The sequence below is a fragment of the Nelusetta ayraudi genome, unplaced genomic scaffold (assembly GCF_046127955.1).
Source record: "Nelusetta ayraudi isolate G7.1 ecotype Tasmania unplaced genomic scaffold, CSIRO-AGI_Nayr_v1 ptg000168l, whole genome shotgun sequence".
In the NCBI taxonomy this organism is placed as follows: domain Eukaryota; kingdom Metazoa; phylum Chordata; class Actinopteri; order Tetraodontiformes; family Monacanthidae; genus Nelusetta; species Nelusetta ayraudi.
The window spans coordinates 3,022,254-3,093,525 of record NW_027466218.1 but is presented as its reverse complement, the minus strand read 5'-3'; the positions used below and the strand labels follow the sequence as shown (position 1 = coordinate 3,093,525).

Here is a 71,272-nt window from a genome sequence, read left to right as displayed (position 1 = left end):
AAGAAGCTAGAAGACGCTCGACCGTTCAGCCTCCGGTCGGCGAGGAGCCTCCCGAGGGTCCTGCGGAGGTGGCGAGCTGGCCCCAGGCTTCAACTCTGCTCCATCCTGGATCATATTTGCAGTTCTGCTCGGTTTTAATAAAGTGGACTCGCCCCCGCTGATGTAAACGAGCACCTGGCCCTGCCCAGCTCCCGGCGGGCTGCAAGTTCTCACGATACCGAGCTGCACCTGTTAGTCAGACCTCAGGCAGCAGATGTTCCAGCTACATTCCAACCCAAGAAGCATGACTATTGATTTGAGAGGAGAAAAAATTGCTACCAGAAACCAACTTGGTTGTTGTTCGGAGCTGTTAAAGCTACCCGATTAAATTTGTCCAGATTTAAATGATGGGAACCAAACACTTTTATGTTGTGTTTGTCATAAAATAAAGATTTATTTATGATGAAAAGACAGTTTAAACACGCACGCCGAGACTGACAGCATTTTTATCTCCTACCCTCTTCTATTCTTCTATTCTATTCATTCTGCTCTTTTCTATTCATTCATTCTATTCTATTTTTATCCTCTACCCTCTTCTATTGAAAGCACATATTTAGCGCCGTCTTGTATCTTGTCTTGGAGCACAAATTCTATTCTCTTGTCTCCACCTGTCACCCAACATAAAAATATGCTGTTTTCTTCATGCCACAGTGCTCTCACACTAAACAGGCCCAGCGTGGCCAGAAAAGTCATGGATGGCAGGGCTTGTTTGCTGATGGATAGCAGTGCCAAACTAAGCAGATCCGACAGCTTAACAAGTGGCTGACTTATGGAGCGAGCCAGCTGTACGCCGCATAGTTATCCCCGCGCATGGAAGACGTACCTGACAGATGAGGGATCAGGGAAGGGAGGGGTGGGGGTGTGGGGGGTAATGCAAAACCCAAAGACAGGAAGAGTGAGTGGAAAGAGTGAAGATGACTTGTGATGGAGATTGAGACGATGTGTCAAGAGAGCTGAAAACACGAGACTGTGAAAAAAAGATCCTAAAATTTTGAAGAGTTTAAATAACGTTCCACAATATTTGTCGTGCGAAGGGGCAAAAAAATTAAAAACAAACCAAAGCTTCGCCGTCCTCTACCCTGAACTGATGCGGTCTCCCCTAAAAGAACGTTGAACAAAAACATTATTGAACGTTGTGAGTTCCAGAGCGGCCGATTGAGGGGCTGCACGGCCTCCTTGCAGGGGTTGAGGGCTCCTCAAACTCCTTCTCCTTTCATTGTGCTGCTGTTTTTGTATTAATGGGGCATGAGAAGGGTCTGGCATGCCTGTGTATGTGTTGTGTCCTGCACACCAACGCGTGTGCGTGCATGTGCATGTGTGTGTGTGCGTGTGCGTGCGTGTGTGTGTGTAGGTTTGCAGGGCTGCAGGGCTGCCTGTGTGTCCGTACAGACCCCATCTGTTTGGTGGCCGGACACAGTCTGGGAAAGTGTGTGCAGGCGAAGAATTCACACACGGCACAAAGGTCCAATTATGAGCCCCCACTCAGAGACCGAGAGGTGGGGAGGGGAGGTTGGACAAGGGGATAATAGGGGCTTGTCCATCTCGGAAGGGGGTACGATGGTTTCCTTGCCTCGCACCTCACCTCGTCCAGCGCTCCTCCCCGAGCCTGTGCGTCAACAAGGGGCGAGCGTGGAGGAAAACAGGGGCGCCGTCTTGTGAGTGAGTGTTTCTTGGTGTGAAAATGCATGGAAATCTACAGGAAACAGCTCAGAGCAATAGAATAGATTAAAATAGCCTTTATTGTCATCGCACTATAAGTAGTTACAACAGAATTGCGGTTTTCAGCTATATTGCATCCTTAAAAAAAAAGAAAGATCTCAAGGACATGTAAAAGTCATAGAGTCAGCTAAAAACATTAAATGCAGGAGGAAGAGATTGCACTCCATTGGCAAAGTAGCACCATGCATTGTCGGATAAATTGTTTCAAAATGGGCCAAACATTGAGATAATGTTGAATTTATCTTCTACAAATAACGCTAATCGCTCCCGCACACAAGCATGAAAGCCGAGCGCTCCAGTAATCTGTCTCCACCGTCGCCTGACACAACTTTAACCCGTCTGGCGTCTGTGCGGTTACACCTCCGGTCTGTTTTTACTGTAATACAACTGATTAGATTAGCCTGCAATGGCGGTATCAAAAAAAAAAAAAGAAGCAGGTGCCAGCTGCCCCTGCTAGCGTCGCCCTGCAAACCCCTCACAGCCTCGCCCCCCGATGCCGCCGCAACTTTGATTCCCTTATCACCTCCTCCTGCAAGCACACTTTGGACAAAACTGCTGTTGGTTCAGAACGAGGGTCGCGGCACTGGTTTTATCTGGAGGAGTCCTATGGAGTCTAGACGCCGTTTGATGTGTCGCGTCTTGTTCAAAGTGGACCGGAGGAGGTGTGAACTCGCTTATCGCAGCAGAGCCGCCGGCGACGCTTGTGGTGGCGGTCGGGACGAGATGCAAAAACACTGGTGGGCAGGGGTGGTGCAGGTCGAGAGCCGTGGATAATTCATAGTGTCAGAGACGCTGTTAAAGTGCATACGCCTGCTGCCTGTTGATTGCCGATTAATCGTTTGCAAGCCACAGTCTGAACTGCATTTCTGTCGTGGGCCTCAGATCAAAGCACGTTAAGCCTGCACACAAAGTTGACTGAAGTCTGATTTTTCTGTTTTTTGCACAGGAAGCACCTCCAGCATGGGATGAATGAAATTTAGACCTTGTCTTCTCAGCGTCTTGCATTAGGCCAGGCTCACTTTGAAGCGTCATACATACTGTGCTCTGTGTTCGATTATTCTGCCTGGGGTTCCGCACCAACTGTGCAACTTCTCCAAATTCCAAGCTCGTCCACGGCGGCCCGTGCGTGACGTGTCAAAGCGATGGGCCGACGCAGGACGGCCGTGGATCCCTGCTAGGATCTGCACGAAGAGAGCGAGAGGTATGAACAAACATACAGTCGCGTGCGTGCGGTGTGAGTGTATGTGCAATGTACTGTATGCGTGTGCGTGCGTGCGTGCGTGTGACACTGAAGCATCAGCAGCTGGTTAACCGCTCTGGCACACCAGGTGCGACCTGCAGCTCGAGGCGCTGCGTCAGCACACAGCAAGGCAATATGACACTCGCACACATACACACACACGCACGCACATGCATGCACAGTGGAAGTGCAGGGCAGAGAGAGGGAGACTCATGTCATGTACATGGTGCCTGCAGCGAGCCTCAGTGATGCGATCCACTCCACTGCAGGCAGGCAGGCATGTGCAGCCGCCATCTGTCTCCGTGGCCTCGGCGTGTCGGGATCACGCCAACAGTTGGCCGTCGGGATCATGCCACGGACGCACAACCGGGATAACCATTAGTCCACAAACAGGCGGACCTTCTATAGATGAACGCCGAGGGGGATTTCTGCGGTCGCGTCCGCAGGCGGGATAATGGCCGCGCTCAGCTCGCGGCTCACCACGCAGCTGCTTGCACCAAACACACCGAGGGGGAAGGCTGACGGTCGTGACGGCAGAAGCTGCTGTTTGGTTTTTTGTTTTTTTGTGTTGCTTTCTTTAAGAGTGTATGTTTACGTGTACGTGTCAAAGAATAACTGAGCGGCTCGCGGAGGATCAGGGAGGATAAAGTGGTCTAACGTGTTTTTTTGGGAGGTGGGGGTTCAGAACGAGGCCAAGGTCTCCACATCTCAGAGATGTTTTGAGATGTTTTTCAGGTCACTGTTTGTGTCTGGCATTCTGCCGTGTTGTGATTAAAAGTTTTTTTTATTTTTATTTTTTTTAGGATTTTGGTATGTTGTGTCATTTTTTTATTATTAGTTTTCTTTTTCTTTCCATATTTGTACCAACTGAAAACTCCAAAAGCCAGCAACTAACTTTTACAATCATTTCACATTTTTCTATCTCTAAAATACAACCACGCTTTGAAAGCTGTTATTTTCTCCTCTTAATCCTTCTATTATTCGAACCTTGGCCAAACTAAACATGCCAATCGATTCCCCGTGGCGACCCCTGCAGGGAACAGCCTAAAGAATTTGCTATTAATATTGTTATGATTTTATATCCTCCTCTCCAGTGTTCCTTGGTCTGTCTCACTATTTACCTTGTTGGACATCTCACCACCAACTTTCTTATCTTTCGTTATCTTCCTGCTCCAAGAGTGGGAAAAAAAAAAGATGGCAAACTTTCCACATTTTTCTTCTGAAGCGCGTCCTTTACCTTCTACCTGACCGCGTCGGCACGAGGCAGCAGCTTATCCGACTGCGCTTAACAGTGAGTACTTTATTGAAGCTCCGTAATCTGCCGAATTAATCTTTTTCTTATGAGGTAAACAGAGCGGCCGATAGACGCGGCGATGACAGACGCCGCCGCCGCCGACACGGACACCGACTTCCCAATCGTCTCCGGCTTCACATAAGCTGCCGGCGGGGATTTAAAGGTTATTACTCTGCGTCCACCTCTTTGTCTGCGGGAGCTGGAGAGGTTGGGGGGAGAGCGGGGGGTGGGGGGGGTGGGGGGTCATGCCTCTCGGGGCAGGTGAGTTTCTGGCGAACGGCGGAGGAACGCGGTCAGGCCGCTCACTGTCGGCTGCAATGGGACTTAGTCTTTGATGACAAACGTGGGAGAGCGACATTTCCTCATGTTGTCACTGAGCAGGAACACCATAAGGGGGGGAGGGAGACCCCCCTTGGACAGTGCCCCCCCTCCCGGTCGGCCCACCCATCCGTATGCCCTAGATGCGCCCCTGTGATTGCGCTGCCCTGTCGTGTTGAAGCACTGAAGGTCACAGGTGGCACCTGTTTCCCGTCTCATTGGCCAACTTCAAGTTCAGAACACAATCCTCCTGTGTTCTTTGGGCTTTTTCTTCTTTTTTTTTTGCCTCAGGCAAATCAAGGGAAAAAAAAAAAAAAAAAAAACAGAGAAGGAAATCCCTGACAATAGTGGCGGCGGGGGGAGTGAAACAGCCAAGTTTGTACATTGCGGCGGGGGAAATTAATTTCCGAGGTGATAGCGGAGGAATGCGCCGCCTTTGAAGGCAGGAAAGGTGTCGACCCGCTCGGAAGCCTTGTTTGAACAACTCGCTCAGACGAAGAAACGCCGAGGCCCCGCCGAGCCAAACAAACACTTGTGTGCCACACGTTTTGTCACTGGAGGAGGAGGAGGAGGAGGAGGAGGAGAGAGCTGCCGGACCAACCTGCAGCAAGAAGCCTGGAGAAAGCTTGCCCCCTAGTGGAGGGAGAAGGAAGGAGAGCAGCTGGGTCTGCTGGGTGGGTGTCGTGTGAAATCCGTTTGGTGCGACGTGAGCTTCGGCTGACTGGCGCGTCCAGGTCGGAGGAGTCGTACCTGTTGGTGGCGCTGGTTGACAGATCGCCATCTGCTTTCTGTTGCCGCGCTCAGCGGCCTGTGGGTGTCGCCCCCTTACCAGATGGTGTTGTGAAGCCAACAGCCTTTTCTTTTATCTTTTTCATTTTTTTTTCATTTTTTTTTTTTTTTAAACAAGCGCACGCATCGAGAGTGTTCGCTCAGATTTACACAGCAGATTTGTTCAGCACTCATCGTGTTTGGTAAGAAGGACAAAAGAGGAGAGAGATAAGGAGTCGAAGCAGGAAGTGACTCCAGAGTTGAAGTGAGTTTGAACCCCGTTGTTCCGCTGTTTCCTCCCTCGTGCTGCTTCTGTCACTCATCGATCAGCTCAAATCTCTCATTATCTCCCCCCCCCCCCAAAAAATAAAAATATAAAAAAAAAAATCTCATTTATTGGCTGAGAAACTATTCATAGACCTTCCTCAGCAGAGTGAGGAGACAGAACACCTTGTCAGGGAGAAGTGTCACTGCCCTCTGTGACATCACAAAGGGCATGCTTTCAGGAGCGTGTTTAAACGCTTGAAGGCATGAAAACACTTTGATCTCAATGCAAAGCCGTTAGTAAGCGACTACCGCTAACAGACAGCAGGTGGCATCAGTGTGCCAGTTTCCCCAGCTCGCTCTTCTGCTCAGCTCTGGCTGGGACACTGTGGATGCTCACACTCAACATAGTCGTGTTCATTTGCATGAGCAAAGTGTGTCGCAGCAACATGCAGGTGAGCACAGTATCAAGGCCGATCCCGCAGCCTGAGCTGTGCACGACCTGAATCCCACAATCCTCCTCTGTGGAAGCGCACCGGCTGCTGGCTGGTTGGCAGTCACACACTGTCAATGTTCTAACTCACACATTAACGACACTAATCAAAAAATGATCACTACACAAGCACTGTAACCTGATTTGTGCGATGGTACGATCCCACCAGCTCTGCCAGCACGTCCAGGTGTGGTCCTGGATGGGCCGGCGGCTGATGGGAGCTGACAGCTGTTTGCTCCTGGTGAAATTATGGAGCCAGTCGGGAAACATCTGCCGCCCAGCCAGATGGAGAAGGCTGGAGAGTTTGGCCAAACTCTTTTAGCAACCATCCGCGTCACACCGGCAAAACTCTCTCATCATCACTTGGCCCTCCTGTAAAGGCCGGATATTTTCTGACTGTTTGTGTTGAGCCCATCATGAACCCATAACAAAGCTGCTTCTCTCTTCATACAAGTGACCACAGACATTGCATAACACGGTTAGACAGTGTTTGTGCACACTTAAATCTAGCTAGCTCCTGTCATGCTAACGCTAGCTAATTGCCGCAACGACTACTGTTTTATAGGCAAGATCCAAGAATCATGTTTAGCGCTGCTGGTCCTGGTTTGGCAACTTTCTATGCGTGGTTTCTATATCATGTATGTTCCCCTGTCAGGTTCTCCAGCTTCTCTCAGGATCTCAAAAGATGCGCTGATGCACTATGACTGGTTGGTGAACCTCACCCACTGTTAACTGACTCTCTGAAGTTGGACAAACAGTTGCAATCAACTGTTGTTTTTTTTTGACTGACTTAATGTGTTTCTCCGCCAGGAAAACATCCTTACAGGAAGTTTGCTGTGAAACTCTTACACCCGGTGTTGCACTGGCGTATCACTTCAGAATGAAACCGGCACCCTCTAAATTCGGCCCGTCACAGGAAGCGATCGATCGGGCCGCCGAAGACCTCGTTTCCCTGCGACGAGGCCAAGTTTCAGATGACAAAGCGCTCGCAATTTGGCCCCTGTGAGTGGCGTCCAGCCTCAGACAGAGAGGCAGGACATTAATTAGGCCTCGCGCTGCCTGCCCGGCCGTCCTGCTGTCACCTCCCCAGATTGTTCCCACAGAACGTGGGCCAACGGTGGAAATGATCCTTGAAAGTGTAATTAATGAGGGCAACGGTGAGATAATTACGGAGAACAGAAATTATTGATCGGAGCGGCAAAACTCCCGAGACTTCAAGAAACATCTGACCCGTAGAGACTTACCTCATACGTCCGTCAGGATATACAGTACGATGAGGTAATGAGGGCTTAGGTAATGCAGTAATGCAACGTGGACCATTTTCCCGACTGCTCTTTCTTTTTTTTTTCTTTAATTCACTCCGTGGAGATTAGAGAGATTAATAAAGTGCGGGGGAAAGGTTATTAAACTGAGCTGATTTTATTCATAAGGACCGGCTATCAGGATGATTGCTGATTTTCCCAGAGGTTGAAAGTGTCTTCGGTATCACACAGAAATGCTTAAAAACTTCCTCCGGATGAATTTTGGTGGCTTCATTTCTTCTCTTCTGCAGAGAGTCACGCCAAGGTTTTTGCACGGTGATGCTGCAGATCATCAGAAAACATCAAGCAGAGGGAGACGAAGGTGCGTGAATGTTTGTTCAAGTCGCAATTTCATTTTTAGACACATTTTCCTCTTGAGCCACCAAAGAAAGTTTTATAGCTTTAGAGTTGGTAAATGTTTTTTTTTGTTGTGTGTTTTTTTTTAATCCAATTGCATTCAGTTGTGAGAAGGCATTCTGCCAACAATTGAATACAGTTTGGGTTTTTTTTATCACCATGTATAGACTGGTTGCAGACTGGCATGATGATGTCACTTTAGCTGGCTGTCAGTCGATAAAATGAAAGCTTGTCTGGCGACTTTGGTCTTGCTCTGCAGACGTTACGACCTGGGCTTTACAAGTAGAAACACTCTTTTGTTTTTTTTGTTATCAGTGAGTAACGCAACTGAAAAGCAAAATAATGCATTTTCTGTACTGTTTTAGGTGAAATCCCTGCGCTACCTCAAAACAATGTCATTGTTGCAAAAGAAAAAAATAATACTAAACGGAGGCATTTCAGAGAATTAACATATTGAAAAACCCTGAGGCGGTCGGATCATTTTGAAAAAAAGAGCGACAGAGTGCGGTCAGCCTCCTGTAGAAACTGATATCCACTGACATCCACTTGGTTTTCACCCTCAATTTGGTTTTATGTTGTTTTATTTTAACATAGTACAAATACGCGTGTAAAGATCGCACTTTTGTCATCGCCCCGCAAGGTCAATTTTTCCCTTGTGGGACTAAATATAAGCGGCTGCAGCCTCCTCCGTGGACCTTTATGGCACCCTGCTGATCCCCATAAAAAGAAGAAAAGGAAGATGTCAGAGGTCGTCGTTGTTCTGCCTCTGCGCTAGCCGTAAAAGCAGTAACAGCGCCGAGCAGAACAGGCACCTGGCCTTAAAAAGACCACGACGTGACATTTACAGCAGACATCTGCGCTCGCGACAAGGACGTCATAACCCAAAAGCAGCAGGTTAACATAGCAGTCTGGAGAAGCTCCAATCTCAGGTGTTTTCCACCAATCGTAGGATTCCATTACCACTAACCTCGCTTAAAGTCATGTGGCACAAAGCAGGAAGTGACTCCTGAAAACTGCTGTTCAAAGCTCTCGAAGACAAAGATAAAGACATCTGTAGCTGCTGGTAACGTGACAATTGGCAGGAGCAGTTTTATTGACTGGATGACAAGGGGAAGTGTTTTCTCTGTGGAAAAAAATGTTTTCGCTTTACTTCTGACTGGAAAGCTCAGTTTAATATGGTGAGATGCAGCCAATTTAGACTCCCAGTTTTAGCCACTTGGCTAAACTGGGATCACTATAGTGAACCACCGAGCGCCCCAAAACGTCCACGTTCTTTTTTTGGATTCTCCATCGAGGATTACAAAACGCTTCACAGAAAGTCAAACAAGCCCCAAAGATTCCGCTTGTGAGCGAGGAGCCTTGCTGGCCTGTGTTTGTGTTTAAGCAGCGGAGGTTATGGATGTCTCGCTCCAAAAACACCATGTCATATCTAATAATAATTCCATAATGCCCTTCCTTCCCCTGCTCACTCACAGGGCTAATACCTAATGAATACCCTCAGTGTTGTCGCTCTTTTACTCCCCGGCTCAATTTTCTATTCTATTTCTGTGTATTGAACATCAAATGCTGCGCGGGGCCCTGCTTCGCGTGGGATTAGAGGGCTTGTTCCCTTCTAATAGGCCCTTGACCTTCGCCGCTCCCTGACGGCGCTCCGGCGTTTGCCCTTTTTTTTCTGCGCTTAAGCGTCCGCCTGCCCGCTGCTGCCATGATGCAAATTTCATGTCACGACATCAAACGGCATGCTGATCAAAGGTCAGCTCTGCTTTGTGTAGGTGTTTGATATCAAAATTTCTATTTCATCTCCGGCTGTCGGCAGCCGTTAGAGCCGAAGAGCCGCTGATGAAGAGCAGGGGAGAGGAGAGCGGGAGAGGGAGTCAGAGTTGATTAGAAATAAAAATTTGGAGGTGAGCAGCAGCAGCATAAGAAGAAGAAGAAGAAGAAGGAGAAGGAGAAGAAGGAGAAGGAGAAGGAGAAGGAGAAGGAGAAGGAGAAGAAGACCATGTAGAAGCCCTGTGGAAGGTTAGATTTTGAAATTTGAAATTTGCCATGGAGTTCTCTTCCCTGATGGAGACGGGCAGCGGCCCTCCACTCCTCCTCTGCTGGGTTCCTGCGCTCTGTTTTCTCATGCATCCCTCATCAGCAGCAGAAAATTGGGGCTGGATTAAAGCGGGAGGGGTGTGAAGGGAGGTGCGGGGGGCGAATCGATGCGTCGTTGTGATTAATTAGGGCCACGATTTGCGGCGGCGTCTCAGAAACAAGCCAATCTGAATGTGGAATTGGGGCTTCGCTCGGCGCTACGCACCGGCCGCGTGGATGGATGCACTCAATGTTTGCATGTAGGCCAATTAAAGGGAGGAGGTCGTGCATCACACACACACACACACACACACACACACACACACACACACACATGCACAGTGCTGTCCCAGTCCACGCAGCGACCACATCAGCCACGTGTTTAATCACTGGCACCTCCTTCTCCTCTTCTGCTGCTAATCTCTCAAACAGACAGAAGGGATGCTCAATAAACCTCAGTCTGCGCTAATTTGGAGAAATTAACCTGCTCTTTACCACACACACACACACACACACACAAAGAGGTGGGATATTTTGGAGTGACAGCAAAGCGGGACTGTCATTTAACGAGACAGTTTTCATGAAAACAAAAATCAGTGAATTTAATCTCACACACACACACACACACACAGATTTAACCCCACCACCCTCCACCTAATGATCGAAATAATTTCATTTTATTTCACCGCTGAGAGCAATTAAACGCCCCAGATAGGGACTGAGCAGAGGAAGCATCATTTCAGGTCCCAATCTTCATGTTTCATCATCTGCAGGCGTGTGGTGGGTCGTCGCAGTCGCAGTTCCGTCTCTAAATGATAGATGGCAATGTTGCTCCACTGTTTGGGGGGGAAAAGAAAGAAAAAAGAAGAGGAATAAGACTCTTAGCTACTTTCTCATACTTTCTTTTATCCAAACATTTTCACCGGGGTAATTGTTCAATTTGAGCCCATCAGAATGCGCCTTGGGAACAAAATGATTTGCTGATACGGAAATGAGGCGGACGCCTCCAGTTAAGAGGGAGGGTCACAAGGGAGATGAGGAGATCGAGAAAGGGAAAAAAAAACAGTCAGGTTAGAGAGTGGAAACCTTGTGGGGTGGATGTTGACCTCAGAGTGGAGCCAGCAAGGCAAACTGCTGCGACGGTCGAATGTGTTCAAAGGACTCTGGATTCTAGTTGTGGTTGTGGACGAACAACAACTCCACAACTCCACGTTCAACCAGTCACAGAAAGATGGCGCTGAAGCTCACATGTTTACCGTTATAGATCGTCATTTTTTTTTTTTATCTCTTGCAGCAGTGGAGCTCCGCACGATCGGTTTCCCCCAAAGAAAGAAACAGACAAAAACACTGTCAGAGCTCCTGGAATTAGCCCTGTGTTTACACTCAATTGTGTTGCCGTTTAATTTAAAGCAACTCACAAGTCGCTCAGACATACAATGCAGGCAAAATTAACAGGCAAAGGTGACACATGGCTGTGATTGGCTGAACAAACACCGGCTTTTGCTGTCGTCACCAACCACAGAGAGGTTTCACTGAGGTGTCAGTGCCCTTTGTGACATCACAGGGTGCTGATTACTAACGCTGTGCGTTTCAATGCACTCTTTTCTGTTTTCTAAGAAACAGAGCAATCAAAAGAAGTTCAGGTGAGGTTTGAAGTGTGGAAGTTAAGAGGCTGTTTCTTACAGATTGAATTGATCGAAAATAAAGAAAATGAAAGAGAGAACTGCAGCCTGATGAGATTTATTTGTCGACATATTGAGGGAGCGTTTGTTCCGCTGGCTGGAGTTTGTGAACAGAGCAATCAAAAGAAGTTAAAAGAAGGAATTTCTCTTGTTTGTGGGGGAGTTCAGTAGAAAAGAGACAACTTTGCAGAATACGGGAGTTTCAAATTGATCAGATTTATGAATTTATTTAATCTATTTATTATTTTATTTTATTTTATTTTATTTTATTTTACAAAAACATTTATTCTATATTTATGTTTTCATAGAAAATGAAACTTTTTCCCTCAATAGCTTTCATGATGCTTGAGGAAAACGTGCTGGTGTCCATGCTGCAAATTTATCACTGAGGAAAGCAGAGAGCTGATATATGGAGAAAACTAAAGACTTGTCATTGTCAAAACACCTCACTGGTACGTCCTCATTTGTCCAAATGCTTATTATTTTATTTTAAGACATTTGATTGACTTGTTGAAATTGAAGAAGTGAGTATTTGGATGGTTAAACATTGTTATAATAATGGTTTGTCAGCCCAGAATTTTTCATCTTCACAGTCTTGATAGACTCAGATTAAATTATACTGAAGTCTCTGAGTTGAGACTGACTTGGCTTACAAAATGTTCTTTCCCTGCAATATTTGTCTCAATTAAGGGACAGATGAATGTGAAATTCTCGAGGAAAATTGCTACCAAGTTTGAATGAACGGCTGCAGGGATGGTTCAGTGTGTTGGGAGTGAATCACTCCCCTATGATAGGAGTGAAAGCATTGGGGGTGGGTGGTTCTGGGCTCCTGAAAGAGGATCGAGAGCTGGATATACTGAGCAGAAGGAGAATCGGCCCTGTTTCTCTCATTTTCCTCCTGCTTTTCTTTGTTTCTCCAGGTTTCCTGGGGTTGCCAGCGGCGAGACAACCGGCAGAGCCGGAGGAGTCCAGCAGGTTGGAGGCTTTGCGGGAAACGTTGAGGTCTGGCTGAGTGATGCGTCCTTTGCAAACCAGGTATGGCTCATGCTTATGAATAGGAGAGATGACGAGGGAAAAATCTCCATATAACAGTTTGCTATCTGACCCGGCGAACTGAGGCCAAACCAGGCTGGAGGTAAAAAAAAAATAAAAAACCAAAACAGGCATTCATAAAAAAAGCAAACAAACAACCCGACTGTGGTGCTGCTGCAGCGCCTCTCGGTGTGCAGCAGCACCTCAGGTCACAAACTCTGACTCACTATAACCGCCCTCATTAGTATTCCAGAAAGCTCCGCGGCAGACTTCCAGGTTTCTGTGTGTGTGTGTGTGTGTGTGTGTGTGTGTGTGTGTGTGTGTGTGTGTGTGTGTGTGTGTGTGTGTGTGTGTATGGGGGGAGTAGAAGGAAACAAAGGCTGCTGCTCTAAGTTGCAGCCTACGATTGGTCGTCTGCCTCCTGTCTCACGCAGGGACTGAGCAGAAAGTGACGAGTCGCCTCCAACATTTGCCTTTCAACCGAGGGCTTAGAGATTAGTAGTTTAATCCCTTGATGAACAAAATGTGGAAGAGTGCGTTCACACAAGTCCTGTACCTTTTTCGTTAGTTTAGTTTATCTTTAGCAAAATCAACATTTGAAAGAGATAAAACTGGTGTTTTGAAGTAGAGCCTTATTTCGAAGAATCGCTATTTATATTTTGAGCCCGTAATGGGTCATAGATAAGCAGCGCTTGACAAAGTTCACGACCCAGTTACGTCAAGTCAATAGTACAAAGTACAGATTCCTTGTGGTCAGTTGTGACTCTCAGCTACAGGAGAAAATTGCCAGATTTTTTTTAAAACATTGTTTAAGAATCGAAAATGTTTTTCTTGCTTTTATCGGCGCCGCAGTGTCACGATGCATTCAAGGTGATTATGACTGCACTTTAGTTGAACCTCGGAGCCGTGCCATGCCAAACATTTCATCTGTTTATCTTAAACAAGCCATCTCCACAGCCCGGCAACACTGTGGAGAGTTCTGTCCCGCTGATTCCAGAGGGGAAGCAAATGACCAAATATGATTTTGAAACTCTACAAATGTCTGTTGTTAGCTCGCAGCCCTGCAATCGCCACCATGAGTCCATTTCGTTTGACACAGTTTAAAATTCTCATTTGGTTTTCACAAGGTTTGAAGTGTGGAAGTTAAGAGGCGGTTTCTTCCAGACTGAATCGATCAAAGATAAAGAAAATGAAAGGGAGAACTGCAGCCTGATGAGATTTATTAGACGACATATTGAGGGAGCGTTCGTTCCGCTCGCTGGAGTTTGAAAACACAACTGTCAAAGTTGCAAAAAAAAACATCCAAGGCTTCAAATCAAACGCACCCGTGGAGGAGAAACAAATGGCCGTGCAGCTGTTTTACACGAAAAAAGTTTTTCAGAAAAAAAAAAAAAAACGTAAATCTTAGATGTGCTCCGTCTTAACAGCCGGATGGCGCTGATACACCAAACCAACAGCTTTTTGGCTCGGATACAAACAGCTCTGTTGTGCTTCCCAAAACTAATTTAATGACTTTTCCCCGCGGTCGCGGAATTAAGAGATGGTAAGCGGAGGTGAATATTCTCCAGCGGAGCTCTCGCCCATTTATTACCCAGTGAGACCAGTGAATAATACATGGGCTCGCTCAATCTCCCGCTATAGCAAGGGCACCGTTGTAAGTGTGCGGGGAAAAATAAAGTATCGCCCTTGTTTAACTGGTTGGTGCGGCCCGGGGCGCTTCTTTTTTTCCCGACAGGTCTATTTGGAACACTCGCTTTTCTGACCTCTCCCTTTGTCTTCCCTCGCAGCCATGAGTGCAGCCGATCAATCACCTCCTAATACACACATCCCTGAGCGTGTGCGCACATATTGTAATGTTTTTGGCCGTAGCCAATGTGCCGCACGTGCACACGCACAAGCCTGCACTCAATAATCTGAACCCCGCTGCCTCAGAAGGTTGTTCTTTGGATCTATGCAAACATCCACCCAAGGATCCATTCATTCATTCATCTATCCGTCCAACTGTCCATCCATCCATCCCTCCATCCCTCCATCCATCCCTCCATCCATCCCTCCATCCATCCATCCATCCCTCCATCCATCCATCCATCCCTCATCCTCCATCCAACTGTCCATCCATTCATCCATCTGTTCATCCGTCCATTAATCTATCGTCATCCATCCCTCCATCCATCATCTATCATCCCCATTCATCCATCTCTCCATCCATCACCCATCCATCCCTCCATCCATCCATCTGTCCATCCGTCCATTCATCCCTCACTCCATCCATCCATCCATTTAGTTCCTAATAAACCTGGACATGTCGGCTGTTCATTGCAGAGGCACACAGTCATAAACAACCTCCACACAAACTCCCAACTATGTACAATGTAAGGAGTTGCCAATCAGCCTGAGGTGCACACTTTTGGACTGTGTGAGGAAGCCGGAGAAGAACACAGGACACACAGGAAGAACATGCACACAGTCCAAAGCCGTTTCACCGCTGCTTCTGCCTGGCCTTGCTTTTAAATCATCCTGCGGCAGCAGGTCGCTAACTCAGAGCTTTGCACCTCCAGCCCAGTGAGGTGTGATAAACGGCGATTCGCCTCCGATACGCCTCTGATGCTACCTCTGTAGCCGGCTAATTGCTGTATCAAGCCCCCCTGAACCCGCCAAACAGAACAGCGAGGCGGCTAAAAGGGTGATGGAAACCGCCTCGGACCGTCTGTGTGCGAGGGACTTGTGTTAACCGCTGCACCAGCGTGTTGCCGGTATGCAAGCTTATCTCAATAAATATATATATGACAATAAAGAACCTGCTTCTCTCAGCCCTGTCATGTGTGCGGCGGCCCACCTCTGCGCCGTGACAGCGGTCACACCGGTGTGCCTCTGATTGCTGCGAGGAGATGGGACTCATGAATCCAGAGTGTTTCAGCAGGTTGCCTCGTGTCCAACTGGGCTCTTTTTCCGCGTGGGCAGAATTGCCATGCGAGCGCAGGTCTTCCGTTGGCGCCTCCTCCAATGGGGAGGCGGGATAAGCCGGAGGAGCGCACAGGCCCCGGCATGCGGCAGCCACATCAGCAGCAGCAGCAATAGCGTGCCCAGCGCCAGGGATCCCCGGTTCCATAATGTGCAGAAAACCTTCCCATAGACTGGCGACTGGCGATGATTAAGTGCTAAAGTTGCATTTTCTCCAGCCCCCGAGGCCAGAGAGGCTGCATGATTGCCTCTGTGTGCTACATTACATTGACATGATGGAGAATTTTCTCCTGGGGACCGAAGTAATGTAAAAGGAAAGTGGGGAGAATGGAGGGCGGAGGGGTAGAGAGGGTGCGGGCGGGGAGAAAAAAGCCCATTCAAACCCCCTTTTCTGCCGGGACCTCGGAATTCTCTGCGTGCAATTGGATTTGCTGATAGATCTCGTCGCGCCACCGCCTTAATATTGATGACAGGCAGAGCGTTGGCACGCTGGCGCGTGGCAGCGCACACCAGGGGGAGTCCTCTAATCCGATTCCGCTATTCGAGCCTACTCCCCCAAAAAACTCCCTCTCCTGCCCCAGCTGGATGTCGCCAGCCGTGACACGGAGCGAGCTCATCCGTGCTGCGGACGCACAGCTCTGTGAAGGGGACCATTTTTTGAAAAAAAAGAAAGAGGAAGTAAAATTGGAGGAAAATGTCTAGGGTGCGTTTTATATCCTCTCGCCACTAATTAGCAGGAGGCTGGCAAAGAAGGAAAGAAAGAGGGGAGGGGCCATTTTTTTTCTATTTAAAACCAAATCCATCAGCCGGACAAGTGGAACAAACGAGTCGACCTCTCGGGGGGAGGCGGCTGCAGACACGGTGTTTGCTTTCTGTAACCTGAAGGGCAGATGATGCCGGGTCACCCGGCAGCTGCTCCACCGCGGCCCCCCCATTCCCGTCCCTCAAAAAGTTACGGCTCGGCGTATGCTCTGGGTTCTGGCACTGAGATCAGAACACAGGGAGCTTTGATCCAGCACATTTACATTTTTAACACAGATTGAGCACAAGGGCGTTCCGCTTTTTTTTTTTTTTTTCTGGGTCGCTCTCTGCTAAATGGGGAGTTTTAGAGCCACTCTCGGCAGCAGGAAGAGGACTGGGGAACGCCTGGGCTGCTTTTCTTGAGCTTTTTTACGATTGTGTCATCATTTACATGGGTTTAGCCTCCAGACTGTCAAACCTGAAGACAATTCTCATTGCTGTTTTTCTGCTGGCAGGGTCTCCCCTGGTTTGCACTGGCCAACAGTTTTAGTTAACCTGTAAACTTTATTGTTAACACGTTTTTAACTGCTGATTTTCATTTCATCAGGGTCAGAGATGTGCTTGGAATATCCAGTGAAAGCACTGTTGTGCTGGCTGCCTTTCCAGCAGCAGGTCCCACATCAACCACACAGCTCTCAAAACCCTGCAAGACACCTGATGACCCGAAAAGAAGAAAGCAGTCTCAGAGAACAGAGTCAATGCCTTTATGGGGGTGTCCTGGCAGGAGTATAAGTGCACTTTGTGACATCCCAAAGGGCTATACTTCACCAAAGCAAAACACTATTAAAAGAAAGAATTTTCTAATATCTGTGTTGTTAAAAACACAATTTGTAAAATGTGTAGAATTATTTAAAATTACGAAATTATTGAATTTGTATATAATATTTGGTCCTTAAAACAGACATATCGCTTAATAAAAAGCGATATGTTGTCAGCCTAATGACTGACAACATTTCTTAATTCTGCTGAATCCTTTGTTTTCAACTCATGAAAAACTTTTGAATTTCTCTTTATTTTGTTCAGCTGTACCTGAATCACTCCTAAAGGACTACAGTATGTCAGCACTTTGCATTGTTCCAGTGAGACTGAAAGGAAGTGAAGCTGCACTTTTGGAGAATCAGACCATCTGCACAGCTGCTCTTTGGTCGTTATAGAACATCAGAGGGGCACCTGCAGGTCTGCGTTCAGAGCTGCTTCCCGCAGTCCTCATCCTTTGTCCTCTTCAGGTTGGCGGTGGTGGTGCTCTTCGGGGGGGCACAGCGTCACTTCACAAAATCTGCTGGTGGCACCTGGAGGAGATATAATGACCTGTCATCTCCATCTCTGACAAAACAAGCGGTTAAACTGCAGTTACACCTCCTGCTTCTCTTCTTCACTCAGTCCAACTTGGCTCATCATCTTTGATTGCTGCAATTCAGCTGTTTTGACCACACTGTCTTTCACACAGACTGGCTTTAAAGAGGGTCATGAGTGGATGAGACAAGGGTTCAAACATCTTTAGAATTAGAAGTCGTTTCTTGGGTTAATATCATATCTGGAGACCCTGGAGAGAACTGCTGCTGGTTGCATCAATTCTTGCAGTTGTTTCCCGGTCGATTAAGTCAAAAATACTGGCAACCCTATGATGAAAATTGTTCTTTGACAGTGTCATAAGGAGAAATTTCCTGGAATGGGAAGGGGAAAAAACTATAGGGAGCAAATATCAGGTAATCGCTTCCAATTGACCAAAGAAAGGTGACGTAGAAGAGTAAACATAAACCAGAGCCATCCCTTCCAGCAGCAGCTATAGGCCCAATTTCACAGTCCACGCTGCCACTGAAAGCGGGGAAATTGGAAAGAAGTGAAGACGATCACCGCGATTGCTGTCGCACTTTTATTTGTTCCATCAGGTCACAGTGGTGAGCAGAGTGTTTTTCCATCCTGGATGCCGCTGAAGCCTGCGCCAGAATGTGTATTTAATATTCTGACAAAATCTTGCACATTCTTTAGAAGAAGGAGAAGCTTTATTGTAATTTGTACTGAATACAATGAAATTCCGTTTGGCAACATCTCTCAAGTAGCAGCATACACGTTAACAACGTCTTTAAAATGTGACACTTTCCTGCCTATGCAGAGCTAATAAACAATAATTAGTTTCAGTCACTCCATTAAAAACACCATAAAGGATCAGTTGGCAGGAATGGAATAGATAAAGATGCTTGCTTCACTTCGAAGGGACACTTAGCATTTTGCCATGCATTTGCCTTGAAAACATCTCTGTCTGATAATGTTACATTATTATTTCAAAGCATGGTGAATGTGCAGATCACAGATAGTCTGCAAGAGTGTTTGGGAGTGGCTGTATTACATGTTTGATTAGTTGTGAGGGAGGTAGACCTGTACTGTTAATCTCCATTTAGTTCACTGAGCAACTGCCATCTTGCCCCCCCACCCCCACCCCCCACCCCGATATCTCAAAGCAACAGCAGACACTGATAATGGAAGGGAATGCACCTACTCATACCACCATAGAAATTACTTCAACAGGCGATTTTGCAAAAAATAAATAAATAAAATAAAATAAAATATGATCTTAAACAGCACATATCAACAATATGCCTAAACTGACTATAAGGATTTATATATTCCTACACATGACACACCAAGGGTGTTGTGTTTTCTTTTGCACCTTGTAACATACTAAAAAATGTCAAACTATAAGAAAAATAACTGCATAAGAAAATGTAACACATATAAATAAAATTACTAAACCCGCATATTGTTGCAATAACAAGTTATTATTATTATTATTATTATTATTATTATTATTATTATTATTATTATTATTATTAGTTTTGTTTTTTAGTGTTAAAGGTCTTAGAATTTTTAAAGGGATTTCCTAACAATTATTGCACATTCTGCTTCTTCACCATATTTTCAAAGCAAGTTGGTATTCCATTTCTCTTTCTTTTATTGTGTACATTGATTGAGAAACATGCGTCTAAAACGTATATTATAAATACACTGACAAAAACATGTTCATTTAGATTTTTTGTTGTATTTTTCTACTCAGTTAATTTAGACGTTTAAATTAAGAGCAAATCAGACAAAGCGATGCGTTCCCGTTTCTCTGCGGACGGGATAATTTGCCCATCAACTTTTTTTTCTCCATTTTCAGACCAAAGAAAAGTGATTGGCTACAGCGTACGGGTCCGTCTTGTGATTGGCCAGCTCTTGTTTCCGGGGGCTCCGCTGAACACTTACTGACGTTTCTTGGTGGAGAGAATGGCTGCCAGTGGAGGTTAGCAAAAAAAAGAAAATCCTTTAATTGTTTTGTTGTTTGGTGATTGGGCTTGAGTAACCCGCTCTAAAGTTAACGTTTGCGTGCTTGTGTGTTGGTTTAGTGTCATAACCGTTCAAAAACTTGACATGTTGTGTTCTCACTAAAGCAGGTCAGGCTCCCCCCGACTCTCAAAAGTGTTGGGTATCGTTAGCCTCGTTAGCCTCTGCAGCTAACTTTCGGCCGGTTAGCTCGCTACCCACAGCTGATTGTGTAAACACTAGTAAATGAGCAGAGACAACGATTAAACAAGTTCTATTTTAAGTTGCTTTAATCACTCGCAGTGTTATACGGCCGTGCTCTGTCGCTTGTATCATGTTTCTTGAACAGCGGACCGCGAGAAGTGGTGGGTTTAGAGTTGAGTATTCCGCAATGTTGTGCCAAAGGAAGCTCGCTAACGTTAGCCGGGTGCCGAGCTGTCTGCTAAAAGTTAAGCTTCCGTGTCAACTAGCCGACGTGAGCCGGAGCTTCGCTGTCTCGGAGCGAAACTCACACGTTCCGACAAGTTACAAATCACATCGTGTGACACCCCCCCTCCGTCATTGTTCATCGACGTTGCTTTCCAGTCCAGTCCCGGTCCACGTAACCCACGCGCACCGTATCTGAAGTCGCCGGTCTTTGCGTGTTAGCATGTTGCTAAGCTACCACGGTACTCGACACTTGTTTGTGTGTTCAGCCGTCCCGTCCCCCCAGTCTTTGTCCTGTCAAGGAATTAGCGTCGCCTGCCTCGTGCTTAATATTGGAAAAGTCTCCCCACACTCCGTCACACAGCAGCCAAGCTTTTTTAACACTGCAATGAAAAGTACCGGATGGCGCAAAAGTTATGTGCCACTTGTTCAAGTTGCCACTCGACGTGTTGTTAAGAACTGCTTGGAAAACAATAATTGAAGACCAGTGCGAGTTATTAATCAATTTGATGAGTTTGCCCATTCAGCATTTCAGAGCCTGAACAATTCCAAATCAGAAATGCTTAAAAACGCAGGTGAATTATTGGTCGTTGCAAATGCCGCAAGCCATGACAATTTAGGATAATTTATGTAGGACTTTTACTGTCTTGGTCAAGAATTCTTTTTTTGCTAAACGTTTATGTTGTCTTCACTTAAGTTAAAGTCAGCTTACGTTTTTGATTTGTGTGTTGAACTGTATTTTCATCTTCATCTTTCAACATTCTGCTGCTTCGGCCATGACGAAACACAATATTGTCAAACGTCTTTTCATCTCATCTGACTGAATCATGAATTAATACGTTTTTGTTTTGTTTTTTTAATTTCTAAATCAATGAGTCAGGTTTTCAAGGGACACAACCATTAAAGTTTGAAATATTGCACCTGATCCAGTCCTTTTGAGTTTGTGTTCAAAGCATGTGTGTGAAGAAGATATCGACTGTGCAAGCGGTATCCTCTCTGGCAGAGTTCTCACGCTTTCCTCCATCTCGCTTTCCTCTCTTTCAGAGGTAGGGAAGCTGTTACAAGTACAAAATGGAACGCCTCCGAGTACCAACTATAATGGCGTAGATGCAGTTCATGCCTGTAACATCCTTCAGCAGCTCAAAGCCTTGTACGATGAAGCACAGCTCACAGACATTGTGGTAGAAGTGGATCATGGGAAGACGTTCTCATGTCACCGAAATGTCCTTGCAGCAATCAGCCCATATTTTAGGTAAAGAGACAAACATTAAAGTCAGTTTGTTCTGCAGAATTGGTTGTACAGTTTTGTGTTCTATCCACCATCGCCACAGGTCCATGTTCACCAGCGGCCTTACAGAAAGCAGCCAGAGTGAGGTCCGAATCGTCGGGGTGGAGTCTGAATCCATGCATCTCGTCTTAGACTATGCCTACACCTCCAGGGTCACACTCTCGGAGTCCAATGTCCAAGCCCTGTTCACTGCAGCCAGCATTTTCCAGATCCCTGCCTTGCAGGACCAGTGTGCCCAGTTCATGATCAGCAGACTGGACCCCCAGAACTGTATCGGGGTCTACATGTTTGCTGATGCCTATGGACATCAGGAACTGAGGGAACGCTCACAGGACTACATTCGCAAGAAGGTTAGTTTTGCCAACAAAGTGCTTACCAGTGTTTTGAACCAATACCTAAAGCTGTTGCTGCTGCTGCTGCTTATGTATAAGAACTTGGAGGCACACATGACAAACACTCAAAAAGGCTAAAATAAAGATTGCGATGAACTGTTATTGAACTGTGAACGACTCAACCGTTTTATGAGCTGCTGCTACTGCTATCTTTCTGTTTGTTACGTTTGACTTAATTTTAATCCAGTTTAATTTGTTCCTCTCTGTTTCTTTCTTTTTTTTTTATTAAAAGCAAACTATTTCTTTTGAAATTATGGACATGACGGTTACTACTGTTCCAAATTCCAAACTTTATCTTCATTAGACGAAATTGATCGTTGGCTCTTGATTGTCACTTTTTTCCGAACGGCTTTTTGACGTTTCGTTCTTGTATTTTTATCTGTGGCAGTTCTTGTGTGTGTCGTCTGAGCAAGAGTTCCTCCACTTGACCAAGGAGCAGCTCGTCAGCATTTTGAACAACGATGACCTCAACGTCGAGAAGGAGGAGCACGTGTACGAGAGCATCGTCCGCTGGGCAGAGCACGAAATGCCCGGCCGCCAGGCTCACCTGCCGCAGGTGTTCGCCCAGTGCATCCGCCTGCCCCTGCTGGAGGAAGCCTTTCTTTCTCGGATACCCGCCCCTTTCGCCTGCGCCCTCTCCCTGTCTAAGGACCCTGCTGAGGCCAAAGCCCGACTCAGTGGCACCAACGGCTGCCCGCAGCGCCTGGGCATGACCGCGTCCGAGATGGTCATCTGCTTCGACGCCGCTCACAAACACTCAGGGAAGAAGCAGACAGTGCCTTGCCTGGACACGGCCACAGGGAGGGTGTTCAAGCTCTGCAAGCCGCCCAACGACCTGCGCGAGGTCGGCATCCTGGTCTCGTCGGAGAACGACATCTACATCGCCGGAGGGTACAGGCCCAGCAACAGCGAGGTGTCCATCGACCACCGCGCCGAGAGCGACTTCTGGCAGTACGAGCACGCCGGCAACAGGTGGCTGTCGCGCGCGCCCCTGCTGCGGGCGAGGATCGGCTGCAGACTGGTGCACTGCTGCGGCAAGCTCTACGCCCTCGGCGGCCGGGTCTACGAAGGCGACGGGCGCAACGCGCTCAAGTCGGTGGAGTGCTACGACGCCAGGGACAACTGCTGGACAGCAGTCAGCCCCATGCCAGCAGCCATGGAGTTCCACAGCGCCGTGGAGTACCGAGACCGCATCTATGTCCTCCAAGGTGAGAGTCGGGGACTCAAAGGTCCAACGTGGAACATTTTTACGGAAGCTCGCCTGACGGCGCCAGTCGTATTTAGTGCACTGTCAGGCCGATAAACCAATTTCCTTTTATTGTACTGCGAGTATACACTTTTGTTAATGTGTTTTTTTTGGGCAGCATGGCTTTGCTTCTGTTGTTTATGCTTTTATAAATATAAAAAAAATCATAAATTAAGCCAAATTTTACACACGCGATTGGAATCTGGCATCTCCACTGTGTGTACAGTGCAGCGCTAAATCGCTTCCAAAGGCATTTCAAAGCACTGTGTACAATCAGAAGAAAGCCAGCTGAACCCCTCGGAGCGAGCAAGATGCAACAGTGGTCTGGAAAAACTGCCCTGTGGGAAGAAACCTAGAGCAGATCCAGACTCTAGAGGGCGCTCATTTGCTTTGACCAGTTGGGGTGAAAGGACATGCAAAAATGTGGAGAGGGAGATAGAAGTAGTCAGAGTGGCAGCAGCAGATGGATGGAGTGTTTTGGTGACCCACCTCATAGGAGAAAAAAATATATATCATGGAATTTAGAAAACACGTTCTTTAATGTCAACTGAAAATGAACAAAAGCAAAGTTACAACAACATGTGTCAAGTATTCAGCTCTTTTGAAATTGCTCTTAAAACACTGAAACAATGGATGAAATGCAGCTATTGTATGACTCACTTAATAATATATTTTCTTCAAGTTCGTCTGGGCCGGATTAAAAAGCTTGAAGGGCCTCTTAAGGCCCCTGGGCCGTAGTTTGTCCATGCCTGGGCCAGAGTGAGTTGCAGGGTGAACAACCAACAACAGCAATGACTTAACAAATTTCAATAAAATGAAATTTTAGACACAGCTCACCTGGTCGTGCTGTCTTTCGAACAGGCCTGCAGGCGACTAACACACACAATCATAATTTCCACCAACAGGCAATGAATCACAAGAAATTGTTTGACTCCTCATGCAGTAATTCTGTCGCAGTTTGTCGACACAATTATTGCACTGTTTTTCCCTTCACACGCTCTCCGTTTTGTGCCGTCTGTTTTCTCTGCAGGTGAATACTTCTTCTGCTTCGATCCCCGCAAGGACTACTGGAGTCACCTGGCCCCCATGAGCGTGCCGCGAAGTCAGGGCCTGGCTGCCCTGTACAAGAACTGCATCTACTACATTGCCGGCATCTGCAGGAACCACCAGCGCACCTTCACCGTGGAGGTCTATGACATCGAGAGGAGCACGTGGGGCCGCCGGCGGGACCTGCCCTTTGACCAGGCCACCAGCCCCTACATCAAGGCCATGCTGCTGCAGGGCCGCCTGCACCTGTTTGTGCGAGCCACGCAGGTGATGGTGGAGGAGCACGTGTTCCGCACCAGCCGCAAGAACTCCCTGTACCAGTACGACGACGAGGCCGACGCGTGGACCAAAGTCTACGAGACGCCCGACCGCCTCTGGGACCTGGGCCGCCACTTTGAGTGCGTGGTGGCCAAACTGTACCCACAGTGTCTCCAGAAAGTGCTTTGAGGTAACCCGGGCCGACCTCGGGGGTGGCGATGGGAGGGATGCGGTCCTGCCCGCCTTGTGCCTGATGTAACCTCTGGTCTCGGCTCTCCGCCAGGAGGACGATTGTCGGTTTAGTCTTAAGTCGTTCAAACTTTGGTTGATCAAAATGGGGGTGCTTTTTTTTTAAAGATTGCAGTATTTTTTTCTTTGTTTTGTTTTCCAGTTTTGTTCCTTGGGGGGGGGTGTTATTTTTTTTTCTTCATTTTCTTCAACCACACAGCACCAGCTACTCACACTGATGCTTGTTTAACAAATCCGTACAATGAATCATAAGTGCAATTATGCTTTTTTTTTCTTTCTATTTTTTCTTTTCTTTTTTTTGCTTGTTGAGCCATGTTCCGTTGTTTATTTGTTTTAGATAGGTAATATTAACAAGGGTTTTACAGATGATAAGCATGTGAATGAGGGAGGGCATAGGAAAGATGGCGGCGTGTCAGCAAAAAGTGAAAATCTATATATAGAAAATATAAAGGATATATTCATACGGGTAAGATGATAGTTCATTAGGTTGCTGGCTCTGATTTGTATGCGTGCCTGTGTGTGTGTGTGTGAGTGTGCGTGTGTGTATGAGTGTGTGCGCGTGTGTGTTTTGGTTGAGTTAGTTTCTTTCTTTAACCCTTAGCTTCAATATCTCTCCATGGTATTTTATAAAGCAGTTTTAATTTGAAGTGTGCTTGTGATTGACATTACCCTCGTGTGTTGTTGTTTTTCTTTTGAACGCTTGTCATGGCAATTTTACGGCCCTCTGTTCCTTTCTTTGTGCGTCGGTCGGTGTGTCAAACGATACGTTGTGTTTTAGCTTCCTAGTTAGTTTTAAGTTTTTGTTTGTTGTGTGGCGGGGGGCTGCGGAGGCGGCGGCGGGGGAGGGGCGGGTGCCTCTCGCCTCCGAGCCCCCCGTGAGTCGACATCCATTTTGAGTCACATGCGAAGACAACTTAACTGAAACGTTAGCATAAGTCACTCTCCACATTGGAGAAATAAGGACGGAGTCAAAAATTTTGTGGCAACACTAAGTGGACAGTTCAGACCAACTAACAGGTTTACCTCAGAGACGTTTGATGCGATCGATTAGGAGAAAAGGGACATTTCAGGCCGTTTTTAGAAGAGCAGCTGTTTGTGAAACAAATAAAATTTGGAAGAAAAAAAAACACCGCTCAGTTCAGCTATGAGCTTTGGACGTCGGTTGCTATTCCCGGGACGTGGGACGATTTGCGTCGAGGTTTCAGAAGCCTCCCTTTTCGTACGTGCCGAAAAGCGTTGGAGGTCTCCTATCGTTGATCTGGACATTGGCAAATAAATCCTGGTAGCAATAAAGTGATTGAACTGTGATTAGGCTGTATTTACCTTAGTAAAAACACGAAAAAGTGCATTTAAATATTTCCGTTGTGTGCTTGTTTTTTCTGGCGGCAGACTTGAAGCGACGTGTGTGTGTTTTTGCGCGGGTTGGGGGGTGGTTGGGGGGGGGTGGGTCGGTGTGCCTGCGGTGTGTGAAGGGGCCATCAGAATCAAACGCTGCCCCCCCCCCCCCCCTCCCAGCTGACGAAGATCTGCAACAGTCCTTCTCAGCAGTGCACTGAATCGCTCGGCACCTCAGCAGCCACCCTGCTTTTATTTTCCCAGACGCTCAAACACCTTCAGCGAGCAGACTACATCGTACCAACAGGTTTGGGTGGCCCGAGTTGGGGGGTGCGTAGCGCCCCCCAGAGGAGGGCGCAGTTTGTTGGTGCTGACACGACCTCTGTTTTCCTTTTTTTTTTTGACAATCTTGTATAGAAGAATTTACAGTTCACCAGTTCATACAGGTTTCTGTTGCCATCTTTGCACTACACGGCTCCCTTTGTATGTTCCTGTTGTTTGCTATCACTATAAATATGGATGCTGATGGAAAAAGCGATGCCAGAAGAACGACATTCATTAAGGACTGGGGGATTTGCTCACCTTTTTTTTTTTTTAAGAAAAGAGATCCACTGTTGAATGACTTTGAGCTAAAAAAAAATATATATATATATAGATATACCTCTCTCTCTATATATGTATATATATATGTATACTTTTTTTTGTTTTTTTGAACAGCAGCCCTCATCGAGTGATCAAAGGAAGGTTTGAGGCTCATCCACATGTCTAAAGACAGCCATTTGAGAACCAGGAACAGAGAACTCTCAGGATTTCTACTGATACTCAGTACTGTATTTAAATGTTTTTGTTATGTGTAATATACTGTACTATAGGTTTGCCGTACTTGCACAGTTTTTTAAAAAATATTTTCTTCAGTTTCTTTTATAACTTGAAAAACATTAGATGTGATTTTCTGTTGTTTTTTTTTTGTTGTTGTCTAAAGTGGCTGTTTTGTTTTTTTTTTCCTTTTCCTTTATATAATTATCTATTTAGTTATCCTAGAGAAATCCTGCTCTGAGAGAAAAAGATTACCTGCACGAGTGATCCATTCCACTCAGTTCACATGTTCTCCGTCTGTTGTACAGTAATAGTTCCTCATTAACATCTCACCAAACCATAGCATTACAGCTCCACATCGTTACATTACAAACACCAGTCTCATTGTACACCAAGCTACACAAACGAAAGATCAACTGCTTTCCGTTGAAGAGTTTGCAGTGTCTCGGCTGCAGAACACAGTTCATGGGTGCTAACTCCTTTTGTGGTTTCTCTGTATTTTTTGCTTCTTTTACTTTGCTGGTTTTGTCTGTCTTGGGTTATAGTGGCTGTCGAGCTCAACTGTGAAATTCACATTGCACATAATTTGAAAATAAAACTATTAAAGGTGAGGTTTGCTTGCTTGTTTCTCGTCGAACGCCGCAGGTTTAGCAGAAAGTCAGAACGGTTGATGAGCACAAGAAGGTCTGGAACGGAAGTGCCAATATTTGACCCATTTTCCTTGTTGGTCCTCCTGTTTAATGTGTCCTACTAAAATGCTGTGTTTTAGCTACTGGAATTGGTGCTTAAATACCCCTTGTGATGTCACGTAGGAGACGATTTCTAGAACTAAACCCCTAATGTTTTCTAAGGTTCCCTAAACTATTTTTCAATATTCTATTCTATATTTTGACTCTGCATTAAAAAGAGAAACATTTATTCTCCAATGTTAGGTTTTGCTGCTCATTTTTAAAATGTCACTTCTCCACTCTCAAAAGTCAATGTTGACTTTGTTATCTGACTAAAATGCCATAATTCTGGCTTTGGCCTCCAGGGTGTAACCCTCCACTCTCTATTATATACCGCCGATTACTTTTAATGAATGAATTTCACTGAAAAATAAAAAATTAAAACAATGTGTTGACAAAACAGAAAAGAAAAGCGAAGCTATATTTCCCTCGGCACCCCCCCGTCCTCCCACGGTGTGAGAGGTGAGCGGACTGGGGCGCCGCGGGCCACGGCTGTTCTCTGTGGTGATGCGTGATGACGGCAGGGATGCTAACAATGTGACTCGCCGTCTAAACAACATGCAAAAAAAAAAAAAAAAAAAAAAAAGGTTGTGGGTGCAGGTCCCATGATTGCAGGAACTGGTCGGAAGCCACCCTCGGGTCACCGGTGACTCACGTGAGCAGACGTTAAATAAAGCTGGAGCAGCAGCAGCAGCGGTGGTTCGTCAGAGGAAGTCGAGCGGCCGCGGAGAGAGGTGAGGTCTTCCCCACGTCTCTCTCTCTCTCTCTCTGTCTCTGTGAAGTGTTGCGGGCACCGATCCAGCAGATACGTGACGTCACCATATCCGTAACGTATACGTCACTACCCGCTGCTGTCCACGTGGGAGCATGTGTTGGCCCACTCCTTTTCTTTCTTCCGCTCATTCAAACGACTTCGCCTTCCTAAAAGTTCTACTGAGTTGACCGACCGACCGACGCTGCCCCTTCGACATACTACAATTCGTTTTTTTGTTTGTTTTTTAAGCGAAACGTTTGTTTTGATTTCATGGAGACTCTGAGTCTCTGAGAGTCGAGGCTGAAACTCCGCTTCGGAGGATGCAGAGCAGTTCCCAAGTGAACAACTGAAGGAAAGAAGTAAGCTCACATCCAGACCACATGCGCGGGTTTCATGTGTTTACCTTAGTTAACCTTTAGCTTTAGCTTTAGTGTGTATCGTTGAAAGATGTCCCCGCTGAAATAATCTCTAATTCTCCCCCCCCCTCCCCCCCATTCATTGATAATCAGAATATAAATTTACTTCAAAACAGGGTTGTCATGATATGCGGGTACACATAATCATAGTAAAGGTGTGTTTCTTAGAAAGTTTGTCATTAGTTGTTTTCACGACTGTGGACAAAAGAAGTGTTGTTTGTAGTATAATCGGACATGACAATTGCTTGACAGAAAGTATTAGGGTAATTGTTAGTGTGTGTGTGTGTGTGTGTGTGTGTGTGTGTGTGTGTGTGTGTGTGTGTGTGTGTGCGTGCGCGCGCGTTTGATGCCTTTATTTACCCTTGAGTACCTGATCGTCTGAAAAATAGGCTGTAAAAACAAGCAAACACAGGTATTATTAATTTGAAGTATAATTTCCCTTCCCAGTAGGTGTGAGGGAGGCTCCGTGCCATTTTACTCCCCTGACCTTGTACATTATGAAGAGCATGGGTGAAGTGTTGGGGCTGAATAGCCCCCCCCCCCCCCCACTCAAAGGAACTTCAAATGAAATGAGGTTTTCTTGAATGTCTTCCCGATGTGACTACGGCACAAATGCAAATGGAGTTAGGTTTTTGTAATTGTGTCAACCATTGTGTTGTTTTAGTTTTAATGTTTTTTGCATCACAAACCCCTTGTTAAAAAGAGACGCCTGTTATATGCCAATGTCTTTGGAAAGGCTGCTTGCGAAGTAACGTGTTCTTGAAGGGGTGTCCTGTTTCGCTGGGGTAGATTTCAGCCACTACCCTTTGTGACTTAATGCTAAGGATCAAGGGTCGAAGGCCAAAGGCCAAGGGTCAGGGGTACAACTCCAATATGGAACTGAGCCTAGGTCCTATTCCAAACATGGTTCTCTTGAGGTCGGAAATTGTGTTAATTATAATACTCACCTCATCTTCGAGGCCTTATGGTCTTTACTGAGGAGCAGGGAGGGCCATCAGTAAAATGACGACAAATCTCACTGTGGAAAAATTGTTGTTTTTTCTGGAAATCTAAATAATTTGTATTTAGTAAATTCGTCGAAACGGCGCGAGTGGTAGTTTTGACAATGTACTTAATCTTTGTTTTCCACTGCCCAAACAGGAACATGGCCCCTTCCCCTGCTGATGGGCTGGGTGTCAAACCTTTGGATGGAGGCTGGGGCTGGGTGGTGGTCTTCGGCGCCCACATTTCCATCGGGTTCGCCTACAGCATGCCCAAAGTCCTGCCCATTTTCTTCAAGGAGATCCAGGAAGACCTGGGGACCACCTCCAGCGAAATATCACTCATTTCCTCCATCATGCTTGCAGCCATCTATGGAGCCGGTAACTGGCCTCTAACACACACGCACACATATATATGTATATATATATATATACATATATATACATATATATATATATGTATATATATGTATTTATATATATATATATATATATATATATATATATATATATATATATATATATATATATATATATATATATATATATATATATATATATATATATATATGTATATATATATATATATATTTTTTTTTTAATGGTTCACTTAGAAGTTTTACGCTTAAGTTTCAATATTTAGACCTTGGATATACTTCAGCCCAGGAGAATGTATTTTGCTGCACTAGGCTTTGCGTAACATACGCCACACACAAGTTGAAGCCTTCTGGTCAACAACCAGTCACATGTCTCCGTAATCAGAGTCCAACACAAACAAAGCATATTACACAATCCTCCATATTTGAGTTCATGGTCCATCATTAATCCTCCTCCACCTTTTTGCTGAGGGGTTGTTGAATTAAGTTTGAACTTTGAGTGGGAACGCTGAAGAAGTGTTCAAATAGTATTTGTCTGGTTCGTCGCTGACTGCAAAACAGAGCATTAGATAAAAAGGCCGTCAGCTGCAATGACAAAAATTGTGCATGCGTTGTACCGTGACGTTATGATTAACAGAAACCGTCACCAGGAGGTAAAGTTCCTGTTTAACTTGCCATCCAGTTGTGACCTGGACGTCCTTGAAGGAGCTTGTGTTATCACACGGTATTATCATGCAGAAACTATGGAAGTGGAAGAGAACCAGAAAGACGAGTTTAGCCGTCTTGCTTTTGTTCACTGTTTAAAGGTTTTCAATGATAGATAGATAGTGGACTTTTGAGACTTGGGGAGAAAGGTTAAAGAAGACGATGTTTCCTCTCTTTGATTGGTCTTTGTGGTGTTATCGCTGACACACAGTCTGTGTCTTTGTTTGGGGGAACGAGCTGTGCCTCCCGCTGCCAAGTCATATCACCCCGACAAGCACGTTTGCAAAGGTGGGAACTGATAAAGATGGTTTGTTCATGATGATTGATGGCATATAGCTCCAGGGTCAAACGGTGCGATTCTTATTGTGCTTCTGAAAATGCACTGCCAAGGCGATTATATTTAACAACTTCCTGAGAGACCATTGCAGTCACTAAATAATATGTTAATATGCTGGCCAGACTATTACAATGTTGTTGGGACTCTGCGATAAAGTTTTGGGCTCCGGCTCGCTTCTGTTTGGCCGTGTTTGTGGCCTGCGTAAAGTGACGGACGCAGTGAGGACATGGAAACCGTTCAGTTTGACCCTTCTCACCCAGAATGACATTTCGGTCTTTCTGAGCTGCTGAAACGTTTCCACGATGCATTCCAATTGATTACTTGTTCTCATGTAAACACGCAGTGTTGGGTAACCTCAACAGATGAATGTGTTCCCAGGTAACTAAATGGGAAAAAAAAAAAAAAGCGAGAATTGAGATCACATGACCTGTAAAACAGGCACGTCCAACTAGTCATCTGCAGTGAGAAGGCCTGCAGGGCGAAACCGGCTCTTTTCTTTTCCTTTCTCGCAATGTCTTCCCTCGGCGCTCTGACACACTGAGTGCACATCCAGACAGTTGCTCCGACGCTGGTCCCGTGATCAGACCCGCACTCGAAATTGACACCAAACCTTCAGATAAAAAGTTGCTCTTTCAAAATACCGTAGAGGCCAGAATTATCAGCCGGGCCGCACCAAGGGGCCCCGCGTGCCAAGACACGCACAAAGACGAGCATTATTGTGGTGGAGCCTCATTGGGACCACATGCATGCAGTAAGACATTAAATAAATGGAGTTCACATGAGAGCAGCTGCCTCTGAAGCAACTTTGGGCGGCCTTGATAAGTGGCTGTGTGTCGGCACGCATTACTCACCTGACCTGCATTACGCTGCCTCTATTTATGACTGCTGCTCCACTGTATGTTGTAGCTTCTCCAGATGAAGCTACTGAGAAGACACTCTTGAAATGCGACTAAGGATTAAACATTACTAAGCAAGCAGTGCACTACATTTAACCTTGCCAATTAGTTGCCAACTGTGCAACATTAGCTGCATTTACATTACAGTTACAAAAAATTTGACACCGTGTAATTGTGATTTGCAGGTGTTTCCATTGAATGGTGTGAAGTGCATAAGCCGTAATTCTACGCAAATCCTCCTTTACCTAAAAAAAACTCTTGCTGTCATTGTTCAACCATTTCTCTAAAGCAGGAATTTCCACCATTTAATGAGTGTTCCTTCTGTGAAAACACACTTGGATCATATTTTGGTGTGGTGTGAAATCTGCAAAATTAATAAAATATCACAGCACAATATCTACAATCTGTGTGAGAAAACTGAACAGGAGATGATCTTAGATACCAGCCGAGTTTCATTCTTTGGCTGTTTTGCGTGCGGCTTCGCACGGTTTGCCACAAGATGAAAAAGTGCCGCGGAGGCCGAACGTGCGCCGCCCAGTGGCTCTTCTCCAAGGTGACGGGACAGCAAGGGTGTGCGACTCACCCGGGTTCGACTCGCCGGGGCCTTAGCGGTGAAATATTTCCCTCGGCCGACGCTCAGGCAGCGGGCTTCATCATATTGTCCTTGGCGAGGCCTCGGCAATGTCATCGGGCGGCGGATAGAGACAGGGGGAATATATCAGAGATGAGGTTCAGCACGCAGGGGTCTGACGGCGAATCCCACAGCGGGGGGGACGTGACAGCCTCCCGACGGAACCTCTGACTCAAGAAGTCCCAGTGATAAAGTTCTAATGGAGGCAGAAACGGTGGCAGCGCGGCGGACGCCCTGTTGTGACACACAGTGGCAGAGAGACGGATGATCCGTCTTTGACCCCGGCGGTCACATGTTTAACTTTATGAACAGCAGGATGGGTATTTTTATTTTGTGCATATGTGGCTGCAACACAAAAGCGGCCATTTGTTTGTCAAGCTATTTTTATTCTGTAAGAAACGGAGGTCACGCAGAAAAAAAGATTATTTCTTGGCTGTATATTTTACTGCATTGCCCTTTAAACGGTCAGTTGTTATTGGGAGGCAATGTGAAATGTTGGTAATAAAAAAAGTTTGAAATAAAAATGAAAAGCAGAATTTAAATCAGAAGAAAATCAGAAGAATATTTTTGGCTAGTAACTTGAATTATCCTGATGCCAGCTTGTACAGTAATACTGCAGTAAGTCATGATGCATTCCTGCAATAGTATTATCTGCTTTGTCTTGTAATGTGAATGGAATCTTTCCTGTGACTTGTGACGTCTGGTTTCTGCTCACTGTGTTTTTCAGTGATGGGTCAGAAATGTCCTTCTCAACACTGCCTCGATCATCCGGCACGTTTTAATAATCCTGGCACGCCCTCTTTTTTTTTTATTAGTTTGATCGATGATCTCTCCATTGTTTTTTTTTCTCCCCACCAAATGAGTCAAATTAATATGTTTTCAAACGATTGGTCTTTATGTCAAGACTGAGAGAAAGAAAAAAACCGTAACGCGGCGCTGCAATGTCACCAACTCGGGCAAGGTTACCAATGCATAGCGGAGCGACAGCATATAAAAGGGCTGTTTAATTGTTGATTGATCGCCGAGCGCCGTGTTTGACATTATCACGGCGAGAGCGTAATGAGTCACTGGTGCAGCCAACGCAAGCGAGCGGCGCCGCCACCTCACCCGCTGCCCTTGGTGCGAGAGGTGGCGCAGGTGAGCCGAGTCAAAGAGTCGGAGACTCACCGCAGCGCCGACTGTCGGTCTGATGACGGTTTCTCCACTCTGTCCTCGTCTTCTCTCCCCCTCCTGTTTGCAGGGCCCATCAGCAGCGTGCTGGTCAACCGCTACGGCAGCCGCCCGGTGGTCATTGCAGGGGGACTCATGTGCGGACTGTCCATCATGGCCGCGTCCTTCGGGAACTCCATCATTTTTCTCTACCTTTGCATCAGCGTCATCGGAGGTAACTTCCTTTCTTTTTTTGAATACACGACCAGGGCATCTTCTCATAACATTTATTCATTTTTTTATTTTTATTTTTTTTCTATCTTTACAACTTTCTACACTGAAACTGCAATGGCAATAGTCATGAGAATGAAAGAAAAGACATTAAATTCCAAGGGTGTCCAAACCTTTGACTGGTGGTGTATATGTGCTTTTTATGTCAATGCCGCCAGTCAGTTCTTTGTGCTGCTCGTTGAAGGGTTTGAAGACTGACCCGTCCAGAGACAACTTGATCATTAGATCCCTCTCGTGAAAGTGGAGAGAACCATTCAAGCAAATGGAATAATGAACTGACTTGCTTCATTACCACAATCACTCGCAACAAACTGGGAGCTTGTGAGTTTGTCTTTCTTGATATTTTATTTATGGCTTTTATTACTCTGTACTCCAAGGCCACGGCTCATCATATGTACAGAATAGAGATCAGTACAGATCAAACGTAAGCGCCAGTTTCTTCCTTAACAGCATTTAATCACTTCTTCTGAAACAGCCACTGATTGACTGACCCACAAACCTGCATTTTATCATTTGTCCAGCAGGGATCATCAAAAATGATACTGCAAAAATACAAACAATGGCTGAGTGACCCTGGAAAGGAGCCCTAATCTCAGACCTTTACAAAGATGCTCAGTTTTGTTGTTGGTCTGAATTGTAAAAAAACAAACAAACAAACAAACATAAAATTCGACCAATCATTCGGCTTCAAAACGGGTTTTGGGTGACGTTACGATGGCTCCTCCCATCTTTACATCCACTCAATGGCAGCGACACAATTGAAGGCCAGACCTGGTGTCCAAACCAGGCCACCCAGAGTGCTGCTGTGTATCTCAACACTTCCTACCGTTGGAAGCATGTGGCCGTTTTGCATTAACCCTCCATATCGCCTCCTGACTCCACTAATCCAAACATTAAGCTTCATTAAAAAGGTCCAGTGGCTGTCTGGCAGGCAGCGCTGCCCCGGTGCCCGGCATGTCGGCGTGCCACGACGCAGGGAAGCAGAGCGGGGCAACACATCTGCCCCGGGGCAGCGCACACGGCCCGACCGCTCGCTGAGCCTATTAATCCTCCGCAGTGGTCCTTGTCAGGCTAATGGGCCTCGCAGGGCGACGGCCGGCCCCGTGTGAAAACCACAATCGGAGCCTAGAGGGCAGTGTGGAGGAGGACTTCTTCTCTTTTAATTACCAGTCAGGGTCCAGTCCCTGTGCTGCGGCTTTGTATCTCAGACTGCTGCTGCTGCTGGTGCTAAGGTAACATAGCTCCCCAGCCCAATAGGACACCTCGGCTTTTACCTCATCAAGCAGAGTGGCAGACAGATGGAATCAGGCACACTGATGACATTGTCAACATATCGGTGGTTGAATTCAGGTTGCAGGTGTAGAGAGATGTAGAGAGGAGGTTGACTTGGAGAAGTTGGATGGCTTGCACCGTGAAAGCTCACTGACTTCTTCCTTCCTTCCTTCCTTCCCCCATCTCTCCTTTCTTTTTTCCCTTCCTTCCTTCCTTCCTTCCTTCCTTCGTCCTCCCTCCCTCCCATCTTTCCTTGCTTCCTTCTTCCCTCCCTTCGTTTCTCCCTCCGCTCCTTCCTTCCTCCCCTTCATTTCTCCCTTGCTTCCTCTCTTGCTGCCTTCCTTTCTTCCTTCCTTCCTCCCTTCCTCCCTCACTCCCTTCCTTCCATCTCCTCTCCCTTCCTTCCTTCCTCCGTCCTTCCTTCCTTCCTTCCTTCCCTTCCTCCCTCCCTCCCTCGCAGGCTGCGGACTCTCCTTCAACCTCAATGCGTCGGTCACCATCATCAGCAAGTACTTCCTGGTGCGGCGCCCCCTGGCCAACGGCCTGGCGATGGCCGGGAGCCCGGTGTTCCTGTGCTGCCTGGCGCCCCTCAACCAGTACCTGCAGGATGCGTTCGGCTGGAGGGGGAGCCTCCTCATCATCGGCGCCCTCGTCCTCAACTGCTGCGTGGCCGGGTCCCTGATGCGGCCCGTCGACGGGGCCTGCAAGACGTCCTCCGACACCCTGCAGGCTGGAGCGGACGAGGAGCAGACGCCCGACGCCGGGGCCAGTCCCTGCTGGGTGAAGAACGCCTGCAGCTTCTTGGACCTGTCCATCTTCAGGGACCGGGGCTTCGCCATCTTCCTGCTCGCCAACGTGATGTTCATCTTCGGCGCCTACTCCCCCTTCGTCTTCCTGTCGGACTACTCCATCAGCCGCGGGGTGGACGACTACTCGGCGGCGTACCTGCTCTCCATCATGGGCTTCGTGGACATGATCGTGCGGCCCAGCACCGGCCTGATAGCCAGCAGTAAGTGGGTCCGGCCGCGGATCCAGTACCTCTTCAGCTTCGCCATCATCCTGAACGGCGCGTGTCACTTGACCTGCCCGCTGATGACCAGCTACACGCTGCTGGTGGTCTACGTGGTCTTCTTCGGTCTGAGCTTCGGGATGGTCTTCGCCCTGATGTTCGAGTGTCTGATGGACCTGATGGGGAGCGAGCGCTTCCCCAGCGCCGTCGGACTCTTCACCATCATCGAGTGCTTCCCCGTCCTGGTTGGACCGCCCGTGGCAGGTAGGAGTTTTGCACTTTCAACAGCAGCGGGCTGGCTAGATATTCATTTTTGAAAAGATATCTTTTTCAAATCTTTTTTTCTCACTGAACTGAGAGACTGGAGAGAAAATGATTAACTGGCAGCCACACAAATACAATTTTGCTTTCCTTGTACGCAGGAGGAAAAAAAAAAATCAAATCCAGCCAATTATCTCACTTTAGTAGTATTAATAAACAAATCCAGCATATTTGTCTAGCAGTATTTGCTTCTTAGAATGGTACACATTTGAAGCGTCTCAATGCCCCCGGTCCTGAAAACAGTTGTGACTTTCAACTGCAGCCTGCAGCTGCCACAGTTGGAAACACCTTCATGGTTCTAACAAGCTTGTAATCAGAAGTCTATTGTTGTTGTTGCTATAAAAACCTTCTCGTATCTCAGAACAAAGGCAGAGAGACAGACAGACGGAGAGAAAGAAAGAGGTAAAGACAGTAGTTGCATTTCCATTCCAGTTTTCGCAAAATAAAAGCGATATTTCTAAAATCTCGACAAAGCACGATTGCGATTTGCAGGTGTTTCCACTGAATGGTGTGAAGCACATAAGCTGTAATTCTCGTTAAATCTCGTCCCGCGAGACCTCACTGTGAGGAGGATGGAGGTATAAAATTTCTCGCATAAATCTGCATTTCGATGTTGTTTGCTGTCAAGAATGGTTTTTATATTTTTCTCTTTGATTACTCGTAAAAAATGTTCAGTCTCCTCCTCCCGACCAAACAAAACACTTAATTTTCACTTGAAGTGAGCTGGTCACGTGACCCCGTACGTCACGTCCGCTGACATGTAAATGCGTGTTTCCATGACACTTTTGCGATCTACCTTTATATGGATACGTCTGAAAAACCACCTCATGAGAGCGTCCAAACCTTTTAGCCGTATTTGAGAGGTTTTTCCAAGTTTGGGTGTTTCCATTGCCAGTTTTTTATTGCAATATTTAGGTTTTGTGCGATTTTAGGGGTCATGAAAACGCAGCTACTGACTGGTAGGAAAGAAAAGTGTTGTCTTATTTTTTTAATTATAATTCAAGCAGTTTGTTTTTACAGACTTGACCATTAAGTTCTGTTCTGTTCACTCAGTGGGCGGAGTGACGGATACACTGCAGTTACATGATATTGATGATATTAAAGTGGAGTGAGGACAGCCAGCGCTGGCTGTCCTCCACATCGGTTGGCGAATGACTCCGAGATCTCAGCGGCGGGGTCGTTGCTACAGCAGGTGGCTGTGGCTTCGCGTTGCGGTCGAAGCCTCGCCGGCGGCGCCCTCAGAGGAGCCCGGCGTAAATGGCGAATATCGTCGCTAATTGTCCTCACTTTTGCGGCCCGCGAAAGGTTTCAGAAGAATATTCGGGACTTAACGATCATCTTCCTGTCTGGCGGACCCTTAATCAGCCACTGTGTTCTGGCGCCGCGCCAAAACTTTCCTGCCGCCTCCAACCTCCAGTTTTAATGAGGTGAAACTTTTCAGGCCCCGCAGTTTGTCTGGCGTGACGCCGTTCCGAGGCGCTCCTTCTTAAAGGGTAAATACGTGCGGTGTATTTACCTCCAGAGGGCTTTGTCGTAGCAAAAAAAAAGTAGTCTGACTCTCTCTGTTCAGCTCCCCAAAAAACCGCCGGGTCAGTCCAATTAGAAGGAAGCGCACTAAGTGGGTGTAATTAGCCTCTCGCTCCGGGTCTTTTATGATGTTCAGCTTTTAAACTCTCCGTCATTAAAGTCCTGTACCTGGGCCATAATTACCCCCTGAATACATTAGAATAGAAGGCAGCGGCGACGCCAGATGCGCTTAATTACTGCGCGAGTCAATCAAGGCGAGGCCGTCTTAATGGGAGCGATGGTCATCGACGTGCACGCGCCAAATGGGCGCCATCAATCAGAGAAGGGACGGACGGCGACCGCGCGGCCGAAGACGGCGGCGACGACTGGTGGACTGAGGGCGACTTGACGTGTTAGAGTTACAGCTTCCAATGGACTGTGATTTCTGAAGCAGTGAAGGAGCCTTCAGGCTGAACACCGCTGGGCCACTTAGTTACATTTCAAATCCCTCCTTGAGTCCCAGGAGGATCGAATCCAGCAGTGGGGTTGGATAAAATCGAACTGAATGGAGTGACAAAATAAATCTTCCAAAAAATACGCCCTTGCTTTGAAAGACCTGGATCATGCGTGTTGTCCAGTTTAAACTACAGCCTCTCTGCCGCAGCTGATTTTGTGAAGCTGCTTTTGCAAAGGAAAACCGTTCATTTCAGAAATCAGACGGCTCGTCTCATAGTAATTTTTTTGTTTCGAGGCCATTTGAAGGACCATGAGAGACGTAGATTCAGGCTCTTCTCCCAAGTAATGCGTCAACGAGAGCTTTTAACACAGAGAGTCGGAGGAGACTCGGGTCCATCGATCCCCGTCCGTCCGTCCCTCCGTCCGTCTGTCCGTCTGTCCAGCTGGTCCTGGTTAAGACTGCTGGAAAACCTAGAGGCTTCAATCTGATCCAAACTACATTTGTCACTTTCCGCAGAACTGGTGTGGGTATTTATGGCTGTGAGGACGCAGCCTCTCCTCTGATTCGTTTCACCAGCAGCTCCTCCAAATTGCCTTGGCCGAGGCGGCGGGGAGGCTGTTAACGGCCCCTCTGTCATTTCCGACATGGCTCTTCCTCCATTTGGCCCAGTGGTCACTGGCAGCCGCGTGAGCCAAATTTCAAGCCGCTCCTGCTCCCTCAGACTCCATCAGTGGACTGATGAAAATGTTTTTTTGAAAAAAACGGTTTTGTTTTATTTTTTCTTGTAAAATCATTTTTTTTTTTCCATAAAGGCACCACATTCAACCTGTTTTGAGATTTGTGTTTTCCATCCATGATTTAGGTCGAGCAGCTTCCCGTTAATATTGTTCCAAACAAACTTTGTAGACCTCCAGAAATACATTTGCATTTAGCCCTCTGTTTGAGTTTTAGCTTCCCACTAAAAGTGACACTGTTATAGATCTATAGACCTTCCATACGTTTGTAAAGAGCCTCAAATGAGATAGCTTAATACATAGATTAGGAAAATAAGGGCAGGGTTGACTTTTCCAGAAAATATTGATGAAACTGAATTTCATGGATTTCTTTTCAATTTCATGAGATCAAGTGAACAAGACCAACTAACAAGGAACTAAAATGTAAATTTTTTTTTTTTTTTATTTGAATTTTTGCCTGATGTGTTTTCATTAATGCCCAGTGTGCTCTTTCACACTCAGGGTTCTTGGTGGACATCTACCACAACTACGAGTACCTCTTCATCATGTGTGGCTCGGTGATCCTGACCGGCGGGGTCCTCGCCCTTCTCCTGAACCTCTGCCACTTCCACGCGCTGAGGAAAAAAGAAGAGGGAAAAAAGTCAAAGGGTGGCGGACCGAGCCAGAGCGACGCTGAGAAACAGGCGCAGGCGGAGTAGATCATGGAGGCGTCGGCGGAAGAGGCCAAAGAGACGGCTCGGCTGGAGAAGGAAGCCGACGCCCCCAAAGACGTCTGATTCTGCTCTCGGGCATCGATACACAGTGACTATTTAAATAGCCGGTGGCCGAAACGCACCTGTCAGGTGTCTCATCATGAAGCAATGTGCGAAAAGCGTTATTGACATGTTGGCTGGATTGTTCAATTTCGGTTCATTTTTCTTTTTTTATGAAGTGATTTCAAGGTTATATGGGCATCATTTCTACCTTCTGGTCAGCAGGTGTCGCTCTTGCCTCACTGTTGTATTTTATGGCCAGACTGTCACAACTAAGGCCGTTTGAGTTGAAATAGCAACACTAATCCTTCTACTAATAATAATAACAATGATAATGATGATGATAATATTAATGACTGCTCAGGAGGAATTTATGTGGCCTTGTTATTGCAAAGCATTAGTTTGACACTGTCCACGTGACTCTGAAGTTAGCTGTTAGCATTGGTTAGTACACACTAGCCCAGCCTATCGTGCAAGAAATGTGACTTTTTCACATCTTCCAGCCCGCAGTGCAGACAGCGGACCAATATTGACCCTCGTCAGGCTCCTTTGTTTGTCTGACTGTCTTTGGGACGGCGAGTCAGACGAACTTGCACGCTGCTCGTGTGTTGCTGTTACTTATACCAACCAAAAACCTCCGTGGTGGTAATGGCATGATATCAACTCGATGATGCTATTGGCTCGGAGAGCTGTAATGGTCATTTTTAACATTTTTGACACAGTATTTCTTTTACCATTAGAATATATTTATTTTTTTTCTACAAAAAATACAGAATCTCTGTGGATGTTTTTTAAAGATGTGTTTTGTTCAAATTCTTGTCTTTGCTACGTTCACTTCTAGTTTCTTCATCTTCATCTCAGGTTAATGTTCATTTTTTCATCCCTCCCATAGTTTCTTAGGTCTCCTGAAAATAAATAAGGGATGCCTCTGAAAGTGTTTGTGAATTATTTCAGAATAACTTTTCACTCCTTTCATTTGAAGCAGTCTTCAAATTTGGCAATCTTAAATTTTACGATCCATTTTTTTTAAAAATGCTTACATTTAAATTCTTTAGTGCCAACGAAAGGAAGGTTCCACAGCTTCTCAGTCTTTTGGGGAAAAAGAAGGGGCTTCTGTGAGCAGCATGTAGTTATAGTTGTAAAATTAAAGTAAGTTAATGTTGTCTTGATGACGCTTCAGTTTTTATCACAACTGGAGTTGTGAAATGAAAATAAATGGCACGAAAGCTTTTCCTCCAGGAAAACAGTCGTCCACAGTGTAAGATAGACATGTGAAATAAATCTCAGGAATGTAATATTAAAAAATAATTTCATCTGGTGTCTGTTGTGGTATAGCGGGAATGAGGATCAGTAAAAGGAGTGAAAAATTCAGCCACACACACACACGCACACACAAACCCAAAACAAACCCACCCGCCCTGAAAACTCTCGGCGAAGGTGATTATGTCCAATTTTCCATGACAATCGGATGACTGAGGAGCCTGTTGGAAAACGAGTCGGCAGCTTCAGGGTGTGAGCGCCTAATGAAGCAACGGCCAGATGTTCCAGGCTGCTGCTCTGAGCCACACACGACCCCCCCCTCCCCCTCCCCGCTTCCCACCCCCAGTCACATCAGCAAATCAGCAAGCCCATAAATTAAAAAAGACACAGGTCGCACACGTATGAAGTTTTGGCTCCTGCTGGGTGAGACGCGTGAAATCTGGGTCCTCCTGGGTGAGATGATGGAGGTCTGGGTCCTAGTGGGTGAGACGATGGAGGTCTGGGTCCTAGTGGGTGAGACCATGAAGGCGTCACATCAACCCTGCTGATCTTCCGAGGTCATTTGATGGACATTTGGACATTTGCGCCTTTGTTATTAACACTGTTGTTGGAAACATAAAAAAGTGTCCTTCTTGTTTGCTCTTTGAAGACTTTCGAGTTTTCAGCAAAGTCACGAAATACAGTGTGACCCCAGAGAAGCTGCACCGAATGAACTGAAAGAGGTTTCGCGACATGGATCAGGAGCTGCGGCGAAGTTAATTATCCACACGTTCATAAATTCGGCAGTTAATGAGCAGCTCCTCGCCATAACTCACCGTGTTTCCACGCACAGTTAAGTGCTGCTGCTGCTGGAACAGGCATTTTGACTGAACTGCTGTCCTTGTTTAAGGTCCAAGAGGAAGACAAGAACCGTCCGAAGACGGAAGTGTGTGTGCAATTTTCTTTTGTCTTTTTATTTATTTATTTATTTATTTTAGTAAAATGTTTTGGGATTTATTTGTATTGCTCGCCTGTGAAGGTTCTCAGTCATCCAGGTTTTAGAGAGGGGTTAAGTTGGGGCAACTGGACTTGTTCTTGTGATCTTGAAGTCGTTTCGTCTCTCATCCAAAAGGCTTCTTCAGTTCTGAAAAAGGGCTGGGAGAGTTCCAAGTAACTGATTGTTGATTGTTTTGTTTTTTTTCATTTGCAGTCTTGATTTGATTGGAGTAGGAAGGAATCCAGAGCGACGTTCATTGGATAATTGTTGACTGCTAACTGGGTTATGATGCAAACAGCTCCCAGGTTCTGGCAGCGTTCTTCATCCTGGAGAACTTCTCTGTCTTCCTCACAAAGTTAAACTGCAGCTTCCCCACCAGTCATAGATGTCCTGTTTGCACACAATCCCTCAGAATTTTAGTTAATTATTAGGGTCTCTGGTCTATTTAGTTTTGCTAGGATACATAAATCATCTTGGGGGTTTTGGGGGGGGCTGAGGGAGGGGCACCTATAACAATTGTTTGATCCTGGGAAAGCAGAAGGCCGAGAGGAGGAATGAGTGGAGAGCTGACAGGACTGTAAACAGACTGGGTCACACAAAGTAAAAATGGGGCATTTAGTTCTTGGGGAGGTTTGAAGGAAACCTCCTTCCATCCATCACTGCTGCCTGTGTCCTGTCCAGCCAGCAGCCCGGCTAATGAAAGTAATTTAACGTACATCTATAATTAATACACTCTCTTTGGGCGGTGTGGCCGGGCTGAGCAGGGTGATGAAGTGTGTTTATTGTGTGTGTGTGTGTGTGTGTGGGTGGCACGGGGCTGCTGACACAGTAATTCACCAGCCGTCACTCCAACAGCGCGGAGGTCACTCCGGTGCAGCTATATAGGGCACTGATGGCTCCGACACTCCCACAGGTCCGGAGGGAAAGTAGGTTTTTGTTCTTTTTCATGTCGGCCAGTGTCTTTTTCTTTTTTTTGGAGTCTGTTTTTCCATCTGAGCCTGGTGGAGGAAGATGCAGCACGTCTCGCCGCCACTGATCCCCTTCCACATGTTCCATTGTGTCTCGTCTTCTGTCGTTTCAAGCCAACACAGATGTATGTATGTATACTACTTGATGGTCACGCATCTATCCCATCTTGGGTTGATCAGTAGATAGGACCCTAACCCCACCCCAACCCTAACCCTAACCCCAGCCCCCAGCCCCCACTGTCCTATGATAGTTCAGCATGAAACTGAATGATGACACACAAAATCACAACACGTCCGAAAACTGAACAAAAGTCACACTAAACACTGTCATTCATTTTCAGGGGTATAAACATGTAAAGTTCCAGGTCAAGCCAAATCTCACTCGATGACTGTTCTATGATAGTTTGGCATGAAAAAGCAATGAAGAGAACAAAATGTCACCATGTCCAAAAATGGAAAAAAAAATAAAAAAAGTAGACTTTTTTTTCAGGGTCCAAAAATTGAAATGCTCAGATCAGCCTGAGGTGTATTCATACCTCAGTCATGCGTAGAATAGGCATAGAACAGGAACAAAATATTTGGTAAACTCCAGTTGCCCACACACTAAACAGAAATTGAAACAGAAATAGGGAATTTACCTTCTCGATTGCTTTGCCAATCTTTGTCAACCCAGCAGGAGGTGAAACACCGAGGCCATCACACTTTGTCACCGGTCCCCGCTGAAGACGGCCTGGAAGAAAGAATGCAAGATCTCAACATCGGAACAAGATGTCAAGCTGTAATTTTTCTTTCAGAGGGGTCAAAAATGTAAAGCCCGAAAATCACAGGAATGACTGTTCAACCAATTTAGTATGAAAAAGGAGGAGAGAGAACAAAATGTCAACATAACAAAGGCAGCTGCAACTGTGCGCTTCACTGTTGGCGAAAAAGAAATTGGTTGAAGCGAAGAAGGGAGAAAATTCATTCAAATGTTCGCTCATTTGTTGGCCTGCGTCCGCGCAAACCCATTTGAAAACGCCTCGGCTGAGCTTGAGCTTGTAAGGATGGATGAGCGTGTTTTCACACTCTCGGTGACGACCCGCGGCTCTCCAAGGTTACCGCCCTTCCCCCCCCCCCCTCTCGCTGGCTGCTAAACTCCCTTCCTCCCTCGTCTGTCTGGCCCTTTATTCCCTCCGTTCTGCCCTCCACCTTCAAGAAAAGTGAATTTGGGATTCAGGATGTCCCCCTTCTCTCATTCTCTCTCCCTCCCTCTCCCCTTTTCTTCTTTCCGAGGGCGGCCGGCTTTGCACAAACACAGTTCAAACCTGGCTGCCCTCAGCGCTGTCTCCTTTTGAAACTCTTTGCTCTTTGAATACGCCCCGTTTGAAGAGGATGCCCTCTGCATTTCTTTAACGCAGTCGCCCGAGCGAGCTCACGCCTCCTGCATTTATGCGCAAACGTGCGCGCACGCACACGTGGGAAATATCATCTCATGTGCACACACAGAAGCTGCGTTGCATGGACACACACACACACACACGCATGTGTGTGTGTGTGTGTCAGTCTCCAGCCTGGCCAGACCAAATTCCTTGGACACTTTGAACCCACATTCCCGAATCTCGTCTCTTCTTCTCTTCCTCCACGGCTCCATGTATATGCATGAGGCCTCGCTCCAGCTGCTGGCTGCTCTCCAGTAACGCTCACCTCGGGTTAAACTACTAACATGCATCTTTCATACCTCTCATCCGCCTGCGCATGTGTGTTTGTGTGCGTGTGTGCTCTCTCGTGTGTTGCGGTCTTCCCCCGAATTACATTTTAAAAGGCACTGCTCGCTCAAATTACAGCTATTTACGGGCCTTCATATTTTTTCTATTGATATATAGATTTGTTTAGGGAAGCCAGACTCGCTCGACTCTTTGACCTCTGGTGGCACTTGATTCAAGTGCAAACAAGTGACTGGAAGACTGAAAAGTGCTTGAACGGACGGAGGGAACCTCAGGGAGAAGCAGCAGAGGAAGCCATGAAAGAGGGAGAAATGACTCCACCCCCCTAAAAATAATCTGAATTAAAATAAATTGACTGATGGATAAAAACACGTGTCTTTAAATTAAAAAGTCTGTTATTCCCTTTATTTGATTGCACCACTTTGCTCCAGCGTCTCGTTAACTTAAATTTAATTTTCATTTTGGTTTCTGGCCTTTATCATTGTTTTCATAGACTAAAAGACCATAACTGAAAAATCTACAATAGAAAGACTTGCTATGAATCTTGTCGTCCTGTCAGCCATTTTAAAGGCGGAAAAATGCTTTTTGGGCCCATGGCATTTTTTTTCTGCAGTACCTCGAGTGGCCAGTTGGAAAAATCGGATTGCCGCCATATTGCCAGTCCGGTATCCAGTTCTTATAATACCTCCATGTGGCCAGCAGTAGAAATGAAGAGTTCCTAGTTCCTACTTCCTACTTCCTACTTCCTACTTTCTACTTCCTACTCAGAGGTAACAGACTCTGGGAGCCAGACGGCCAATTCCCATTTCCCTGTGCTTGGTGTCCCTCCCTCTGCTGTGTGTGTTTAAGGTTTTGTCAACAGATGTGTCGCGGGTCAGCAGGTGAGTGGACTCTGCCAGGTGAGCGGCCAAATGTCTGATTTTAATGGGCAGCATATGGAGGCGGAGACTGATGAGCGCGAGGCGGCCGCTGACAACTGCTGAGTCGTCTGTCGCCGCCGACCTCTGGCCCCCCGAGCAGCGAATTAGAGGACACCTTCGTCCAGCAGGCCTGGTGCACGCACGCACGCACGCACGCACACACGCACACACACACACACACACACACACACACACACACACACACACACACTTTTCACATTTTGGCCTTTGCCACCACAGAGAAACAGGAACAAATGCCAAGAACACATAGCAAAACAGAAATAAAAAAAGTTTACATTTCTTTATTTATTCAGGTGCCTCCTTGAAATTGTGTTCATTGACTCACTGAGCCTGTTTATATTGTATGTGTGTGTGTGTGTTTTTAAACACATATATACACATATATTATTTGAAAGTTTATTTATATTTTTATCTACTGACATATTTATTCTTTCTTTCATTACTGAGTTATTTATTATTTTGCAATATAGTCAAAAATAAACTGTATGTCATTTCATTACATTTAATTGCAGTTAAGCTTTTTATAGTTAAAATGTTATATGTAAAGATCAGAATTATCCGTTCATCTACTAGACATATGTTTTTTTTTATAAATTATGATGGTGAAGATTATTATTATTATTATTGCATTATATTGTGGAATATAATTCAAAAGGATTTTGTTGTAGTTCTTTAACAACTCATAATTTATTTGCTGAATGTTAGAGTTGTCAAAGACAAGGAGATTTAGTACGCACATGCACGTACACACACACGCACGTACACACACGCTGAGCTTTAGCAGCTTTTACCTTCATTCAATTAAATATCTCTAAAGTCCATTTTACTCTCCTTTAAAAACACGTTTACAGTTTTGTACTAGAGATGCTGTTTCTGTTGACCTGCAAATAACTTGAGTGAGTTAGACGGATTAGACAAGCCTGAGTTAGTGGCTAGCTGGGTGGCACAGAAACAAGGACCTGCAAATTTAGATATTTAAAAGTTAAATCCTAATCCCTCCTCCGAGATTATTCCCTGCATCATTTCCTTGTGTTTCACTGACCCAGTGACCTCTGACTCAGAGAGCCCAGATTTTGCAGTCCAGTTTGTGACGATGACGCTTGGACTGGGGATGTTTAATTAGCTGCTGCTCCCTGTGGAGCAGCTTTTTATGACATCAATATGTCATCAGCTGCATCAGGACTGACTGTCAGGTCACTGTGGACGGCCTGAATGGATGGAGGAGCGAATGAATGAACGCATCTGTTTGGACCCGACTGTCTGCGGGCGGCCGAGCCAGCTGGTTAGGTTTGGTTGGTGTGTGTGTTTGTGTGTTTGTGTATGCGTGTGTGCCAGGAACACTTAGACATGCCAAAGCTCTGTGAATGGCTGCAAGGCTGCTATATAAATGGTGATAGGTGAGACACACACACGCCAAAATATTTGTGCTGCAGGTATTTTAGTGCTCCCTGTGAAGCAAGCAAACAGAGGTATTTTTGTGAGTCTGTGTGCGTGCAAAAGTGTTGGAAAGGTGACTTTGTTGTGTTCCTCAGTGGCTGCACCGGGGCTTCCTTCGAGCTCACAAATCAGACTTCCTCATTTATTCTCTCCAACACACACTGAACATCTTCTAACACACAAAATAGCCCTGGTGTCAGAGGATGGAGCCCGCTAACGGCACACATGGCAATGCAACACAGATGCAACGAGCGTGTGCAAGATTTTCTCCACCGTCTGTCAGAAATGACAAGATCAGAACGCCAGATGTGGTGAAGCGCTGAAGCTGATCAAGCAATTCCCGGGTTTTCCCCGTCCCAAAGGCATCTGCTGTGCATGAGTCATGGAATCGCAGTTAAATTAAATGTTTGCAACATCGGACCTGCAGCGGCGATGCAGCCAGGGGACCAGATCCAGGTCTTTGTAAAGTGACGTCATTGACTGAAAACACAGCAGAGCCGTGCAACGACCGGAGCTGTCAATGACGGATTATGACCTCACTCATGTTGTGAGTCCGGTGTGTCTCCTTGACGAGTCCGCGCAGTCAGCGGCCTTATTCACAGCCAGTCACTCTTCCACCCTGAACCCGGGCGACCCCCGTGCGTGGATGGCAGCGCGGTGTTGTTTCACCCGCTGCCTGCTGTGTGGCCCTGCAGGTGATCGATCACATTTTTATGAGAGCGATGTAGAAGCCGAGCCACAGTAATTGGCACGGCGCTTTGTGTTTCTTTGTTTTTGTATTATTCCTCCTCCTCCTTCTCCTCGGCGTGTTTGATGTATGTCCCCACTCACACTCGGGCCGGATGATTTAGGGAAGCAATTCCGGACTTGCTGGGGAACGGCTGACGGAGCGGCTTTGCCACCAGCAGAGGTCAGTGTTGCTCCACTGATGAGTTTGGCGGCGCCTCCCCCTCTGTTTTCAGCCTGCACCGTCTCACTCTTCGCATCCATCTGGTGATTTAGAAGCTACACGCAATCATATCACAGTTGTGTCCATGTTCTATTTTGTAAGTAGTGCGAAGCAATCTGCCAAAGTGACGTACTGGACTGGGGAGGACTGCAATACAGACTTCTATTGGAGTGTTGGTTTGTGAATATCCCTTTAACTTTATATTATATTTTATATTTAGACTCAAAAAATTGAAATACGACGCTGAAGTTGGCACCACATTCGCCAAGGTAATTCTTAGGTATCGATTCCACCTGAAAAAAAATTCCGCAATTTTACCGCGAGATGGCTGTGCTTATCCCAACACTTTTCAACATATAAAATTCAGTGAATCATTATGTCTATGTTGAGGTGGATTTCCCCCCCAAGATTATACAGTAGAAATGGACATATGAGGTAGCATTATAAAGAGTAGGAGCTCGACTATGATGATCAGTTGACATATTTTATGGGAAATAATTTTTGGTCTTTTTGGGGGACTTCAAAGTTGACAATTTTGCCATTGACATTATTATATTTTTCAGTTTTTCAGGTGAATTATTTCAGAGACGATAAAGTAGAAATGGTCATGTGAGGTATCATTGTAAAGCATGGGAGCTCTACTATCAGAATCCATTGACATATTTCACGGGAAATCATTTTTGGCCTTTTGGGGGGACTACCGTGATGTCAATGGCAAAGTTGTCAACTTTGAGGAACCCCGAAACCCTAACCCTAACCCTAGTTCCAAGCTTATCGTTAACCCTAATTCAATGCAAGTCTATGGGGTGAAATTTCAACTTTGTCCTAGAGACATGGGGCCACTTGCTTTTTCATCAGGAGCCCCCAAGGAGCGCCCACACCAAATCTGGGACTTCTAGCACTTGAGGAAGCCCGAAACCCTAACCCTAACCCTAACCCTAACCCTAGCTTCAGGCTTATCGTTAACCCTAATTCAATGCAAGTCTATGGGGTGAAATTTCAACTTTGTCCTAGAGACATGGGGCCACTTGCTTTTTCATCAGGAGCCCCCAAGGAGCGCCCACGCCAAATCTGGGACTTCTAGCACTTGAGGAAGCCCGAAACCCTAACCCTAACCCTAACCCTAGCTTCAGGCTTATCGTTAACCCTAATTCAATGCAAGTCTATGGGGTGAAATTTCAACTTTGTCCTAGAGACATGGGGCCACTTGCTTTTTCATCAGGAGCCCCCAAGGAGCGCCCACGCCAAATCTGGGACTTCTAGCACTTGAGGAAGCCCGAAACCCTAACCCTAACCCTAACCCTAGCTTCAGGCTTATCGTTAACCCTAATTCAATGCAAGTCTATGGGGTGAAATTTCAACTTTGTCCTAGAGACATGGGGCCACTTGCTTTTTCATCAGGAGCCCCCAAGGAGCGCCCACGCCAAATCTGGGACTTCTAGCACTTGAGGAAGCCCGAAACCCTAACCCTAACCCTAACCCTAACCCTAGCTTCAGGCTTATCGTTAACCCTAATTCAATGCAAGTCTATGGGGTGAAATTTCAACTTTGTCCTAGAGACATGGGGCCACTTGCTTTTTCATCAGGAGCCCCCAAGGAGCGCCCACGCCAAATCTGGGACTTCTAGCACTTGAGGAAGCCCGAAACCCTAAACCTAACCCTAACCCTAGCTTCAGGCTTATCGTTAACCCTAATTCAATGCAAGTCTATGGGGTGAAATTTCAACTTTGTCCTAGAGACATGGGGCCACTTGCTTTTTCATCAGGAGCCCCCAAGGAGCGCCCACGCCAAATCTGGGACTTCTAGCACTTGAGGAAGCCCGAAACCCTAACCCTAACCCTAACCCTAACCCTAGCTTCAGGCTTATCGTTAACCCTAATTCAATGCAAGTCTATGGGGTGAAATTTCAACTTTGTCCTAGAGACATGGGGCCACTTGCTTTTTCATCAGGAGCCCCCAAGGAGCGCCCACGCCAAATCTGGGACTTCTAGCACTTGAGAAAGCCCGAAACCCTAACCCTAACCCTAGCTTCAGGCTTATCGTTAACCCTAATTCAATGCAAGTCTATGGGGTGAAATTTCAACTTTGTCCTAGAGACATGGGGCCACTTGCTTTTTCATCAGGAGCCCCCAAGGAGCGCCCACGCCAAATCTGGGACTTCTAGCACATGAGGAAGCCTGAAACCCTAACCCTAACCCTAACCCTAACCCTAGCTTCAGGCTTATCGTTAACCCTAATTCAATGCAAGTCTATGGGGTGAAATTTCAACTTTGTCCTAGAGACATGGGGCCACTTGCTTTTTCATCAGGAGCCCCCAAGGAGCGCCCACGCCAAATCTGGGACTTCTAGCACTTGAGGAAGCCCGAAACCCTAACCCTAACCCTAACCCTAACCCTAGCTTCAGGCTTATCGTTAACCCTAATTCAATGCAAGTCTATGGGGTGAAATTTCAACTTTGTCCTAGAGACATGGGGCCACTTGCTTTTTCATCAGGAGCCCCCAAGGAGCGCCCACGCCAAATCTGGGACTTCTAGCACATGAGGAAGCCTGAAACCCTAACCCTAACCCTAACCCTAACCCTAGCTTCAGGCTTATCGTTAACCCTAATTCAATGCAAGTCTATGGGGTGAAATTTCAACTTTGTCCTAGAGACATGGGGCCACTTGCTTTTTCATCAGGAGCCCCCAAGGAGCGCCCACGCCAAATCTGGGACTTCTAGCACTTGAGGAAGCCCGAAACCCTAACCCTAACCCTAACCCTAACCCTAGCTTCAGGCTTATCGTTAACCCTAATTCAATGCAAGTCTATGGGGTGAAATTTCAACTTTGTCCTAGAGACATGGGGCCACTTGCTTTTTCATCAGGAGCCCCCAAGGAGCGCCCACGCCAAATCTGGGACTTCTAGCACATGAGGAAGCCTGAAACCCTAACCCTAACCCTAACCCTAACCCTAGCTTCAGGCTTATCGTTAACCCTAATTCAATGCAAGTCTATGGGGTGAAATTTCAACTTTGTCCTAGAGACATGGGGCCACTTGCTTTTTCATCAGGAGCCCCCAAGGAGCGCCCACGCCAAATCTGGGACTTCTAGCACATGAGGAAGCCTGAAACCCTAACCCTAACCCTAACCCTAACCCTAGCTTCAGGCTTATCGTTAACCCTAATTCAATGCAAGTCTATGGGGTGAAATTTCAACTTTGTCCTAGAGACATGGGGCCACTTGCTTTTTCATCAGGAGCCCCCAAGGAGCGCCCACGCCAAATCTGGGACTTCTAGCACTTGAGGAAGCCCGAAACCCTAAACCTAACCCTAACCCTAGCTTCAGGCTTATCGTTAACCCTAATTCAATGCAAGTCTATGGGGTGAAATTTCAACTTTGTCCTAGAGACATGGGGCCACTTGCTTTTTCATCAGGAGCCCCCAAGGAGCGCCCACGCCAAATCTGGGACTTCTAGCACTTGAGGAAGCCCGAAACCCTAACCCTAACCCTAACCCTAACCCTAGCTTCAGGCTTATCGTTAACCCTAATTCAATGCAAGTCTATGGGGTGAAATTTCAACTTTGTCCTAGAGACATGGGGCCACTTGCTTTTTCATCAGGAGCCCCCAAGGAGCGCCCACGCCAAATCTGGGACTTCTAGCACTTGAGGAAGCCCGAAACCCTAAACCTAACCCTAACCCTAGCTTCAGGCTTATCGTTAACCCTAATTCAATGCAAGTCTATGGGGTGAAATTTCAACTTTGTCCTAGAGACATGGGGCCACTTGCTTTTTCATCAGGAGCCCCCAAGGAGCGCCCACGCCAAATCTGGGACTTCTAGCACTTGAGGAAGCCCGAAACCCTAACCCTAACCCTAACCCTAACCCTAGCTTCAGGCTTATCGTTAACCCTAATTCAATGCAAGTCTATGGGGTGAAATTTCAACTTTGTCCTAGAGACATGGGGCCACTTGCTTTTTCATCAGGAGCCCCCAAGGAGCGCCCACGCCAAATCTGGGACTTCTAGCACATGAGGAAGCCTGAAACCCTAACCCTAACCCTAACCCTAACCCTAGCTTCAGGCTTATCGTTAACCCTAATTCAATGCAAGTCTATGGGGTGAAATTTCAACTTTGTCCTAGAGACATGGGGCCACTTGCTTTTTCATCAGGAGCCCCCAAGGAGCGCCCACGCCAAATCTGGGACTTCTAGCACATGAGGAAGCCTGAAACCCTAACCCTAACCCTAACCCTAACCCTAGCTTCAGGCTTATCGTTAACCCTAATTCAATGCAAGTCTATGGGGTGAAATTTCAACTTTGTCCTAGAGACATGGGGCCACTTGCTTTTTCATCAGGAGCCCCCAAGGAGCGCCCACGCCAAATCTGGGACTTCTAGCACTTGAGGAAGCCCGAAACCCTAAACCTAACCCTAACCCTAGCTTCAGGCTTATCGTTAACCCTAATTCAATGCAAGTCTATGGGGTGAAATTTCAACTTTGTCCTAGAGACATGGGGCCACTTGCTTTTTCATCAGGAGCCCCCAAGGAGCGCCCACGCCAAATCTGGGACTTCTAGCACTTGAGGAAGCCCGAAACCCTAACCCTAACCCTAACCCTAACCCTAGCTTCAGGCTTATCGTTAACCCTAATTCAATGCAAGTCTATGGGGTGAAATTTCAACTTTGTCCTAGAGACATGGGGCCACTTGCTTTTTCATCAGGAGCCCCCAAGGAGCGCCCACGCCAAATCTGGGACTTCTAGCACTTGAGGAAGCCCGAAACCCTAACCCTAGCTTCAGGCTTATCGTTAACCCTAATTCAATGCAAGTCTATGGGGTGAAATTTCAACTTTGTCCTAGAGACATGGGGCCACTTGCTTTTTCATCAGGAGCCCCCAAGGAGCGCCCACGCCAAATCTGGGACTTCTAGCACTTGAGGAAGCCCGAAACCCTAACCCTAACCCTAACCCTAGCTTCAGGCTTATCGTTAACCCTAATTCAATGCAAGTCTATGGGGTGAAATTTCAACTTTGTCCTAGAGACATGGGGCCACTTGCTTTTTCATCAGGAGCCCCCAAGGAGCGCCCACGCCAAATCTGGGACTTCTAGCACTTGAGGAAGCCTGAAACCCTAACCCTAACCCTAACCCTAACCCTAGCTTCAGGCTTATCGTTAACCCTAATTCAATGCAAGTCTATGGGGTGAAATTTCAACTTTGTCCTAGAGACATGGGGCCACTTGCTTTTTCATCAGGAGCCCCCAAGGAGCGCCCACGCCAAATCTGGGACTTCTAGCACATGAGGAAGCCTGAAACCCTAACCCTAACCCTAACCCTAACCCTAGCTTCAGGCTTATCGTTAACCCTAATTCAATGCAAGTCTATGGGGTGAAATTTCAACTTTGTCCTAGAGACATGGGGCCACTTGCTTTTTCATCAGGAGCCCCCAAGGAGCGCCCACGCCAAATCTGGGACTTCTAGCACTTGAGGAAGCCCGAAACCCTAACCCTAACCCTAACCCTAACCCTAGCTTCAGGCTTATCGTTAACCCTAATTCAATGCAAGTCTATGGGGTGAAATTTCAACTTTGTCCTAGAGACATGGGGCCACTTGCTTTTTCATCAGGAGCCCCCAAGGAGCGCCCACGCCAAATCTGGGACTTCTAGCACTTGAGGAAGCCCGAAACCCTAACCCTAACCCTAACCCTAACCCTAGCTTCAGGCTTATCGTTAACCCTAATTCAATGCAAGTCTATGGGGTGAAATTTCAACTTTGTCCTAGAGACATGGGGCCACTTGCTTTTTCATCAGGAGCCCCCAAGGAGCGCCCACGCCAAATCTGGGACTTCTAGCACTTGAGAAAGCCCGAAACCCTAACCCTAACCCTAGCTTCAGGCTTATCGTTAACCCTAATTCAATGCAAGTCTATGGGGTGAAATTTCAACTTTGTCCTAGAGACATGGGGCCACTTGCTTTTTCATCAGGAGCCCCCAAGGAGCGCCCACGCCAAATCTGGGACTTCTAGCACTTGAGGAAGCCCGAAACCCTAACCCTAACCCTAACCCTAGCTTCAGGCTTATCGTTAACCCTAATTCAATGCAAGTCTATGGGGTGAAATTTCAACTTTGTCCTAGAGACATGGGGCCACTTGCTTTTTCATCAGGAGCCCCCAAGGAGCGCCCACGCCAAATCTGGGACTTCTAGCACTTGAGGAAGCCCGAAACCCTAACCCTAACCCTAGCTTCAGGCTTATCGTTAACCCTAATTCAATGCAAGTCTATGGGGTGAAATTTCAACTTTGTCCTAGAGACATGGGGCCACTTGCTTTTTCATCAGGAGCCCCCAAGGAGCGCCCACGCCAAATCTGGGACTTCTAGCACTTGAGGAAGCCCGAAACCCTAACCCTAACCCTAACCCTAACCCTAGCTTCAGGCTTATCGTTAACCCTAATTCAATGCAAGTCTATGGGGTGAAATTTCAACTTTGTCCTAGAGACATGGGGCCACTTGCTTTTTCATCAGGAGCCCCCAAGGAGCGCCCACGCCAAATCTGGGACTTCTAGCACTTGAGAAAGCCCGAAACCCTAACCCTAACCCTAACCCTAGCTTCAGGCTTATCGTTAACCCTAATTCAATGCAAGTCTATGGGGTGAAATTTCAACTTTGTCCTAGAGACATGGGGCCACTTGCTTTTTCATCAGGAGCCCCCAAGGAGCGCCCACGCCAAATCTGGGACTTCTAGCACGTGAGGAAGCCCGAAACCCTAACCCTAACCCTAACCCTAGCTTCAGGCTTATCGTTAACCCTAATTCAATGCAAGTCTATGGGGTGAAATTTCAACTTTGTCCTAGAGACATGGGGCCACTTGCTTTTTCATCAGGAGCCCCCAAGGAGCGCCCACGCCAAATCTGGGACTTCTAGCACTTGAGAAAGCCCGAAACCCTAACCCTAACCCTAACCCTAGCTTCAGGCTTATCGTTAACCCTAATTCAATGCAAGTCTATGGGGTGAAATTTCAACTTTGTCCTAGAGACATGGGGCCACTTGCTTTTTCATCAGGAGCCCCCAAGGAGCGCCCACGCCAAATCTGGGACTTCTAGCACGTGAGGAAGCCCGAAACCCTAACCCTAACCCTAACCCTAGCTTCAGGCTTATCGTTAACCCTAATTCAATGCAAGTCTATGGGGTGAAATTTCAACTTTGTCCTAGAGACATGGGGCCACTTGCTTTTTCATCAGGAGCCCCCAAGGAGCGCCCACGCCAAATCTGGGACTTCTAGCACTTGAGGAAGCCCGAAACCCTAACCCTAGCTTCAGGCTTATCGTTAACCCTAATTCAATGCAAGTCTATGGGGTGAAATTTCAACTTTGTCCTAGAGACATGGGGCCACTTGCTTTTTCATCAGGAGCCCCCAAGGAGCGCCCACGCCAAATCTGGGACTTCTAGCACTTGAGGAAGCCCGAAACCCTAACCCTAACCCTAACCCTAACCCTAGCTTCAGGCTTATCGTTAACCCTAATTCAATGCAAGTCTATGGGGTGAAATTTCAACTTTGTCCTAGAGACATGGGGCCACTTGCTTTTTCATCAGGAGCCCCCAAGGAGCGCCCACGCCAAATCTGGGACTTCTAGCACTTGAGGAAGCCTGAAACCCTAACCCTAACCCTAACCCTAACCCTAGCTTCAGGCTTATCGTTAACCCTAATTCAATGCAAGTCTATGGGGTGAAATTTCAACTTTGTGCTAGAGACATGGGGCCACTTGCTTTTTCATCAGGAGCCCCCAAGGAGCGCCCACGCCAAATCTGGGACTTCTAGCACTTGAGGAAGCCCGAAACCCTAACCCTAACCCTAACCCTAACCCTAACCCTAGCTTCAGGCTTATCGTTAACCCTAATTCAATGCAAGTCTATGGGGTGAAATTTCAACTTTGTCCTAGAGACATGGGGCCACTTGCTTTTTCATCAGGAGCCCCCAAGGAGCGCCCACGCCAAATCTGGGACTTCTAGCACTTGAGGAAGCCCGAAACCCTAACCCTAACCCTAACCCTAGCTTCAGGCTTATCGTTAACCCTAATTCAATGCAAGTCTATGGGGTGAAATTTCAACTTTGTCCTAGAGACATGGGGCCACTTGCTTTTTCATCAGGAGCCCCCAAGGAGCGCCCACGCCAAATCTGGGACTTCTAGCACTTGAGGAAGCCCGAAACCCTAACCCTAACCCTAACCCTAGCTTCAGGCTTATCGTTAACCCTAATTCAATGCAAGTCTATGGGGTGAAATTTCAACTTTGTCCTAGAGACATGGGGCCACTTGCTTTTTCATCAGGAGCCCCCAAGGAGCGCCCACGCCAAATCTGGGACTTCTAGCACTTGAGGAAGCCCGAAACCCTAACCCTAACCCTAGCTTCAGGCTTATCGTTAACCCTAATTCAATGCAAGTCTATGGGGTGAAATTTCAACTTTGTCCTAGAGACATGGGGCCACTTGCTTTTTCATCAGGAGCCCCCAAGGAGCGCCCACGCCAAATCTGGGACTTCTAGCACTTGAGGAAGCCCGAAACCCTAACCCTAACCCTAACCCTAACCCTAGCTTCAGGCTTATCGTTAACCCTAATTCAATGCAAGTCTATGGGGTGAAATTTCAACTTTGTCCTAGAGACATGGGGCCACTTGCTTTTTCATCAGGAGCCCCCAAGGAGCGCCCACGCCAAATCTGGGACTTCTAGCACTTGAGAAAGCCCGAAACCCTAACCCTAACCCTAACCCTAGCTTCAGGCTTATCGTTAACCCTAATTCAATGCAAGTCTATGGGGTGAAATTTCAACTTTGTCCTAGAGACATGGGGCCACTTGCTTTTTCATCAGGAGCCCCCAAGGAGCGCCCACGCCAAATCTGGGACTTCTAGCACGTGAGGAAGCCCGAAACCCTAACCCTAACCCTAACCCTAGCTTCAGGCTTATCGTTAACCCTAATTCAATGCAAGTCTATGGGGTGAAATTTCAACTTTGTCCTAGAGACATGGGGCCACTTGCTTTTTCATCAGGAGCCCCCAAGGAGCGCCCACGCCAAATCTGGGACTTCTAGCACTTGAGGAAGCCCGAAACCCTAACCCTAGCTTCAGGCTTATCGTTAACCCTAATTCAATGCAAGTCTATGGGGTGAAATTTCAACTTTGTCCTAGAGACATGGGGCCACTTGCTTTTTCATCAGGAGCCCCCAAGGAGCGCCCACGCCAAATCTGGGACTTCTAGCACTTGAGGAAGCCCGAAACCCTAACCCTAACCCTAACCCTAACCCTAGCTTCAGGCTTATCGTTAACCCTAATTCAATGCAAGTCTATGGGGTGAAACTTCAACTTTGTCCTAGAGACATGGGGCCACTTGCTTTTTCATCAGGAGCCCCCAAGGAGCGCCCACGCCAAATCTGGGACTTCTAGCACTTGAGGAAGCCCGAAACCCTAAACCTAACCCTAACCCTAGCTTCAGGCTTATCGTTAACCCTAATTCAATGCAAGTCTATGGGGTGAAATTTCAACTTTGTCCTAGAGACATGGGGCCACTTGCTTTTTCATCAGGAGCCCCCAAGGAGCGCCCACGCCAAATCTGGGACTTCTAGCACTTGAGGAAGCCCGAAACCCTAACCCTAACCCTAACCCTAACCCTAGCTTCAGGCTTATCGTTAACCCTAATTCAATGCAAGTCTATGGGGTGAAATTTCAACTTTGTCCTAGAGACATGGGGCCACTTGCTTTTTCATCAGGAGCCCCCAAGGAGCGCCCACGCCAAATCTGGGACTTCTAGCACTTGAGAAAGCCCGAAACCCTAACCCTAACCCTAGTTCCAAGCTTATCGTTAACCCTAATTCAATGCAAGTCTATGGGGTGAAATTTCAACTTTGTCCTAGAGACATGGGGCCACTTGCTTTTTCATCAGGAGCCCCCAAGGAGCGCCCACACCAAATCTGGGACTTCTAGCACTTGAGGAAGCCCGAAACCCTAACCCTAACCCTAACCCTAACCCTAGCTTCAGGCTTATCGTTAACCCTAATTCAATGCAAGTCTATGGGGTGAAATTTCAACTTTGTCCTAGAGACATGGGGCCACTTGCTTTTTCATCAGGAGCCCCCAAGGAGCGCCCACGCCAAATCTGGGACTTCTAGCACTTGAGGAAGCCTGAAACCCTAACCCTAACCCTAACCCTAACCCTAGCTTCAGGCTTATCGTTAACCCTAATTCAATGCAAGTCTATGGGGTGAAATTTCAACTTTGTCCTAGAGACATGGGGCCACTTGCTTTTTCATCAGGAGCCCCCAAGGAGCGCCCACGCCAAATCTGGGACTTCTAGCACTTGAGGAAGCCCGAAACCCTAACCCTAACCCTAACCCTAACCCTAGCTTCAGGCTTATCGTTAACCCTAATTCAATGCAAGTCTATGGGGTGAAACTTCAACTTTGTCCTAGAGACATGGGGCCACTTGCTTTTTCATCAGGAGCCCCCAAGGAGCGCCCACGCCAAATCTGGGACTTCTAGCACTTGAGGAAGCCCGAAACCCTAACCCTAACCCTAACCCTAGCTTCAGGCTTATCGTTAACCCTAATTCAATGCAAGTCTATGGGGTGAAATTTCAACTTTGTCCTAGAGACATGGGGCCACTTGCTTTTTCATCAGGAGCCCCCAAGGAGCGCCCATGCCAAATCTGGGACTTCTAGCACTTGAGGAAGCCCGAAACCCTAACCCTAACCCTAACCCTAACCCTAGCTTCAGGCTTATCGTTAACCCTAATTCCAAGCAAGTCTATGGGGTGAAATTTCAACTTTGTCCTAGAGACATGGGGCCACTTGCTTTTTCATCAGGAGCCCCCAAGGAGCGCCCACGCCAAATCTGGGACTTCTAGCACTTGAGGAAGCCCGAAACCCTAACCCTAACCCTAACCCTAACCCTAGCTTCAGGCTTATCGTTAACCCTAATTCAATGCAAGTCTATGGGGTGAAACTTCAACTTTGTCCTAGAGACATGGGGCCACTTGCTTTTTCATCAGGAGCCCCCAAGGAGCGCCCACGCCAAATCTGGGACTTCTAGCACTTGAGGAAGCCCGAAACCCTAACCCTAACCCTAACCCTAGCTTCAGGCTTATCGTTAACCCTAATTCAATGCAAGTCTATGGGGTGAAATTTCAACTTTGTCCTAGAGACATGGGGCCACTTGCTTTTTCATCAGGAGCCCCCAAGGAGCGCCCACGCCAAATCTTGAGGATTTTGAGTTGAAGAAGGCATTTTCCTTTTTTGTTTCCTGACACTAAAGCACCTAAAAGAAAAGACGCACACCCGTTCCATGATTTTTTTGTACGCCGATGTATGTAACTTCCACCAGCCACACTTGTTTAAGACCAAATCATGATTAAATTATGATTTTCTCTGAGAATTTCAGATAACAATATATATTCTCCTCACTTTTCTATTTGTTGTCTTCACCGACTGTGTCCCTCGTTCCGACGCCTCGATTCCCCTCCCACCCTTTGATAAACGGCCTCCAACACAGTTCAAGTGTTGTATGAGGAGAGGAACGGTGAGAGATTCATCTGCAGAGGAGTGAAGTCCACTGCTGCAAATGAAGAGAGACGTCTGTGCGCCTGTGTGTGTGAGGGTATCGACACAGATTATGACACACACACACACACACACACACACACGGAGGAGGGAGATTAAAATTCCGGCATCAAAGGATCCCTCCCATCCGATATTGATTGGCTGAATGTGTTGTTGTCAACGTTTAGATTTGATTTCGGCCGACACGCCGGGCCGAGGGGGGCGAAATGGGAGGCGGCTTAATGGCCGCGTTGCCTTTGTGCATATCAAATATAGCCGCTCCGACCCTGCCGGGGTAATTAATATCGCGCCGTGGTTATGAATTTCCTGGCATAAAAACGGCCAATCGGATTTGCACGGCTCGCGCAGCGGCGGTAATTAAGAGGAAACAGGGGGAGGGAGGAAAAACTGTGTTGCAACAGCAGCAGCAGTGTTTGGGCTAATTCCCGTCCTCCCAGGACTCCTCCCAGGACTCCTCCTAGGACTCCTCTGGTCATGGTTTTTCTTAAATATTTGCAGGCTAATCGATGCGTTGACACGTTGCCTCTTCATTGTCTTGCAGCCGGCAGTGGGGGGAGGGGAGGAGACACGCTTGACTAATTAAACAGCTGATAACAGCCGAGAGAAAGAAAGGCTGTTTTTCTTTTTTTTGAACCAAATCTCATCCACGCTTGAAAACGAGTCCTCGGCTAAAACGCTTTCACAGCTCCTGATTAGCTCGGGCTGCTGCAGCTCCCTTCCACTGGCTGGAGTGTAAGGAAGACTTTTGGTGCCTTTATTATCATCATCATCCCCCCCCCATTCTTTATACCTTCCCTGCTCCCTTTTTTTGACACTAGATTGTGTTTCCAGTGCGCTATCGGCCCGACCTCTGGGGCTTTTTAACGGCGGTTTCTCAAAAATCATCCCATCAAAGAGCTGTCAGGGTCGCTGGGGATCAGTCAGCCGTCAGCTGGAGGAGGCTCGTATCGAACCTGCGGCCGTAAGCCGACGCCACGCGCCGCTATTTTGGGCCCCTTTTTTTGCGGACAGATGCGATGTCGATAGGACCGTGTTGGCTATTGATTATGTTGCTATCATGTGTCAGAAGACTGGAGCTTTCTCTCGGTGGGATTATGACTCCCTTTGAGTCGAGAGTAAAAGGATCAAAAAGGAAAAAGGTCAAGGCTGTGCAAAATAGTCCCATATTTTGCAAAAAATACAGTCTTGTTTTAGTAAAATTTACTGTTCCATAATTTGAGAAACAATGAGAATAGTCCTGTCACACAGCCGCAGACGGGATGGGACCCAGTAGCGAAACAGCAGCAGAATGCTACGCTTGACTGCAGATGCTACTCAAGGCAAGTCCGAGTCAGGCGAAGGATCAGAATTCCGGGAATCAGGTGGCGAGACGGTGATCAGTCCAAGGCAGGCAGGCAGGCAGGCAGGAGGACGAACTGGGTCGGCAACAAGGAATCAGTCTGGAGATAAGTGCTGGAAAGGCGAAGACTATCTGGCAAAGAGTAACTGTAGAGTTGGAGCTTCAGGTCGCTGCAGCTGATTGTAGGGGAGGAGCTACAGGTGTGTAGATTGCAGACTGGGAGCAGGTGTGTCAATCAGCCGAGAAGAAAAAACTAGGTCAGCGTGGAGGAAGTCCTTAAGTTCTTTTTTGCTGCTGTTGTTGTTGTTGTTTGTTGACTGTAAAGGTATTAAGGAAATCAGCCATTTGTGATGTCATGAGGGGCACCCCTGTTTCTCTGAGTTTAGTCTTTTTCTTTCTTTTTGTATTCATTTTGTTTAAAAAACAAACAAACGAAAACCGTATTTGTATTTTTGGCCAAGTTTATACTTTGAAAAAAAGCTCAACTTTTTCCCAGTAGTTATTCCGAGGCAAATGTTTGAAAAGTCTGACATTTTTATACGGCTCCCGTCTGGAGCATTTTCACTCCCAGTCAGTCTCGGCGCTGCGCAGCCAATCAGCATCCTGTCAGTTTTGGTGAAAGCAGGAATGGATGGATGCTGTTTTCACTTTGGAGGGTGAAGGAGTTGGATTAAGCAGGGCGGCTCAGTGCACATCGTCCCTGGAATCACCTCCCAGGCTCACTGTTGAATGGCTTAGTCTCTTCCAATTGTTCTCTGTGGCCTCCTTTCCCAGATGGCTGTGTGAAATAAATCCATCAGATCGGAGAAACGTTACACCTACTTTCAGTTCGTATTTGGGGGCTGTTTATCACAAAAAAACAAAAACCAAGATAGCAGAAAATGCCAACGTGGAAGAAGACTGACACTAATATAATACTGTTACTAATAGGGCCACACGGAGGGAAATGTTTCTCTAAACGTCTGTGAATTTATGAGAGACCCTTCAGATGCTGAAATATGACCAGCTGTCGTCTCACAGAGCCGCTGGCTGAACCAACGGCGTCTGGTGCCTCCGCAGGGCCCGAGTGGCCCCCCCATGTCCTAAAAAACCCAGAACCGGCCCGTCTCATCTCCACCCTATAATCCTCTTTTTCGGAGCCATATTTAAAAATCACACGTGAAATACGATGTCCCACGTTAGCCCGGCGGCGCAGCCATGTGTCTTTGTCCTTCCTTGCGCTGCTCCCTGCAGATGAGATGAGTGATTCCGGGGTCCAGTGGCTCTCTTCTCTCACACTGTGTCATTTCCAGGCCAGCGGACCCCCCAGGGACCTCCAACACCACCAGCACCACCAGCACCAGCACCACCTCCAGCAGCAGCAGCAGCAGCATCATCGGCGTGACGGTCCCCAACCCAGCAGCCCCAACTCCACCCCTCCCCAGGTCTGTGACACACATAACACATTGGCTCTGTCACCAGCACGGCTTATTTTAGAGCGGCCTTCATGGCTGCTGGGGAGAACTTTAACTTTATGTAAATCATTTTAATAAATTTGTGGGCGTCAGGGGAGGGACGAGGGAGGCTGAGTCTGCCACGGCTGCTCCGAGGAACCAACGACGGTCTGTGTGTGTGTGTGTGTGTGTGTGTGTGTGTGTGTGTGTGTGTGTGTGTCCTGCCTCTTGGTGAGCACTGGCAGGACGGAGAGGAGGCGGAGGAGACTAGTGAGCATGTCAGAGAAAATAGAAGAAGGTCAAAATGATAATTATGAAAACATTTAACAGTGGAGTTGAAACATTAGTAGAATTTTGGGCCAATCTGTCGGCTGCTCGGTAAGAAACATTATTATCCCGATGTGTCCTGCATTTTCCACATAGTAAAATAATTGTCGATTGAAAAGTCTCAACTTATTTTGGAACATTTGTTTTGAAAGTCCAACATTTCAGATATTTTGATTTTTTTTCACTCATGCCAGACTCCCCCAGAGTAGCACTGCATGAAAAATGTTTACAAAAAACACCAACACACACAAACACACACACAAAAAAAACTACAGATTTGCAGAAAACAGCATATTTAGTTTTCTTGCTGCCTAAAAAAAGTTGAGTATCGTGCAAAACATGTTTCTGTGGCTCGGTGATGAGGTGGGAGACAGAAACGGGTGACAGGAGGAAGGGAGACGCGCTGATGCAATGATGTCGAACTCTGAGGTGGAGATACCGTCGCAATCGATGCTGCGCGCTGATGAGAATGTTTTTAGCAGAAAGCCGAGCTCGTCAGCTGACGGCTCACGTCGATCCACAGGGGGCAGCTGTGAAAGTGTGAGCGCTACGCGTCCGAGGCGGCTGGAATTCTTTCAGTCTCTGGCTCGGCTCGGCTCCCGAGGAGAAACTGCGTCTGCCGCGTTGAAGGCACACAGTCACAGAACTGGTGTAAAAAATGTAAAAAAAAAAATAACAACAAGGTGGTCTCGGAGGGCGGAGCCAACACCTGGCTGGGTGGGATGGGGAGGTATCAGTTCCCTTTGTGACATCACAAAGTGCTGCAATCCCATATCCAATCTTCTCGCTTCCCTTCCTTCACCAGTGATCAGCTTCAGGATGCAGAGAAAATACTCATCTCGGTTTGGAAATTTCTTTGTAAAAAAAAAAAAAATGAAAGAAAATTTTGCCTATCCAGGGTTGATATTTGTGTCATTCTGTTGCAACAGAGGATAAAATCAACCGTCACGTTGCTCCATCATCAGACACAACTGCTCCTCTCTCTCTCTCCCTCTCTCACACACACACACACACACACACACACACACTCCTCCAGTCTGTGTCTCTTAATTACAGGCAGCCGCTGGCGGGACAGCAGGAGGTGTGAGGAGGCAGCGTAGCACCCCGAGGGTCACTGTCACTCTCTCACTTTGGTGACGACCACAGACGAATACTGATCACATCTCGCACACTGGAGGCTCACACACACACACACACACACACACACACACACTAGGAGGCAGAGCTGCCAATATAATTAACAAGCCGCTCCGTCGGCTCGGCGACGCTGCCGTTTCTGCTCAGCTGCCTTCAGACGTGTTTTTTTTTAAAAGGGGCCGTCAGTGTTTGAGGCCGTCGCAGCCAAACAAGAACCACAGCAAGGATGGAAATGATGGCATGATACTGACTGTCACCGTGCAATAACAGTGCAGTAACCAGTAAACTGGAGCCTAATCCTCTTCAGAGAACTTCACAAGTCGAGCAAGTTACGGCTTCTGCGCTTCCCAACATTCAATGGAAACACCGGCAAAAACTGTCATGGAAACGCAGCTACTGTGTCACCACGATCTCGTGCAGTGGAGCCACTGCAGGCTGATGTCGCACTGAAGCTAGTTTGTAATAACACTCTATCACCCCTCCCGGCTCAGTGTCCCACACGGTCGCAATGGAGGGGAAAGGAGGGGCCAAATTAGTGAGCGTTTATATTTATTTCTATACATTCATTTTCACTATGAGTGCCACAGAGGGGAGGACTCACCCACACAGTCACAGCAGAGATCAGGGCTCCTCAGCGGGCAGCTCCGGGTCTCAGTGGCCTGAGAGCAGAGTGTTCAATCATCTTCACCCTGTCAGCGCAAAGACAAAGAGCTGCCTCCGAGCAAGCAGAGCCGGTCATAGGTGAGACACACACACACACACACACACACACACACACACACACACACACGCACGCACGCACGCACGCACGCACGCACGCACGCACGCACACACACACACACACACACACACACAAGTAGACAAATTGCACACACAGACGTGCTGGCTGGAGCAGAGGATGGCCAGCGTGCCCTTGGCTTGATCTTCAGGCCTGAACATTGTTAATGGCCAGAGTGGAGGCACACACACACACACACACACACACACACACACACACACACACACACACAGGTCTGCGTTGTGTGTCCACCGACCCTGGGAGACCCGGCGCTCCTGCTGGGCCGCCTGGAGGAGGTGGAGGTGGAGGAGGTGGTGTTGGGGGGTTGGGGGGGGGGGGTAGAGATGGATGTTCATTAAATAATTCAGGAATGTCCAGACAATGTTCAGCAAACTATTGGTTTAGATTTGTTTTCAGATGCGGCTCCAGTAACACTTTGACGTCACTTTAAATCATGTGACCAAACGCTTGAGGACCCCTGCAGAACGGTCTCTCCCGAGGGAGGACAAAGTGTTTTGATTGGCACTCGGAGAGCGACACGCCCCCAGTAACGTGACCTAACGATTGGGTAACTCAATCATCTGTGTGCCGCTGCCACAATCTGTTAGCTTGCGTTCGCATGAAAGACGGCATGAATTAATAATGTGCCGTTTGTTGCTGCGACACCGCCCGCACACGCCTGCGTGCTGTGCTGCTTTAAATATGGATGATCAGATTATGTTTGTCGGAAGACGTGAGGGACCGGGAAACGAAAAATGTTTGATTTTCTCTCTTTTTCCCCATGAATGCATCGCCATATGCACCTTTGTATTATGTCGATAGAGTAGTTGAGAACTAGAAGTTACCCAAAAAAAAAATTTCAATCCAATGAATATCAACTTTATTATTAAAGCCAGCCGAGCACCACGGGGGTGGAAGGTGCACAGACAGAATCCTTCCTCTCAACAGGCCAGTCGTGCAGTGAAAAACAATCAGAATTTCCGATGAGCTCGTCACATTTCCGAACACCCCCCCCCCCCCCCCCCCCGCGCACACACTCACACACACACCCTTTGGAAGCCTTCTCTAATTCTATTCAGCAAGGAGCTAAATTTCGGGCTCGCTGAGCTTCTAAGCCGGCCGACCGCAACGCCGGGTGACTGAAATGCAGAGATACGACTCCGGCCCTCCTAAAGGGCTATTTTTTTTTTCTTCTTCTTCTTCTTCTTCTTCTTCTATGTCTTTTTTTTCAGAAAGGGGGGATTACAGCACCCTCTGAAAAAAAAAACCTCGCTCAGAGGGAGGAAGGAAGGAGCCGGCCGAGTGGATTAATTGGCGAGAGTCCTCGCTGGGCGTCCTTGCCAGGCTCCTCTCAGACTGTTTTCATCACTCCTCTTTCCTCTCTTGGTTTCTCCCCGGATCTTGTTTTCACTCCTACAGACGATACGCTTTGTGTATATATCGCCATCTTGTGGCACCGTCATTACTGATACATTAAGACTCGGAACGTCTCATCAGCGTCATTGACCGCTAGCCGCGAGCAGGATCATGGCGAGTCGAGTGGATTAGACAGCTAGCCTCCAGTCAGCGATGAAGGTAGCCTGTCAGCTAGCTTTGTGATTGCTTATGGAAATAGGTTGAAGCAGAGAAATAGGGACATGATTCATATTGACTCTTATTGACTGGCAGCTAGCATGTTTTTTTTTCTAACAAACGTTTGCTAAAGCAAACTCTGATAAGCTGGCCATAAAGACATCTTTATTTAAACAAGTTCTAATGTTGTTGAACGTCTAAATGACCCTCTTACATTAAGCTAGTGACTATGCTTCTATGGAGGAATACTTAGTATGCCCAAACCCTAATATGAGCAACATGTATTGTCATGTTTCACTGTAACTTTGTAGTATGTGAATAAAAAGTTAAATTCATTTGTTCATTGATTCACTCACTGCATGTCAGCAAACAGGGGAGACTCTTCGTGCATTGGAGGATTATGCAGTGCGCGTTTATTCTTCCACCGTTTCATTTCAACGTTAAAATTGGCTATTCAGCACACGTATTCCCACTCGATGTCATAACAGTAAAAAAAAAGAAACATTAGAGGACAGTGAGAACAGAGTTACATTGGAAAACACTCCAGTCGTGGTGGCTTCCAGTGACTTCCAGTCAGTTTTGCTGGATTTCTCTGTGCTTCACATACATCACGCCTGTATCCCTGCCTCCCTGCGACGGTTCTGGCCGGCCAGCGAGGTCCGGTCCGGAGCCGGGGGACCTGCCCTCTGCTCCGTCCTCCTCTTTCTGCTTTGATTTCCAATATGTCCTCCCGCTCGGCCGCAGATGGCTGCGGAGGAAACGTTTCCTGGGCCCCTGGGCTCCCCAAGGCTGATGGAGGCAGAAATAGGAGAATATTGTAATGGGATATTTGATTGGAGTCTCAGTGATGGGCGGGACGATGGCTCGTCTGACATATTAATGAGCCCGGCGGCGCGCTCTCTCTCTCTCTCTCTCTCTCTCTCTCTCTCTCTCTCTCTCTCTCTCTCTCTCTCTCCCCCTCTCTTTCTTCACGTAGCTGCTGGTTCTGATTTGGTGACGTGGCCACCACAGTCGAGGCCCATTAAACCAGGAGAGACAGTCAGAGAGCCGCGGACGGTGGCGCCAGTGTTTGGCGTGCGCGGCGGGTTGGCGGCCGGTTATTCGGGCTTCAGTCCCGTCCGGCACCGTCCCGGAGCCAAACTACCGAGAGCCAAACCACAGAGTCGTCTCCCAAGTTTTCACTGGAAGGCGACTCTTCGTCCTGCCCTCCAGACTCGTTCTGACTTCACATGTTGAAACGGTTGGAGCTGAATGAACGAATGGTTGGTTAAAAAAAAAAACAATAATCTGGCGACTGAATCCGGCTCGTCAGCCCGAGCTGAAGCAGGGACGTCGCCGACACTCAGACACAGTGAAGCCTTAAAGCAGGGTATTGAGTTTGAAGAGGAAGTGTGCAGCAGGTGACGTCAGCTGACTGAACAGTGGGCGGGCGCAGTGGACCCTCCCCCTTTTCTTATCCACCACATTCAAAACAGGCAGAATGTAGAGAAAAAAAACAAGACGGAAGGTAATTACAGCCACACACACACACACACACACACACACACACACTCACCCCCCCCCCCCCCCCCCCGCTGAGACGGGGGTCCAGGACTCCATCCATCAGCAGAGACAGCTGCAGCCAATCACGCTTCAGCACATCAGCCAGACGCTCGCCGCCGCTCCCTGGTGGACGAGCAGTAATTGCGGCTCCCAACTTTGTCCACCTGGCAGGCGGCTGCAGCGACGGGTGGCAAACTGGTGGGGGATGGCGGGGGGAGATGAGGGGGGGGGCCGGGGGGGGTGGCGGTGGTCTCATGACCCTCGGGGGGAGGCAGGCGATGAGGAACGTCTCCCCCAGAAACTGACAGAAGGCGTCGGGACGAAGCGGATGATTCGCGGCGGGACCACCCTCCCTCCATCGTTCACTTCCTGTCTCCACTCCACCATCACTTCCTGTCTCCCGTCAGCCACAGTCTGGCCGCCGTCCTGCTCCCTCGGCGGGGGGTCTCGGCGGTGAGCGCCACCTTGCTGCCTCAGCAGACCGCCGCCCCCGAAGAGCCGAGCCATCGCGCTGATGGAAGAGCTTTTTTATCGCACCCGTGCGGCGGCACGGCAGCGAGGCCGGGCCGGGCCGGGCCGGTCGGGCCTGGCGGGAAGGGAAGTGGGCGGCGGCCTGCTGCGGTGCGACGGTGCTAATTAAGGAGGTGATGTGGCGCCGCTGCGCCACGTCGCTCCTGGAACGCTGACGCAAGGAGCTTCAATCCGCGTCCGTCTCCGCCGAGGCTGCTGAGGGAAGCGTTTCTGAACGGGACCCCCGCATGTCGTTTAGAGGCCGTCAGCGAAGAGCGCGGAGATGCAAAAAAAAACCAATACGACTTCTGGCTCAGAGTGGTGTTGTGTTGTGTGGGTGTGAAGTCGGCGGAAGACAAACAAAAGGCTTTTGCAAATTTTCCACTCGTTCAAACTTCAGACGAGCGGGAAAAGAAGGCGGCGACAAGTGGCAGAGAGGACGGCGGCGGCTGAGGTTCTGGGCAACGCCGGGCCGACGCAGACGACCCGATGGCAGGTGACCCGGGCGGGGCGGGGCGGGGGGGGGGGGGGGGGGGGGCAAGGGGAGGGGCTGCGAGTCCCCGGGTCATCAATCACCTGCCCCGCATGCCAGAGTGTGTGTGAGCCAATCAGTCCGAGCCTCAGGTCTCGGGATGCATCGGGGGAGGGGAGGGGTGGTTGAGTGTGACACCCAGAAAGATGAGCTCAAGGTTGCGCACGTCTTGGAAAATATCAGGACCCGACGTCACCGACGAGCCGAGCGCGAGAGAGACATCCGTCCAAAAGCGGGACACAACAGATGAGAAAAAAAGAAATAAAATAAACGCACTTCGCTGAAGCCTCTTCCTCCGTCTTGTTTCTTTTTTGGTCGGGAGTCTGACAGCTGGTCCCCGGAGGTCGCACATCAAGGAGGAACTCAAATAGGAGCCGTGCACGTGAGAGCGTCCGTGAGGCCGACGAGTCCCTCGTCTGGTCTGACGGTGGCGCCGACGACGGGAAGCGTCGGGACAGTCGATGATTAATGTCTCCGCTCGTCCACCTGCAGCTCTGCTGGGACCTGGGGAGAGAGAGGGAGGTAGAGGTAGAGAGAGGGAGAGAGAGAGAGGGGGGAGACTCCGCCCACCTCTGGGATGAAGCCGACCTTTGGCCCCCGACGTCCCCAGAGGTTCCAGGTAACAGGTTCCAGCTGCTTCCCATTCCCAATGGGCTGTCAGGGCGGAGCATCAGGTGAGGATGAGACGAGCGACGGGGAGACGGAGCAACATCCATCATGACCAGTCACCACCACCACCACCAGCAGCACCACCACCACCAGCATCACCAACCCCACCACCACCACCAGCACCACCACCACCCCCACCACCACCACCAGCATCACCAACCCCACCACCACCACCAGCATCACCAACCCCACCACCACCACCAGCATCACCACCACTACCAGCATCACCACCAGCACCACCACCACCAGCATCACCACCACCAGCACCACCACCACCGGCAGTATCACCACCAGTATCACCAGCACCACCACCACCACCAGCACCACCACCCCCACCACCACCAGCATCACCAACCCCACCACCACCACCAGCATCACCAACCCCACCACCACCACCAGCATCACCACCACCACCAGCATCACCAACCCCACCAGCACCACCAGCAGCACCAGCACCACCCCCACCACCACCACCACCACCACCAGCATCACCACCACTACCAGCATCACCACCAGCACCACCACCACCAGTATCACCACCACCAGTATCACCACAACCAGTATCACCAGCACCACCACCACCACTACCAGCATCACCACCAGCACCACCACCACCAGTATCACCACCACCAGTATCACCACAACCAGTATCACCAGCACCACCACCACCAGTACCACCACCATCACCACCACCACCAGCACCACCACCACCAGCACCACCAGCATCACCACTACCAGCATCACCACCACTACCAGCACCACCACCATCACCACCACCACCAGCACCACCACCATCACCACCACCACCAGCACCACCACCCCCACCACCACCAGCATCACCACCACTACCAGCACCACCACCATCACCACCACCACCACCACCACCAGCACCACCACCCCCACCACCACCAGCATCACCACCACTACCAGCATCACCAACCCCCCCACCAGCACCACCCCCCCCACCATCACCACCACCACCAGCACCACCCCCACCAGCACCACCAGCAGCACCACCACCAGCATCACCACCACTACCAGCATCACCACCACCACCACCATCATGTTAATAGGTTTGCAATAATTATCAACAGTGACTAAACAAGGTTGGATAAAATTGAATTTTAGAAGCAGCTTAACAGGATGTGCTTGTTAAGCTGCCTGCCGTCTACTCATGTGGTCCCTGGGGGGCTGCTTGGTGCCCACGGGCACCACGTTGGCGACCCCTGGTTTACTACCATTGACTGAAACTGCCTGACAACACATCAGGGCCTCCTATTGTTGCGAGAGACACCAAATATCAATATCATTGCTATTATTAAATATTTGGGTTTGTTTTGGTCACAACTTTAACTACACGCAGTCTGTTCCTCCTAAAGAAATGTGCATTTATATCAACATGAAATCCACTCTATGCAAATAAATGAGTCTGGATTGGCAGCTGCCTGCGCTCCGGCATATTTCCACAACTTTTTAAGGATTCTTCTTCTTCACTTATTCACCGCCGAACAGTCGGCGATAAATTATTCATATTTTTTTCCAGGAAGCTGTTGTGCCCACACAGTGCGATTCTAAATAACGGTTCATATTTTAAACATAGTGTACGGGGCGG

The 71,272-nt window shown here is 47.7% G+C and overlaps 2 protein-coding genes across 3 annotated transcripts; both read left to right on the top strand.

The window, feature by feature from the left end:
- Positions 1-19,467: 19,467 nt before the first annotated feature.
- Positions 19,468-27,313, top strand: kbtbd8 (kelch repeat and BTB (POZ) domain containing 8). Its single transcript, XM_076014494.1, has 5 exons — positions 19,468-19,625; positions 21,116-21,323; positions 21,403-21,709; positions 22,140-22,959; positions 24,028-27,313. The coding sequence occupies exons 1-5, from the start codon at positions 19,610-19,612 to the stop codon at positions 24,489-24,491; spliced, it is 1,815 nt and encodes a 604-aa protein (XP_075870609.1). The 5' UTR covers positions 19,468-19,609; the 3' UTR covers positions 24,492-27,313.
- Positions 27,314-28,046: 733 nt separating this feature from the next.
- On the top strand, positions 28,047-41,307 carry LOC142880493 (monocarboxylate transporter 2-like). Of its 2 annotated transcripts, none has more exons than XM_076014497.1 (5): positions 28,047-28,164; positions 29,741-29,961; positions 33,767-33,910; positions 35,699-36,511; positions 39,767-41,307. In XM_076014497.1, the coding sequence occupies exons 2-5, from the start codon at positions 29,745-29,747 to the stop codon at positions 39,961-39,963; spliced, it is 1,371 nt and encodes a 456-aa protein (XP_075870612.1). In that variant the 5' UTR covers positions 28,047-28,164; positions 29,741-29,744; the 3' UTR covers positions 39,964-41,307. The 2 variants fall into 2 exon arrangements, with proteins under 2 accessions (XP_075870612.1, XP_075870611.1); XM_076014496.1 differs by lacking the exon at positions 28,047-28,164 and adding an exon at positions 28,209-28,543.
- Positions 41,308-71,272: the final 29,965 nt, after the last annotated feature.

Bases quoted from the DNA above. Each gene is read 5' to 3' on its own strand.
- kbtbd8 (XM_076014494.1), top strand. The intron at 21,710-22,139 runs GTTAGTTTTGCC...TATCTGTGGCAG, and splicing joins AGGACTACATTCGCAAGAAG to TTCTTGTGTGTGTCGTCTGA. The intron at 22,960-24,027 runs GTGAGAGTCGGG...TTTTCTCTGCAG, and splicing joins CCGCATCTATGTCCTCCAAG to GTGAATACTTCTTCTGCTTC.
- LOC142880493 (XM_076014497.1), top strand. From the start codon at position 29,745: ATGGCCCCTTCCCCTGCTGATGGGCTGGGTGTCAAACCTTTGGATGGA. The intron at 29,962-33,766 runs GTAACTGGCCTC...TCCTGTTTGCAG, and splicing joins TGCAGCCATCTATGGAGCCG to GGCCCATCAGCAGCGTGCTG. The intron at 33,911-35,698 runs GTAACTTCCTTT...CCTCCCTCGCAG, and splicing joins TTGCATCAGCGTCATCGGAG to GCTGCGGACTCTCCTTCAAC.